Source organism: Uloborus diversus, chromosome 6 (genome assembly GCF_026930045.1).
Source record: "Uloborus diversus isolate 005 chromosome 6, Udiv.v.3.1, whole genome shotgun sequence".
NCBI lineage: Eukaryota > Metazoa > Arthropoda > Arachnida > Araneae > Uloboridae > Uloborus > Uloborus diversus.
In genome coordinates, this window is record NC_072736.1 from 118,246,459 (window position 1) to 118,318,547 (window position 72,089).

At 33.9% G+C, this 72,089-nt stretch overlaps 2 protein-coding genes across 2 annotated transcripts; both read left to right on the top strand.

Annotated features, from left to right (window-relative positions):
- The first annotated feature begins 16,889 nt into the window (after window positions 1–16,889).
- Window positions 16,890–37,678, top strand: LOC129224463 (surfeit locus protein 1-like). Its single transcript, XM_054858916.1, has 8 exons — window positions 16,890–17,103; window positions 22,619–22,745; window positions 24,618–24,739; window positions 28,138–28,326; window positions 31,222–31,294; window positions 33,767–33,814; window positions 35,306–35,502; window positions 37,445–37,678. Exons 2-8 carry the CDS (start codon window positions 22,623–22,625, stop codon window positions 37,515–37,517), a joined length of 825 nt encoding a protein of 274 aa, XP_054714891.1. The 5' UTR covers window positions 16,890–17,103; window positions 22,619–22,622; the 3' UTR covers window positions 37,518–37,678.
- Window positions 37,679–42,492: 4,814 nt separating this feature from the next.
- LOC129224424 (innexin inx2-like) lies at window positions 42,493–44,320 on the top strand. Its single transcript, XM_054858873.1, has one exon. It carries the CDS (start codon window positions 42,711–42,713, stop codon window positions 43,923–43,925), a length of 1,215 nt encoding a protein of 404 aa, XP_054714848.1. The 5' UTR covers window positions 42,493–42,710; the 3' UTR covers window positions 43,926–44,320.
- The last annotated feature ends 27,769 nt before the right edge of the window (window positions 44,321–72,089 follow it).

Consider the following 72,089-nt stretch of genomic DNA (forward strand, 5'->3'; position numbering starts at 1 on the left):
GCATCGGATGCGATCGGCCTATGTCGGCAGAACCGAACCTCCTTACGTTTCGTTTTTGTGGATAATAGATTCCCAAATTATTTCAGTATAATTTTTCCCAGTATTATCAACACATTACAGAACAAAATATTCACTAAAAAAACAATTTTAAAAGTAATATTTTAATTCAGAATGCCAATACTGCATAGAATCGGATAAGATCGGCAAATGTTGGATGAAACGAAAACCGTAGATTACTTTATCGTGGATGATAGGTTCCGAAGCTATTGGAAAATAACTTCTCCCAATTGTACCCACGCATTAAATTTCAAAATGCTTTGCAAGAAAACTGTTTTGAATGCCCTTTAATAATTGAGGTGGCCAATGTTGCTGAGTATCGGACAGCATTGGACATTAGACAGGGAGCGTAAATTTCCAAATATATTTTTGCAGTGCTAAATTTCGTCAAAATGTCTGTTATTCATGTTATTCTTTTGGGAGGAAATTACGAAATGTTCTGAAAAGTAACCGTTGATTAAGTTTTTCTGATTTGACCAGTATCAATTGGCCAAGCCTATACAGTATTGGACTAGATCGGCCAATAGCGAGATCTGTCAGTTTCTTTAATCAGGGGTTTCAAATACCAAATCTACTGGAAAAAGTCTTAGAACAGTTTCACCTTTATGTTAAACACAAAATTTCCTTTTAAAAAACGTTTTATAAAGCCTTTTCACTTTTTCAGTATCGGGATGCCAATACTGCCCAGTATTGGCCAAAATCGGGTAAAATCGTCCGACATACGGCGACGCACGCCAGGTTTGGCCAATACTCGACCGATATTGGCCAAAATTGTTGTGCTACTGGGGTTGTTCCGCCGGGAAGTGAACTATCTTGGTCATATCATCTCTTCTGAGGGTGTACAAACCGATCCAGAAAAGGTATCTGCGGTCAAGAGTTGGAGTCGTCCCGAAACCATCCATCAGCTGCGAAGTTTCCTGGGGCTCTGCACGTACTACAGGAAGTTTGTGAAAGGTTTTTCCAACATTGCACGACCTTTGCATAAGCTGACGGAGAGCAAGCAAAAGTTTGAATGGTCCAAAGAATGCGAAGATGCATTTCTACGACTGAAGGAGGCTTTAACATCAACGCCTATTCTCTCATATCCTCAGCCTGGAAAATCCTTCATCCTAGACACTGATGCGAGCCACGAGGGCATCGGAGCTGTTTTATCCCAAGAAATTGACGGTGATGAACATGTCATCGCTTACTGGAGCAAATGCTTATCAAAGTCGGAGCGAAATTACTGCGTCACCAGAAAGGAGTTACTGGCCATAGTGAAAGCTGTAGAACACTTCCATCATTACCACAACGGCCGAAAGTTTTTGCTTCGGACAGATCATGCCTCGTTAACTTGGCTTTTGAACTTCAAGAATCCAGAAGGCCAGATAGCCAGGTGGATACAGCGGCTCCAGGAATATGACATGGAGATCAAGCACCGAAAAGGGTTGTCTCACGGTAATGCAGACGCTTTATCAAGGAGACCCTGTCCTGAGAACTGCAATTATTGTTCCCGAATCGAGAAACAGTATGGAACGACTAGCCCTACTGCCTATCAGGTGACAGTGACTCCAACATCATCAGAACCTGATCCATGGAGTGACGACCAAGTTCGAAAAGATCAACTTGAAGACCCCGACATAAAACCAATTTTGGAGTTCATGGAGAGTGACAGTCGGCGACCTTCCTGGCAGGACGTTTCCATCTTCAGTCCTGCAACAAAAAGATACTGGGCTTTATAGAACTCACTCCATTTACGGAACGGCGTACTGTACCGAAAATGGGAATCTGATGACGGCAAAAAAACATCTAGGTGGCAGTTACTACTTCCCCGATCAAGGATTTCAGATGTTCTGAAAGAAATACAGAGTAATGCGACTGGTGGACATTTTGGTGTCTTGAAAACCCTCAATAAAGTTCGGGAGCGCTTCTTCTGGAGCAAGGCGAAGGATGACGTGGAGAAGTGGTGCCATTCTTGTGACACCTGTGCTGCTCGTAAAGGACCGAAGAAAAGAAGCAGAGGGAAGCTACATCTGTACAACGTTGTAGCTCCTTTCGAACGAATAGAGATCGACATCCCGGGTCCTCTACCAAGAACTGCTGATGGGAACAAATACATTCTTGTTTCCATCGACTATTTCACCAAATGGCCCGAAGCGTATCCCATTCCAGATCAAGAAGCTACCACCGTAGCAGAGACTCTAGTCCAACATTGGATCTCGAAATATGGAACACCTTTGCAGATTCATTCCGATCAAGGGAGGAATTTCACCTCAGCTGTGTTTAAGGGCCTATGTCAAATTTTCGGAATTGAGAAAACTAGGACAACACCACTACACCCACAATCGGACGGCATGGTGGAGAGATTTAACCGCACAATCCTGAATAATCTCTCGCTTATAATATCCAGAAATCAACAGGATTGGGACTAGAAGCTACCTTTGTTTCTGCTGGCCTATCGCAGTGCTGTCCACGAGACTACCGGATTTGCCCCATCTCAGATGCTCTTCGGACGAGAGCTTCGGCTACCTTGTGATCTCGTCTTCGGTCGTCCTCCGGATGCGCCTTCATCGCCCGAGGAGTACATCCAGGATCTCATGGCCCGGTTGGAAGACGTTCATAACTTCGCACGAGAGCGAGTCAACATCGCGGCGGAGAAGATGAAGACCCGATACGACACAAGGTCTACTGGACATGAATTTAACGAAGGCGACAAGGTTTGGTTATGGAATCACATCCGACGGAAAGGTCTTTCACCCCAAATTGCAGTCGCATTGGGATGGACCTTACAAAGTCCTTAACCGACTGAATGACGTCGTAGTGAGGATCCAAAAATCACCTGATGCAAAACCTAGGGTTGTACATCATGATCGGTTAGCCCCATACTATGGCCATAGTTCATGAGTATTACGTAAACAATCATGGTGGATAACATAAAAGTTGTAGATAATTTTTTTGCTTTTAATGTTTAGTAATATTTCTTGTTATTATTGTGTTTCCTATGCATTATTGGTTATTATTTAATGTGTGTATTTGTGAACTTGTGATAGAAGTTTGGCAACCTTTCTGGGGATTGTACTGCCCGGGACGTGCAGTCCTTAGGAAGGGAGCAATGTTACAAATTCTGTAAATAGTAATTATTGTAGTAACGTAACCTGCAAATAGTTTCCCGTAATGAATATACAGCCCCTATACATTCGGCTGAAGTATACGATCCCCTATTTCTTTTTTTTTTGTTCATTGATAAAATAAGATAACGGTCTACGCATTTCGAGAAGAATTTCGAATGTTGTGGAAACTTTTCGATGTTTATAAAAGCGTCCCGCGTGATAAAGAGTTCAGTTTCGATTGAGAATTTGTTCTGAGAGTGTATTAGCTCTGTTTATTGCGAGGCATTTCGCTGTGTTGTTTTCGTATTTGGAAGTAAATGCGTGTGTAACCGTTGAGTTTACGGTGTTGAGTGATATTTGTTTAATTGCTGATGATTAATTTAGCAGTTGTTAACGATTTCTTCTGTACATAGTGTGAATAAAGCTCCTGTGTTTTTATCAAGAACTGTGTCGTCCTTTCAAGAAAGTTGGAAGTCGCGCCGAATCTGTTACAATATAGTTAAATCGAGGAGCAGGCCCATTTATTGTTGTTGTCGTGTGCCAGCTAGGCGGGCAATTTGGGGTGCGCTGCTTCACTTTTCCAACTGCACCGTAATTTGGTGTGAAGTCCGACTTTCACAGTACACACATGCCATAAGGACCCGTTTATAGGTTAGGCAACCATTCACAGCATAACAACACATTCACACAAAGGAAGGACAAGGATAGGAGAGAGAAAGTACGTCCATGCCCGAGCCGGGATTCGGACCCGGACCTTCCTGCCGCAGTCAGACATCTCTGACCACTAAGGCAGGCGGCCAGCAGGCCCAGTGAAATGCATCATTAAATTGAGAAAATCCTTAAATCAGGTATCGTTACATCGAAGTTATATTGTAATTAAAGAGTTTTCTGATTTACTTATTGGATATGTACATCTGTTTTAAATGCGCATTTCTGTTTCAACGAGACTACCAAAATCAATGTATTGACGTAACTCTCGATCTCTATAACTCGAAGTTCTAAAGGACCGTCCGTAACCTGCGTGTTGTTGGTAGTTCGAGTTATGAGGAATTCCCCTCATCCTACTCAAGAGTTTGGCACAATGGCCAAACTCTTGGGGCACAATGAAAAATTCGAGATAAAAAAAGAATTTAGTTGTTACGGCTTCGAGTTATTGCGAGTTGACTGCATGTAGCAATGAGTTATTTCCATCAGTCAAAAATTCTACTTTTAATCACCGAAGTTGATACAATGAGCAAATAGGAATAACATGGAGCGAGGAAAATCTTTTCTTTTCCGAACGTTTAATTTTAAATTATTTTTTTAAATGTCCAATTTTTCAAACAAGGCGTTATCTATATGACATCACAATTAATGAACTATGGCACGTACTCCACTGGCACGCTAAATGCTTACTCTTGGTCAAAAAAAAAAAAAAAAAAAAAAAAAAAAAAAAAAAAATATATATATATATATATATATATATATATATATATATATATATATATATATATATATATATATATATATATATATATATATATATATATATATATATATATATATATATATATATATATATATATATATATATATACATATATATACATATATATATATATATATATATATATATATATATATATATATATATATATATATAGAGAGAGAGAGAGAGAGAGAGAGAGAGAGAGAGAGAGAGAGAGACTTTCTTAATAGTTTTTCCGCACTGATGCTACTTTTGACAAAAGTAATGGGTAGAAATAAAAACTGAAAAGTCACCTCTTCAGGAAGAAGCACGGAACAATGTCAAGCAAGTAGCGTTACGAGGAAAATCTTTAGTTTGTTGAATATTTCTCTCTTACGTAATGTTTACATGATAGAATTTTTTAGAGTTTAGACGGATAAGATAAATTAAAAAAAAAAAAAAAGAAAGAAAGAAAATCCGTTCGACTTCCTTGTTATACCAAAATACACTAACCTTGAGGATGTTGATAAACCTACCTTGTGTCGTTACTCAATCACGAAAAAGAACGTTTTTCGTTTGTTCAATTTAAAGAAAGTTTTTGAATAAGTGCAAGAAATGAAGCTAATGAATTGAAAAATGGGGTTGTTTCCATCAATCAGACGTACTACTTTTAATCACTGAAAGCAGTACTTCTGAAAGTTGTACTGCATTTAGTCACTGAGAATGAGCAAAAAAAAAAAAAAAAAAAAAACTTGAGCGAGGAAAACCTTTTATTTTCAAAACGTTTAATTTTTTATTAATTTTTTAAATTGTCCGATTTTTTCTATAAGGCGTGGTTTTTATGACGTCACAAGTGATGAACTTTGGCGCGTTTTCCACTGTCGCGCTTAATGATTCCGCTTGTTGTCCACCGCGTTTCCACGATATGATAATTAAGAAGCGAATTAAATATTCCGCTCTACGTTTGTTATCAACCACATCGTTGCCAGTACATGTGAGTAAAGAAGTGAATTAAATATTTCGCCCTGTGCTAATGGCATCTGTGAATGGCATTTCATCGCTTGTGATGTCATGCGCAGAAGCGTAAAAAGTAAAATTGAATCTGCACACCGATTAAAATATATATATTTTTTAATATTGAACTTTGTCAAATTATGTACAAAATGGTCAAATCCTACGTTTTTCAGCATGTTCTTTCAGAAAAAAAACTTTTAAAATTTCGGAAGCGACCCCTTTACACAATGTTCATTACAATTACATAGCGTTACAATTACATAGCGGATGTTTTTAATTTAAGTAAGCTGTTCTGCGGTTACAGGGAAAACAATTCAATTTGTTTTTTGACCCGTTGAACCTACGAATCCAGGGAGATAGACTTAATTAGAAGAAAAAATCAAACATATAAATAGAGAACTCTAATTTAAGAAATCTATCTTTTAATGTCCCTCTGGTAATTGGTGAAAATCCTACTAGATTGTTCTCACGGTTTTTGGGATTTCAAATTTTAAATATCAATGTTTCTTCAGTGAATCGTTTGTCTGGAATAGGAAAAAATAAATAAATAATATGCATTCTACGTCAAAATAAATATGCATATTGTTATAAATTCTGTAAATCGTAATTATTTTTATGATTAATTTGTTGTAATCTGGCAAAATTGGGCGTTTATTCCATTATCTTTCATCTAAAATTGTCATAGTAACGTAACCTGCAAACAGTTTCTCGTAATGAATATTCAACCCCCTTACATTCGAATGAAGTACATGATTCCTCCATTTCTGAACGATAAGATTTGCGAATGGAGTAAAAAGAAAATATTGGAAATTGGTAGAACAAGGTAGGATTTTCTGGATATTTCTTTGCTGAGTATAAAAACCGTGTGGCATTTGAATGAGGGTTAGTTTTTGCTTGTGAATCGTAGCGTGCGCTGGATAACATGTTTTTAGCTCTGTGTGTATTAGCTTTTGAACTTTGTTTTTGCGTATTTTGAAGTAAAGACGTGTGTGACCGTTGTTTACGGTGTTGATTCATATTTGCCTAATTGCTATGGTTAATTTAGCAGTTGCTAACGATATTTCTTGTACATAGTTGTAAATAAACTCCTGTGTTTTCTCAAGAACTGTGTCGTCATTTAAAGAAAGTTTGAAATTGCAATTGAATTCGTAACAATATTTATAAGATCACTATCTCGAAATTTGATGTTCGGAGGACGACAATAATTTTTATAAAAATTTTCGTTAAAAACAAGTCATTTTTAGTCAGAGTACAATTTCTGACAAAAGAAGTGCAGGACATCTTTCGTTATTTGATCTCATTTTCATAGGTAAATAATCCGAATTCTGGTCAAGTATGTAAAAATTCGTATAAATTTGGAAAGAAGTGCAAGATCTGAACTTCTGTGAGCTTCCATGCAAATTATAAGCCCTGTTTGGTTCAGGGTAGGTTAGTTGTTCTACTACTCTTGTGACATTCAAGATGCACTAGAGACTAGATGAAAAATCGTAATTTTCCTCAAATATGCGAACATTATTTCCCCAAACTTTTTTTTTTCCTGTTTTCTGTCTTACACACTATTAAAACAAATTTCCTAAAATTGAGAAAAAATCGCTTTTTTGAGAAATCACGATTGCTTATTGCTCTCAATTGACCGTTTTTGAGGTCCGTGCCTTTTCAGCTTAGACCAGAAGCCTCTGCAGCACCACCGCCCACCGTCCTCTGCAGGCGGCGCGGCGCGGCTGCTCCGGTCCTGAGCTATCCGCTTCTCCTGGTCGGAGGCGTCCATGTCCTACACACACGCACGCTCACACACATACACACACGTCTACGTGCATACACACAGGTCTACGCACACACACAAGCCTACACACTTACACACACAACTATGCACAAGTAACCGCCCAGGAGGAGAGGCAGGCTTGGGGGGGGGGGGACAGGAGCTGTTCCTAGAAACAATAATTCCAGTGAGTAGGGTCCCGTCTCCGTTCGTGATTGCGAAAAACATAATTTGAATTCAAAATTTCAGAATTCAAATTAATTTTCTTTTCTTTTTTTTTTTTTTTGAGAAGATCACTAACTTAAAATGGCTTTGAGACAATTTGGCTTAGAATTGAAAAGCAATAGTTCTTACTTTTTGAACTGTACCCTCTTCTCAAAAACGATTCACCATGTTCTCATTATTGAAATACCTCTCTACTAAGAAAGAGGAAAAGGTATCATTTCTGAGAATAGGGCTGTTTCAAAAATGAGAACATGTTGAATTAGTTTGATAATACGAATGTCTCAAAAATAAGCACATGTTGTACAATTCGTGAGTATGGAATTTTGCTCGCCTGTAGGTCTTGCAAAGCTAAGTAGTCCATGGACTTGTTTGCACGCAATGGGAGCTCAAACAGTCTGAACGGACAGTAATCTAACTGAAGCCGATACACTTTATAAATACGCTCAGTTAATCTTTAACTGGGAGCTAAAAATATTTTTCACCACAATGAGAAGTCTGCAGTGAGAAACAGTGAGAAATTTAACTCTTGTTCTCCTTTCTGCGCATGCATTACTTTTGAGATGGTCTACTTACTTAATTCAAATTTGACATTTACATATTTCCAAGTCGGAACTGCTTGGACAAAATGAGAAGATAAATGTTTTCATTTCTAAGCAGATGATTTTTAACAGTGCAAACAGCCCCGGAAGACGGAGAGTTTCTCTTCCTTGTCTTAAGATAATATTTTATTCTCAAATATTTTTGTTTCAACACTCTTCTAAGTCGTGATGCGAAACAGCTGCTTCACTAGCGTAGTCGTGTTGAAAATACCGCATCCGGGTTAATCTCTAATTTACTTTCATAAGTTCCTTTTCCTGATTCAGTTCGTCACATCTTCATTTTAATGATTATTATTATTATTGTTTTAATATTTTTTTTTTATTCATCCAAAGCAGCTTGTTGACATTTTATTCCTCCTCCTTTGAATTAAAGCACACATTTACTTATCGTACAGAAACTGGGTGATTTTCTTGAATTTATATATTTCCACCCGGAACAAATTCTTCCAAATCATCAAGTCATGGACAACTCGAATCTCAATTTTTGGGAAGGGGATTGTCGAGCATGTCGACCTCTTATGAGAAGAAAAATTAAAGCATCAAAATGAAAAGTTTTTTCAGAATGCAATTTTTGTAATTAAAAACATTAAAACTTGCATTTTTTCTGATGTCTCCCAATTTATTGAATCGTCCCACAGATTTTTCCAAAAATATTTTTTAGAATGTCAGAGTGACCTCCCGTCTTCCCGTTGGAAACCGGCATAGGAGGTTATTTAAATAAAATAACCTCCCTTGACCCATGGGAGATCATGGGAGGTTATTTTATTTAAAATGAAAAAAACCTTCGCAGGGGTGCTCCTGCTTCAAGTGTCATCGTCTATAATGAACATTGCGTGCCTCTTCATATTTCCTGAAACGCAATTACCCCAAGTAGCACGCCAGTAATGATAATAATTAAAAGCGATAACTAATAATGATAGTAAATAATACTCCCTTCATTAGTCAGTAAATTTGGCCGAAATTTTTGACCCAAATTAGTTGCTACATTTGAATAATTTGGCACAGTAAAATGGTAAAATGGTGTGTATTGGAACAATGGGGTTACTCGAAACGAAACTTCTCAGTCACCCGAAAAATTTCCCTGTAATTCACGTTAGGGATACAGGGCTGGTCAACAGCAGTCAATTTTTTTAAAGAAGGATTATGTTATGAGAAGTTGGAGAAACCAAATTTTGTTTTATTATTTTAATCCCGTTTAATGGAGCACCTCGCTTATTAGAATAATTTTTCGTGCAAAATTGGCTATTCCATTAAGCGGGCTCGACTGTACCATAAATCTATGAATAGTAGGTATTGTTACAAATTCTGTAAATAGTAATTATTTTTGTGATTAATTTGTTCTAATCTGGCTAAATTAGACGTTTTTTCTATTATTTTGCATCTAAAATCATCTTAGTAACGTAACCTGTAAATAGCTTCTTGTAATGCACATACAACCCCCTAACATTCGACTGAAGTATACGGTCCTCCCATTTCTGAATGATAAGATTTGTGATTGGAATAAAAAGAAAATGCGCGAAGCATTTCGAATTTTGTTGAACTTTCCAAAGTAGTATAAAAAGTCGAGTGGCATTTGAAGGAGGGGGAGTTATGCTCTTTAGCTGTCTGAGATTCGTCTGCTCTGTTTATTGTCAGGCATTTCGCTGTGTTTTTGCGTATTTGGATGTAAATACGCGTGCCATCGTTGAGTATACGGTGTAATTGATATTTGCCTAATTGCTATGGTGAATTTAGCAGTTGTTAACGATATTTCTTGAACATAGTTGTAAATAAATCTCCAGTGTTTTTCTCAAGAACTGTGTCATCATTTAAAGAATTTCTTGAAGTGGCTGAGCTCGTAACAGTATTTTATTACAAGGCACAGGCTTACGTAACAATACGCCTGGTTAGAATACGCATTTTTTTCCAACTGTGTCATAAGAGATAAATAATTTCTTGCGACGGACGTCAAGGGGTCAAGGTCCGCCACGTGGGAGTTTTGGTGGTCAGCCCGGAAAATTCTTGTTTCAAACCACTGTACAAATCCTAGTAAGGTAGTTTATATGTATGCTAGAATACTTTGACCTCCCCCTCCCCCCCCCCCCCAGAATACAAAATCTGTCTGCGTTAGTGTATGTATAAATACCAAAACCAAAAACTTCGTCAAACTTGAGAAAAAGACAAAAAGAAAAAAAAAAAGAAAAAGAAAGAAAGAAAGAAAGAAAGAAAGAAAAGGAAAACCAACATTAAAACCCTTTTCCACACACACATTAAAAGCCTTCCTTTTTGGAAAACCTGGACACGGGCCTGCTTTTCTGATATGAAACAACTGCAACTTCTTCAACGCACGACGCAACATATTTGTTCACTTGTTTGGGTATTTATTTCCAACATAGCAGCAATCTCAAAGAAAAGGTAAGTTCTGCTATATTATACTTGCTGTAAGAAGGAAATTTTATGAGCATCTTGTTTGTGACTTTTCCTTGAGTTTTCGTACTTCAATTTAAATCCATTGTATTCAGTAATAAACAACGCGCAGATTTTATCCCCCCCCCCCTCCTTTGTCCCTTTCTTCCCTAAAAGAACAGCCTGACCAATTAAGCGAACATTATTCTACCGCTTTTATTATTTGTCATGCATTTTTACTGCCTAATGTTACGAATACCTCAACATATTGCACGAACACAAGAAAACAATGTTCAAATAAGTTTATTAAAGGAACAGTAAAAAAAAAAAAATAATAATAATAAATAAATAAATAAATAAATAAAAAGAAGGAAAAGAAAGAAATCGTAAATAAATAAATAAAACGGGAATGCAAAAAAAAAAAAGAAACTCATTTCTCCCCATGGAATGGGTAATATTTCCGTACTCGGTCACTTCAAAGGACATGCTCTTTATTCTAAAAATGTTCTCCGAAATTACAACGTAAAGGCAAATAATAGACAAAATAAAAATTCAGTGCAAAAGTTGAAAAATAAAAGCATTGTTTTTTTCATGCTCCTGTGAAACATGAAAAATCTGGAGTTGTCAGGGAAAATGAAAATCACCTAAAATGATCAATGAAATGTCAGGAAATATCATAGATTGTTGAAATTTCTAGAACTGTCAGGGAATTTCTTCCATCTAATAGGAGAAACTCAAAGAGAAATTTCAGTCCTTTTTCAAAAAAAAAAAAAAGTACCAATTGGAAATTGTTGGTCTTTTTAAAGCATTTGTAATCAATGCAATTAAATTTCTAGCTTAACTTAACCTAAATTTTGATTACAATTATTGGTAATTTTTAAAGCATTATTTGATTCATAAAGGAGGTTTATTTTCATTAAAAATATGTTGTATTGGTATTTAATAACGTAAGTCGACCTGGGATTTTTTCTAAAAGCAACTGGAAAACCTGGATATGTCAGGGAATTTCATTCTTGAACTTTCCTGGCAGCCCTGTTGCATTGTTATCGTCTTTCAGTAATCCAGGTTCCGCAAAGCCAAAACATAACATAAAATTAAAAAAAAAAATGTAATGTTCATTATATCAATATCCTGATACCTGCCGATTCCGCTGGTTAACTGTTGCTAAAAGCAATGAAAAATAATAGTAATTGTATATTATTTTTTTTAATAACGTTAACAAACTAATTTCAAGGATGAACTTAAGCAAACATATATTTGTGAATTTTGAACGTTTGAAAATAACTTTTCAAATAATACTGGTTTCCGAAGCTTTATTTGATTCAAGTCCAAGTCATCATTTAAAAAAAAAATTTTTTTTCACTACTCTACATGCTCAAAAGTGTTTTTGAATTTAAACACACAAACATGCAGTTTTAAAAGCAGATTTCTCTCTTTATGTGCAGTACATTTATATTGAAACGAAAGTGAGCACCTTTTTTTAAAATTATTCTTTAGGTTTCAATTAAATATAAATTTCAAAGATTTTCACCTAACATAAATTTAAATAAAAAAAACCTTCAAATAAAATGACAAAAGTGTTTTTAAATCTTAAAACTATATTTAGTATGAGCGTTCGTACTAAAACGTATGAAACAAAATAAGTATATGGGCAATTCCATGAAACTAGAGACATCACACACACAAAAAAAACTTCATTGTATCGGTAATTTTTTTCTTTCATATGAGGAGAAAAAGACTATTTTTATAAAACTATGCAAAAAAAGTTATTATACACACATTTTTTGTAAGTTTTATAGACAAATTTGAACACCACTACTCAGTGATCATGTGTCGTTGTATAAGCGGCTCTAAAAGTTAATCCTTTTTTTCACTTAGGAAATTAATTGTTATGTCTACAATCTTATCTTTTATTGAAATTTAGTTTACACAGGAAGAGATTAGACCAACAAAGAAACTTTAAACTTATAATTGTCTTTTAACATTTAATTTAAAACTAGGCCTCGTACTCTCTCTCTAATGTAACATCAGTCACAAAATTGTATAAAAGTTTGTATTGCTTAAACAAAAACAAACCCAAGTTAATAAAAAGTCATATTCTCCTCATTTATGATTATATCTTTAATATTAATCCATTAAATATTTAGAAATAGTTGAATTTAATTATTTAAAACTTATTTAAAATATGTAACATCAGTCACAGTAACATCAGTCACATTTCTCTTTTCGGCAATAAGCCTCAAACAAGCTGCTCAATTGCCATTGATTGCTGCAGAAAGGCGAAAAAGGAGGCGAGTTAATTAAGAAATAAAGGAAAATATGAAAATTACCAAAAGTAAAACAAAGTAGAAGCTAAAAAGAACGAGCGATAAAAAATAAGTAAAATAATTTTTAAAACCTAGCATAATTACCAAAGTTAGTTCTGAAAAAAAATAAAAAGAGAAATTAGGTGAAGAAGTAGAATAAGAGTGGAAAAAATTTAAAGTATTGAAGTCCCAGGTTTTAATTATTAGCTGCATTATCCCTCTTCAAATTAATGAAACCTTGATAAAATCTGTTAGTTATTAAAAGCGCTCTTTGTTATATCTTCACAAAAGGAAACTGCAGCCGTAAAAAAAATTTCCAGCATGAAATTTGACAAACAAATACAACTAATTCTGAATGTAATATATTTGAAAATAAAAGTGCTATATCATCGATACAGAAAATTTCTAAATGTCACAGCTTCATGCAAATTTCAGAGCTATCACCATCCGACTTGCAGCCATTGTATAAAGAGTTATATTTGAGTAATACTTTTTTTTTAATTTATAAGCTGCAGCAGGTGTTTAGCAACAACACTTTTTTTGCAATAAAGGAGGGAATTACTTCCAGCAGAACACGTTCCAAAATTGCTGATAGCAACTGGAGAACGGGTTCTTGCCGAATATCACTAACAAGTGTATCACGAGAATTTAGATGCATTGAAATTAAAAACTAAGAGTATTTAGTAACTGTCAAGATTCAAGCAGAATGACATTGGAAATAGCCTGTCAATGTGAATGAAATTTATTATTCACATGAGAAAGAAATAAAATATTTAGCGCAATAGATGTAATAAATGCAAGAGGACTTTTTATTTTATGAAATACATCAAAAATACATCTTTTAAAACTTTATAAATGTACTTTTTTTGTAATTTAAATACAATTTTAAACAAAACATGCACTAATTTCATTTTTAAAGAGAAATAATTTGTAATTTCAGCAATTCATTGTAAATGTAACATCAATCACAAAATCTTTGTATCATCAGTCACGGGTGTTAAATAATTTTCATACTCTCCGTTTTTAAGTTTTTCCAATAAAACAAAGTGTTTTCATTAAGTCTAAAATCTCTACTTTAAGAGGGGAAAATCTTTCCATGTAATCGATGGTCAAACAGTACAGGGATTTTCAAGCGGCTAAGTACTGAAAAGTTTGAATTTTAGTTTTAGGACCGTAAATGTCATTAAAAGGCTCTTTCTACCCGAAATATTTTTCCGATCGGTGTTCGATTTTAGTCTCATTCGAAAACCCGCAAAAAAAAAAAAAAAAAAAAAAAAAACCCTGAAGTAGATTTACTTTTTTTGGATTTCAAAACCATTAACAAGGCTGTAAAATCAACAGGAGAAAAGTTGTACGCATTTTTATCAATATCAAATCGAAAATTTATCGTCTACTGCGAGCTCAGTTTTAATTATCGTCAATAAAATCATTGAAGCGAAAGATCTGTTGTTATTTTTTTCTCGACTGTGAACAAATAAAATTCTTGCTTTTGTTTTGAGGTTTTTCCTGTAACCGTGGGATTCAAAACTTTTCCTTTCTGTTTTTTTTTTTTTTCCGCGATCTGTCGGGAAATTTTAGATACTTTTTTTTTTTTTGTTCAAGTCGGATTGTTAAACACTTATCACTTGACATAACTTTTATTTTCGATGTAGATTGTGCAAAACCGGGCGACGCAGCTATTTTATAATAAATTGAAATGAAATCAAATGGACTGATCCTGATTTGCAACGGACGCTGACTCCATCCCGTCTTGGATGATCCTTTTATTGAAAAAGACACACGGCTAATAAATTTTCGAATAAGTACGTCAAAAAGGTATTATTTATACATGTATTTCTTGTTGAATAAGTTTAAAAATTATTTTCCTTCCAAAAATCAAAAATTTCATGTTCTAAAAAAGAAAAAAAATGTTTAGGGGAAAAAAATCCCCCCCCCCAAAATGTTGATTTTACGACTTGCTGCATAATCCCCCCCCCCCCCCCCCCCTGTGGACACGCGTGGATGATCTCTATCTGGATCTTTCTCTGTCTGGAGCTCTGTGAAGCACAAAGCGCCTAGACTGCCTAGACCGTTCGGCCGATTTTAGAGTTACCTCCAATGTTACAGAGGATACATGTACACCAATGGCCTTGGGTCAGGCATATCGCTCTTCTGCGCTCGTTCTAAACCAAGGGGCAGGGAAAAATTTCTTTCCACCAAGATGGTCCCAAGGGACGATCAATGAATGGCCTCAGCCATTAATGAATGATTTTTTGGCAACAACAAATTGCCTTCTTCAGGCTTTGGGAGTGTAGATTTACAAAATTTCCTGTACTGTAATAGGTGTGGCAATTAGGGTCGCTAGGTTTCAATACTATAAATATAAGTGATGGCAGTTATATTTTAATTTTCTATTCTTTAGTTATAAGTATACTACATGTTTATGAAATTTTAAATTTAAAACATAAATTTTGAAAAATCCTCGATTACTTTATTATAAAAATGTACTATATTTTCAGTATCTAAAATATAGATAAATTTCAAAAAATTCGAGATTGGAATACAGTCGACTCCCGATACAGTGCGATTCGACTTACGCGAAATGAATATAACGCGAATTTTTCACGAATAACGAATTTTAGAGCTAACGCGAATTTTTCGTCCACAACACGATTTTTTTTTGGAAGGAAGTATCTGCTTCGTTATCGGAACTAAATATTAATTTCGTGAATTAATATTTACATCCCTTTAAGCGTTCACCACCGATGCTTCACTGAACGCTTTCGGTTGATCACACCGGTTACTTGCGCAGACATGGCGCAGACGAATAACACGCAGGTGAAAAATACCTGTTATTGGTCAAAAATGTCACGTGGAATCAATCAACCAGTTTAAACTACGGTTAACTGGTAGCTCTTATTCGCAACTCCAATAAACTATAGTGGGCATTGCAGCCACTATCTAATGGCGGATGAAAAAGGTAAAACAAATGAAGAATGCCGTAGTTTCTAACTTGCTTTGACGCTTAGTGAATGGAAGTAGTTTTTCATCGTGTTCGTGGGAAGTTTTCTTTTCTATTCTTCTGAATTACATTGCCCCACAAGCTGTCTGAAGCCTGTAATTTACCCCAAAGAAAACACGTGAAATGGAATGTTTTACCTTTTTCGGCAGTGTTGCTAATCACTGCAAGGCAGCGTATCCGAGTTCTGGAGTTGCTAATAGAACGCTGCGGAGTCATCACTGGCTGACCAGTTGAGATATACGAACGCAACCCTATAAATCACAAGGTGATCAATCATCACCTCGTATGCTTGATGAGAGATCACGAGATGATCGGTGAGCTACCGGTCGCTCATCGAACACAACCAAAGCCAGCCACAACACAATGTTTGCGTTCGATGAACTTCACCTGTCTACCGGAGAGTAACCGGCTACTAACCGCAGCGTTTTACTTTGCTTACGTTCGACGAGCATGACCGGTAGCGACCGGCTGATCAATCACGTGACAGCAATGACCTCAGTGGTTACTAACCGGTTGTTCACAAACCAATGCTTCATCGAACGCTTTCGGTTGATCATCGGTTATTTGCGCAGACATGACGCAGAGGTGAGAAATACATATAAAAGGTCAAAAATGTCACGTGGTTCCATCAACCAATCAACCAGCTAGAATTGTGGTCGACCGGTGCGGCGCATAAAACAAAACAACATCGGAAGCAACAGACTCTAGAAGCAACCAGTTAACCGGTAGCTCTCCAGAACGCTGAGGTTAGCAACCGTTTAGCTTACGTTCGACAAGCATGACCGGTAGCGACCAGTTAGTTAATCACTCGGCAACTAATGATCACGTGCTCCAATCAACAGTTTAAAACGGTAACTGATGCGGTAACCGGTTGATCATAGAACGTACGGTTAGTAACCGGTTACTTACCGGTTGACTGGTGAGGTTTGTCGAACGCAAGACGACTCACCGGTTGACCGGTGAGATGCGTTAAAACAATACATTAACTGTCAACTGCATGTTTTGTTTACATAATCTTTCCAAGTTGTACTGAAGTGTATGTAATAAATATCCTCCCACTTATCTCAGCAGAAAAGGCCAAAAATTTTTTAAATTAATGCTTGCAATTAATGCGCGGGGCTTCTAATTTTAATATCAAAACATGTTTGAAAAGTGTAGCGGATTGACACATTTGTGTTACTAAGGAAGTGCTCGCAATTAAATTTGTGGTCAGAAGTGAAGGTAAAACTTTTGAAAGTTAGTTAATATAGCAAGGTGGTACAATAGTTTTTTGGAACTACTTTGATATACCCCCCCAAATCGGAAATTTGGCGACTTTTTTTGTTTTTGTTGACACAAAACTTTATTGCCACAAAAATTGTTGCCACAAAACTTTAAAAAATACTCAAAAAATGGTACAAAATATAAGAAAGTACTAAATTTGGCAACAGCAAAAACCTAAAAGCTGAAAAAAACCTAAATTCGCAACACCAAAATAAGAAACAGCAACCCTAAAAAGTCCGTAGGAAATGCCAGATTTGGCGCGTAATTTTTGGGGGTGTATATCAAAGTTATACCATTTTTTTTAACCAGCTATTAAAGGTAGCCGCTCTTTCCTTTTTTCTTCCAATATTTCAATAGCCAATTTTATATAATTTACTTGTTTTAAATTTTGCTAATATAAGCTATCTTATTTCGCTATATGTTGATAACATAGTTTTACTTCGCAATTCATTGTTTTTAACTGTGTAGTTGAATCTATGGTAAGTGGGGAAAAAGCTATGCTCGTCAATAAAGTCACTACAAAATGCTGCATTATTTTAATATTCAAAACTATATTTCCTGTAATTTTTCAGTATTTACTAACGCTTGCAAGTGATTAAAATCTGTTTTTTAGTGGAAAAGAGACTTCATTCTTATACAAGCTTCATGTGCAGAGAATATCACTTTTTTTTTTTTGTTTCAAAGGAAGCATCAGCATCCCAAGTTTTAGTAATCTGTGTTCATTACCTTGTCCTCCCCCTCCCCTCCACCTTCAGTGCAATCCTTGGGTTTTTTCTTTATTCTCTACTAAAATAAGAAATGATTCATAATGTAATAAATGAGTTTACCTATTATATACAGGAAATTAACTTTTATTGAAGTGTGAAATTAAAAAAAAATGCCTATGTGCTGCAAAGTAAAAGATAATAATACAATATTAAACTGCACTAATTTGCAGGAAAATGCTGACAGGGTTAGGGATTCCTTTGTCGATGCGAAAGATGTGAGCTCACAGTTGCGAAGACATCTAACAAGAGCAGGAGCTTTTTGACGTCAAAACCAGGATTGCAGAGATAGCATGAGTTGAATTGATTTTAGGGTAAAGGAGTCAGTGTTGGGAGTGGAAGGCTTTAATTCCAAGAGTCGGATTCAGTCATTTTGTGCTCAACTCAGCCAGTTGATACCAGATAGATTTTGGGGTAAAAAAATCAGAGTCAAAGGCCCTAAAATTTCAGGAGTTGGAGTTGGTCCTTTTCCCTCTGACTCTGCATTCTTAGTAAAAACACCCTTTTTTTGCCGAATCTCTTCATCTACAACAAGGTTAGGAGTTGTCCTAAAATTTCAAATTTTGTCCTAAAATTCCTAAAATTTTCATTTTTTATTCCCTATTTGCGCTGAAAAAACAACCTAAAATGAAACTTTTCATGATGATATGCTTAGGGTCAGGTGGGATAAAATGGGTAGTCAAAATATATGGTTTTAAAAACAAATTATTTTAAATTAAATTTACATTTTTTTTTTTGAGTGGGACATTATACTTGGCTGTTCTGAATTCTATTTCACAAAATATATTTTTCCAATAGATTATTTTTTAGTGAGAGGTAACACTTTAAATTGAAGTAGATAAATTCAAACCGCATGTTGTCTGCTTAAACTTCTATCTCCAGCTCCTGATTTTTGAGACATTTTTATTACTGTGCCATAATATCTTTAGTTGGACATTTTTGTTGCTGCTTCAACTTATAGGGAAGAGAAATAGGATTTTTTTCTATTTTTAATTTCATATTTTGAAAATGGGTATATGGCTAAACTTATCATTCCAGCAAGTTGTTTTAAAAGGTACAACAGCATATTTTCCTTTAAATGAATATAAATTCATTTGTGGTTAATTTAAAATGATTGAAACATTAAAGTAATGCCATGACTTTATAAAAACAACTTCGCTGCATCGTAACAAATAATAAGGAGCCAGCGGTATACTTATTCTACAATTTTTGTGCACTTGCACACAAAATAACAATTTCTTCAGAATATGCTAGGCCCAGCCTGTTGCTGGTCGTCACATTTGTATTTGATTGCAATCAGATGCTATCAATTTCTCTAATGTACCCTTAAATTCTCAGAACATATCCTCGTTTCAATCCGAAAATTATACGTCACAAAGCGTGATTTCGTCACCTTATAAAGATTTGAAAAGTGCAATATAGTCTGAAATTTCAACAAGAGCTTCAGATTTGACAACTACCTGCATGAGTTATTTAAAACAAGTTATATGTATGCTGGCAAATACAAGAAGTATTGACAAATATGTTTCAGACAGGCTAAGAGTTGAAAGTGAAAAAAATAATGAATTAAAAAACAAGAAAATAAAAAAATAGTGGAAAAGGAAAGTTTCCATTCAGAGGAAGTATCTGGAATAGAAACTGCTAAAAATATGCTTATGAAGCAAAGTTTAACCACAGGTGCCTGGGTATAAATATTATGCTTAGAGGAAACAAGCAAGAAAGAATTTATTGGCAAATATATGGCTGTTGAGGAAAATATTATGAGATGAAATATTTTTAAAAATCCAAGATGGGGGATTTTTCTTATTTTTCCTGATGCAGATGACATGGATTTCATTGAAAAACATCAAATAATAATAATAATAAAAAAAATGAGCCACAATTTAGCAATAGAGGCAACATTATTTGGTTTATTGGAGATTCGCAACTTCAATAAACTATAGGAGGCGCTGCAGCCACTGTCTAGTGGCGGCAGGGCCGGATTTGGAAGTGTGGAGACCCCAGGGCAATGAAGGATTGAAGGCCCCTAATCAGGGTTCAAAAAGTCGAAAATAACCGATACTTAGATATATATCCGAAAATTTTGTTATATATGTATATATCCGATATTTTCTACCCGTGAAAATTAGGATATTTTGTAAAAGTTTTATTGTGGGGGGGCCCCTTTGTTGTGGAGGCCCTGGGGCAGTAGCCCCACCTGCCCTCCCCTAAAACCGGCCCTGAATGACGGATGAAAAAAGTAAAACAAGCGCATGCCGTAACTTATAACTTGCTTTGACATTTAGTGAATGACAGTAATTTTTCATCGTATTTGGGGGGAGCTTTCTTTTCTATTCTTCTGAAATTACATTACACCACAAACTGTCTGAAGCCTGTAATTTACCCCAAAGAAAACACGTGAAATGGAATGTTTTACCTTTTTCTTTAGTATTATTAGTCACCGCAAGGTAGCATATTCGAGCTCTGGAGTTGCGAATTACTTTTTTTTAAAGAATGACAAGTATGGATATCATGCATTGAAAGAAACCTTATTAATATTTTGTCAAATTTACTGTTTGCACTATTTTTTTTAAAATTAAATTGTAAAATTTTGTTAACTGACTCTTAAGTCTATATTATCACACTGCATTGAACAAATAGTATGCTTTTTTATCACTTCTTAGACTTCAATACCCATTTTACCCCACAGGCTACCCATTTTCACCTGTGTGGGGTAAAATGGGTATAGAAAACATATAGTCATAAACACTCCTCTCAAAAATAAATTTTTATCAAATTATGTGTGAAAATCATTTAATTTCTCTCTCAACATATGTAATGTATACATAAAACAAACTAAAATATTCAAAACTGCAAAGTACATCATGAAAAATACTAAAGTCTTGTTTGTATCCATAAATTCTGATTGGGGGTGCACTTTCACAACCTGGTGTTTAAAAATAAACTTTGATTAATTAAGAAGGGACCAACTAAAAAGTATACTTTAAAAACAGTAAAATTTATTGCTGAAAACTTTAATCTCATGTTTATGTACATGAACGCCGGCTGCAAGGAGGTCCACTTTTGCCCCTGGCTTTTCAAAATGAAGTTGAATTATTTTTAAAGAGTAACATGAAAAAATATTAATTTTGAATACATAGTTCAATTCATTTCAGACAAATGACAAATTTCAAAACATTTTAACAAGGATTAAAATATCCCAGAATTTGCTTTAAAATAAATAAATATAATAAATAACATTATTTAAAATAAGTACATAAATAAAAGTAATAAACGAAAATAGAAAAAATGAATAAATAAACCTGCCCCCCCCCCCCCCAGATTCCACCGGCACCTTATGCATATATTGCTTTGCTTGTGGCTGTAAATTTAAAACAAACTTTTGGTTGAAGTCCACCAAACTTCCCTCTCATATTTGATGCACCATCATCATAGGAGTCCTTTTAAACCCTGAAAAGACAAGTCTAGTAGGCATGTAAGAATATCTTGTAATAGGGTCTTTGACCTTTATATCTGGAGTTTCATAAAGGCATACAAATTTTTCAAAAACTTCGCATTAGCATTGATATATTCCATAAGCAAAAGAAATTCTTCCTCAAGAAAAGCACTCCCGAAGTAAAAACACTCTAAGAAAAGCACTCCTGAAGCAAAAATACTCATTACTCCATTAAAAAAAAAAAAGGCACACATAAGTTATTGGAGAGGCCCAAGATCCATGGAATTCATGGATTGTAACTACTGCAAAAATTTTCTTTTTAGTCACTTGTAGGAAGCTTTGAAGTATGGCAAGCTTTTCAATGATTTTCATTGCCCTAGGTTTCAATAATTGGCCACAAATAGACATTTTTTACCTGCAGTTTGCTAATCCCTTAAAGAAGCAACTATCAAATTTTTAAGTTCCAATATTTTGTTTTCCTTTTTTTTTTTTGATGGAATTTCCATCATGTGACCATTGTTTCTTTAATTTTTTTGAACATACACTACAAAAAAAAAAAAAAAATAAATAAATAAATAAAAATAAAATAAAATAAAATAAATAAATAAATTAAATAAAATCAATATTAACATGTATATTTTATAAATGTTTCATATAATAAGGATACTGTGCTATATTTTCTTATTTAATGAATTTTCAGTAGAATGTTTTGAAAGCTATATGGGTAATCGCGTGTGTGTGTGTAACTGACTGACATGTTTGAAGCAAAACAGTACGTATTTTGTAAAATTCATCTCAAAATATATGTTTTGCAAATAATCTTTTGCCCTGGAATATTGTATTTTGTAAGCTGAATTTAATGGTGTGATTGAATTCCTGAAATATATTTTGAATGATCTTTAAATATTTATTAAAAGCATGGTAGCTGACTGATATTTTAAAAACAAGTATGTCAGCCAATCACCACACATTTAACAAGTTTTTTTTTAAATCATCCAAATAGTATTTTGAGAATTTAATTATATCACTCAGTTCAGCCTGAAAAATACCATAATCCATGGGAAAAGATTATTTTTACAATGTATATTTTACTTTGAATACTTTTTACAAAATTTGTATTGTTTTGCTTCAAAAGATCAGCCAGTTACCCGTGGAATTGCCCATGTAGTTTATTTTCAAAGCTATATAAGAAAATGCGTTAGTATATGTTTTAATATTATGTGACATTATATACTTTAATTAATTTATTTTGTACCCTTTTATTTTTATTTAGGATAATGGCTCTCAAACAACTTTTCGTTCTTTTTTGTGCAAGAAATAATCCCTTGAAAAATGCAAAAAATCTGTCTACTAAATCCGGCATGGCAAGAAACATTAGTTTTGGAGGTTATGCTTTATTAGTGAGTATCAGTTTTGTTGCTCTAAATAGAGGTGCTCACCCATCCTCTCCTAAAAGCAAAGACCCCCCCAAGATTGAGAGCTCGCCCAAAAAAAAGGAGGAATATTGTCCCTGAAAACATCTCCCCCCCCCCCTAAAAATTTCAATGCTGCAGTTTGGCCCTGACTCACTCCCAGTAGGCAGTGGCATAGTTAAGGGGGGGGGGGGTCCTAACCATTTCCGAAATGACTAAGTGTAAGTATATGAGTGAAGAAAAAAATGCATTACGTTGAAAACTAGCATTTTACTCAAGTAAAAAAATATGGAACAAGAAAAAATATGCATATACTATTTCTCTTGTATAATATATAACATACAAAAAAATTTTTTTGAAGAGAACATTGATAAAGAAAAATGAGCGGGGGAGATGGGGGAGGGGCAAAATGAGGGGGCGCTAGAAGGCGTAGATTTTTATTGCAATGATTCTTAATTTTTTCCTAGTGTGTAAAAATATTCCTCTCTGCAATCTCCAAAATATTGGTTTCTCTTGTATCATTGAAGTAGATGCAAATTGTGAGAATATACCTGTTTAGAATCTAACAAAAGGCAGTTCTCTGTCTAGTTCCCTCCAAATTTCTTAGAATTTTGTCCCTGCATGGCTTTCTAGGGAAGTGGGGAATCTATTTTGCATTAAATTTTGCTGCTTGTTTTAAATTCAAATGCATTCAAAATTATTACTTGTCATTAATAAGAGTTAAATTAAAATTTTCATCTCTTAAATCTATTTTGCTCATTTTTAAGAAGATCTTCATATCAATTTGTCTAATATCTCTAGCCCCCCCCCCCCATCAGAAATAACTTCATGACTATGCTACTGATTGGACCCCCTCCGAAATGAAATCCTGGCTACGCCACTGCAGGTGGGCACCTCTGTTCTGAAAGTAGGTTTACTTAGCATTGAAATACTTTGTAAAAATATTTTTTTTTGATTTACTCCATGAATATTTTTCAATATTGTACATTCATAAGTTTAATTTTATGTTCATGCCTTGAAGAGGTAATTGACTGCAGTGAATGAAGTGTCCTCATTTTGGAATATAGTAACTCCACTCATCAGGGCCGCCACTGTAAATTGCTGCTGTGGGTGTGACTGTGGATTTGGGGGGGGGGGACCCTGAAGTGAAAAAAAGAATGAATTCTCAAATTATTGGAAATGAATTCTTGAAAGAATTATTCAGTTTTAATTAAATTGAAGAATGCAAAACTATCATTTTTTAACTTTAAGTAAGATTAATTTGAGCTTCATTACAAACAATAATAAAACCAGTGCTTGAAATGTAGCCTTTCTTTCTTAATGTAGCAATACACATGAAGGATTTCCAGATATGTGAACTGTGATACAAAAACACCAATCTTAAAAAAATATTTATTGTCTTCACTAATTATTTAAATTATCTTCCCAAGTTTTTCTGTAATTCTAAAGTATATTTAATAATTGAAAACAACCTCTTGTTTCCAAAATTATGTTTATCACATTCTCAGTGAGAAACAATATTCTTTTTTACTTTTTTAGAAACTTTTAGAACTATTTGGAACTTTTAGAACTTTTTTAGAACTATTTGGTGGAAAGGACTTTACTGGTTCCAGTTACTTAACACCTGTTGTACACTTATGGGTCATTAATTTATTTATTAAAGTGGTAATAGACAGTTCATTTATTAATTTGCCATTTTTTTTCATTTAGTCACCTTATGGCTACTAATTTGTACTTTAGCTGTGCCACTGCTTCAATGTTTATTACCATATTTCTTAAAGTATGATTTTCCATTAAAAGACTGCATTTTTAGACGTAAAATGTCAGCAGTAAAAATAATGGTGTGAAATTATTTTTCAGGCAGTTCCAATCACAACATTCTGTTTAGGAACATGGCAAGTGAAGAGAAGAGCATGGAAACTAAATCTTATTGATGAAGTTAAAAAAAAGAATCAAGAGCCTCCTGTTGAGTTTCCTGAACAGTAAGAATTATAAGTTGAATAAATACCTTTGTGCATGAAAAGTAAATTAAGAAACAACAACGTCAAACATCACAAATCAATGGCTGGGGGGGGGGCAACCCCCCTCTTTTTATGGTTAATTAATTATTTTATTTTCCACTTTAGGAACCAAGACTATAAATTATTAAAAAAAAGCAGAACTGTCAAAATTTTCAGAACATAATTTTTTGTTTTATTTGGATTTTGTTTACGAATCATTACTTAGCACAAGCAGTAACTTTTAGTTTATGTGTTCATTGTTTAGATATTATTAAATCAATTTTTTTTAAGCCATACTTGCTTAATGAAATTATTACCAAGTGTTTCTGGCATCTCAAAATATTTCGGAGTAAATAATGATAGTCTAATTCATGTCTAAGTGCTTCTCCAAGGAAAGTTATTGTGTACATAATTCAACAAAATCTTAAGAAAAACGTTAGTAAAGTTGTTAGTTTTACATCAATTTCCATCTATCTGCTTTCAAAATGAGTCTTAACAAAATTTTGTACTTTTTTCTCTTTTTTTTTTCATTTTTTGCTGTTGCTAAAAATCTCAGGCTTTTAGTTGTCTTTTTTTTTGCCCCCCCCCCCTCACTTATGAGCATCAATCGCCGCCACTGGCACAAATTGCAGATCACTGCTGACACATGTTTTGGTATTCCCTGTAATGTTGAAGCATGTGTCTGCCGTCTGTGCTATTTAACGGGGTAGTTTCTTATGTTACTAGTAAAAATTATGTTTAAAATTGAACTCTTGATTTTTAATTATAGAAATTACCCAATTTGGTTTTGTTATAAGGGTTGTACTGCCCTGGGAAGATAAAGCACAGTATTTGAAGAATTAAGTTTTTGAAGAATTTGAAGAAACATTTTTTAAAATTCCATTCTAACAACAGAGAAGTGTAAGAATGTGATGTTTTCATCATGCTTTATTTGCAGCGAAACCAAATGAGCAAGTTTGCACAATAAAGCTAAAGTGCAATGCACGAAAAAAATGCAAAAAACTTAAAAATGAAATTTTGCAGATTCTGCACTTTACCTGCCCACTGCAGCATAGGTGGGGAGAGGGATCTCTTGGACGTCAATGTTAATGTGATGAGAGTAATTCAACATAGCACCACAACCTCCTCTTGTTTATTTTTAATAGCAACTTTTGTGACAGGGATGGATCTAGAGCGGGGCCATGGACCTTCCCTTGTGATTGTAGTTATTTTTTCTTTAAAGAAAGAATATTATAAGAAGATGACAAAATTTAAAACATGTGTTTTACTTTAAAAGAAAGTAAGGTCTTAATTGGAAGAGGAAATTATATCCATCTCTTTCAAAATTTTGCTCCATCATTTACGTCATTTCTTGATTCCATCTTCCAACTTTAGACACTTGAACAATCTCTAAATACTGCTGCCCTCAGAGTACACCTATTGCTCAAGTAAGAGCATTTTTAATGGAGATTCTTAAACCCATCCCCCTCACCTAGTCTCCAAAGATAGGCTAAAATTGAGTTTTTAAATCTTTATTTTAATAAAATGTCTGAAGAGTTTGTTCAAAACTTTTGGGTTGCTCCTCCCAAAATGATTGGCTAGATCCGCCCCTATTTGTCGATTATGTTGACAGTTCACAGTTGTTGACCAAAGAAATAGTTTTTTTTTGCTATTGTCAGTAAAGTGTCAATATATTAAAATTTCTTTGTATTTTCATTCTCGTAACATGTTTTTCCCAGCATTTTCAGTCATAGAATAGTTTTGTTGCTGCCAAGTTCTAGGAAACTGTAACGTCCGCACACGATTGTTTATTCATAATAGTCGATTTTGCATTTAATGATTGTGAATTCTGATCATTTTTTGATCATTTCTAAAATTAAGCTTATGACTAGATGGAAAAGGCCTAAACCTAAGCATAATAGACCTGAAGAAGAAGTTTTCTGGATACCTCTGTTACAAGAAGATAGTGCAAGAAATCTATACCAAGAATGTTTGAATCAGCTGATCAGAGAGGCTGATTCAAATGTTAATGTCAGTGAGGAATGGGATAACCTCAAGAATTTGATCCAGAAGGTGCCATACGAGGCGCTTGGAAAGAGTAGAAAAAATACAGAAAAAATGGCCTGAGAATTTGGAACGATGACATTGAGAAAGCTGCCAAAGAAAAGCTGACAGCCTTTAGGAATATGCTGCAAAAGAATGCACATAAAACAAGAGAAATTTATAAGGAGAAAAGAAATCTGGCAAAGAGCATCATAGATAATGCACATCAGGAATCGTGGGACAAATTTATTAGTCATATTGAAAATGATGTGCATTGTAGGCAGACATTGGCTTAGAAGATCCTTAGAAAACTGAATCAAGAGGAGAGAAACAATGCAGACATTAATATCATTAAAACAAAAGGATGGATTGAGCATTACAGAAGCCTCTGGTATAGCCCAATTGCAGCTATGGAGTTAGATATCGGAACAATAGATCAGGACATGGATTATGGATGAATATGATAGAAATGCTGCAGGAGGCATTGAAGACTACAAAAAACAGGAAAGCTGTAGGTACTGACAACCTCACTTCAACTACCTAGGATGTAACATCATATTGGACCATGACAATGATGTCCAAAACAAACTGCATTGGTTTCCACACTTATATGGAACCCTTACAAGAGCCCTAAAGGGCAACACAACTGAAGTTCTGTAAGGTTATGGCAGTGCCAACCTTAGTATATGGCTCCGAAACATGGACTTTGATCACTCAAAAAACTAGCAGAATTCAAGCAGCAGAGATGAAATATTTGCGATCACTGAAGAACTGCACTATCTTAGACAAAATAAGGAATGAATTTATTCAAAGGGAATTATAGATATTCAGCCTGAATGAAAAAATTACAGAATATCGTAGCGATTGGAAAAGCCATGCTCGATGTATGACGCGAGACTTCCAAGGGCTGTCTTTTATTACAGACCAAGGGGTGAACGAGACCGTGGTAGGCCCAGGAAATGGTGGGGCGACCAAGAATCCGGAACAGTCTATATGCCTAATCCTTGACGGTGATGATATGATAGTGAATACAAAAGTTGATCTCTTTCTTTGAAGTATTTTGAAAGCAATTTAGTGATAATTTTTTAAAAATATATTGGTATTTCATTTTTTCTTGAAACAGCGACTAACTTAATAGAAAACAGCTTAAATGTACATAAGTATTTAACAGTCTTCAAGTCCCCCTTTTTTTTACCTTTTTTTTTCGTTTTTGCAAAAAATGAGCACATGCTTTAATAGTACAGATTTGTTCTTAGGTATTTTGATGAAAATTCAGATTTGAAACCCTTTTCAAAACTATGACCTTTGAAGTAATAACTCACCCAATGAACTTATCGATTCCATTTTTCTTCATGCAGGTTGCAAGAACTCTCTGATATGGAATATAGAAGAGTGAGGATGCGTGGTACTTTTGACCATTCAAAAGAGGTTTATATTGGACCTCGATCGCTCATGAGCAACAAAGAAGATGGTGGAGGTGGTGTTTTATCATCTCGTTCTCAAACAGGGGTTCTGGTGATTACACCTTTCCATTTTGCTGATAAAAAGTAAAAAAAAAAAAAAATGCTCATTAATATTTTTATTTTTACTTAATGATGCTCTCATGTCTTAAAATATTGATGGTCTTTTCTTTATCAGTACTCGTATTCATAGGCGGCTGATGAGCCAATAAAGTGGGGGGTCAGAATAAGTGTGGAGGATTTGGGGGCAAAGACTCTGAAGCTGTTTTTGTTTTGTAAAATTGGACTATTTTTTTAGGATTTTAAAGCCGTTTAAAAACACATAATCAAAAAAACATGAAAAATTGGGGCAAGTGGCCATCATAGACTTCCCCCTTTCAAATTTAAGTTCCATCCTGATGAAATAACGTGGGGCAACTGCATCAATTTTAAATTTTTAGGTTCAATTTTCGTGAAATAAATCAATTTTCCTGTAGAAAATCAGTTTTCAATCAATCATTAATGTTTTAACTCTGAAAAGTGAGAAGACAAGGTCCCTTTACTTTTGGAAGTAAAGGGGCAGTCCCCCCCCCCCCCCGCCGCCGTATGAGCCGTATGCTCGTATTTTAACATAGTGTCTCTACACAAAGTGCTTGAATTTAGTGTCATTTCCTATAAACATCTGAAAGCATTTTTTTCTAAAATCAAATTCTTTGTTGTATCCAATTTTACTATAAAGGTTATTTAACAGGGTTCATTGATTTAAATCACATGTTTATTTACGAATTGGCAAATTTTGCTGAAAGTTTTAGATTCTTTTTTTCTTCTGAGATTTTAAATTTTTACCATTTGTTTTGTCCAGGTCTTCAACACTAGTTCACTGTATTACAGCTATAAAGAACTTGTTAATCAAGGCTATTTTGCCGGTTAACCCTATCAAATCTTACCAGTTTTGTACGAGCAGCTCTTTGAAATCCACCCTGCATAAGACATGAAGCTTATGTACATAAACTCGAGATTAGTATTTTTTGTGATTTATTTTGTAGATTTTTAAAGTATTTTGTATCTTGTCCTTGTACAATTTGATTTAGTTTAATTTTTAAAATCCAAGGGCACCCATGACCGGTGTTCGTGTACATAAACATCATGAAGTTAACAATTTTTATGATTTTTTGTTGTTGTTGTTGTTTTAAACCATTTTGAAGTTTGTCCCTGTTTAGTTAATTAAATTTTATTTTTAAAAACTAGGGTGTGAAAGTGCACCTCCTTGCATCCCCTGCCAGAACTTGTGTATATAAACTTGAAATTGATATTTTTTCATGGTGCACTTTGTTGTTTAAGTGCTTTGTAATTTGTCCTTTGCTTAAAATAAATTTAATTTTACTTATTGAATTTTCATTATTGTTAAGACTATTAAAAGCATTAAAACTATTAAATTAATATTATTTTTTAAAATGAATTACAAATTTTTTAAAAATCAATTGGTGAAAGTGAACTTGTTTGCAGCTCCCTGCCTGTGCTAATGGACATTAATGTGATATTAATATTTTTCTTGATGGATTTTGTAGTTAAGTGCTTTGTAGTTTGACCTTGTTTATTTTATTTCATTTTATTTTTAAAAGCCAAGGTATATGAGAATGCACTCCCTTGCTCCTCCTACTTGTGCTCATGGACATAAACATGATATTATAATTTCCATGATTCATTTTTTAGTTTTTAAAATGTTTTGGAGTTAGTCCCTCCTTAATTAAAATTTATTAAGTGACTCATATTCATAAATGTGACTTTAATACTTTTCATGATGTGACTTTGAGTTTGTCTTTTGTAAAAAATAAATTTAATTTATTTATTTAGTTTAAATTGTTATAAAAAAAAAAATTATTAAAAAATATCAAATTAATGTAATCTTTTTTAATTGAATTTTTTTTTCAAAAGCCTCTATGAAGGGGGGGGGGGGGGCTATAAGTGCATACATACCCTTGCAACCTCCTTCAGGTACACATAGTGTCTGCATAAAAGTACAGTATAAAAGTAAAAAATTCCAAAACATTTTTGTGACTATTAATGAATATTATTTGTGTGGTAAACATAAATTCAAAAAGAAATTCTCCAAATAATTAAATTTGATTCAATTTATAATAGCAACAATAGGCATCCAAAATTTTTTTGCCGACACAAATTTATACTGAACACTCAACTGTAAGCTTCATTGTTTGCATCTAAAATCCTATGCAGAGTCTGACCATTTTCAGATTTCCAGTCAGTGGATTTGAGAGAGTCAACTATATTTTTAATGCTTAAAGTGTTTATGGTTCCTATAAACAAATTACTGTTTCCTATTCAACTACCAAAAACCAGCCATAATTCTTTAAGCTGTAAAATAAGTGAAACATTTACAGACTGAAAATAGAATGAAAATTTAAATGCGGAATTTCAGTTACTATATAGTGCATGTTAAAATTTTAAAGAAGCAAGGTATGTATTTAAAACATCTAGTTCTAGATATACCAGTTTACAATTGTTCGAATTAGATTTAAAATATTTTAATTTTTCAAGGTCATGTAAGTTTTTCATTTATGTGAAGTATTTGAAAAATTTTAATATTAGGATTTTTTTTCTCTCTTTTTTTTTTTTTTTGATCATTGCTCAAATGCAGATGCTATTTTTTTTTCAAGTGTAGAAAGGGACAATATTTTATGTTTTTTGATGCAGGTTTCCTTGTAAATGTCCTGGAAACTCTCTCTTACATCACATGCAGTATAAATTAATGTCTGCCTCTCAGTGTGGACGCTATTAAAAAATTTAATATAGTATACAAGTGCACTTCCACCAGGTGATTTTTTGAAAATTTGTAATTCATTCTAAAAAGTAATATTAATTTAATAATGTTAATGCTTTTAAATATTTTGCTATTAAAAAATAAAATCTTTTGCAAAAAATAATAAATGAAAAAATTTTTACTTTAAAAGTTGTTGTACACTAATGTATTTTTTCCCTTTTTAGTCTTACTATCTTAGTTAATAGAGGTTGGGTTCCAAAACATAAAAAGGATCCTTCTACAAGACCTGAAGGACAGGTTAGTTTCTAAAATTTGTGGTACTTTAATTCAGTAAAGGTTAATACTTTGTAGAATAATATCTGTAGTCATTGGTCATCAGATGCATTTCTAATACAGTGTTGTTTTCAAATTTGTTATGCTTTTTTTTAATTTAAAGTGTTGGCCTCATTTTTTAGTTTATGTGCCATGCTTTTCTTTATCAACTTCGAATGTAAATATTATCTTTAAAAATTCTTATCAAATTCAAGTGCTAATCTAATGCTTAAAATCAGGGCCCGATCAAGTCAAAGTGGTGCCCAGGTCCAGGTAAAATTTGGTGCCTTTCTTGCAAGATAATCGGTACATTTCCAAAGTTATAGTTCCAAAAAAAAAAAAAAAAATGCAGAAAGAACAAAATTTACCCTATTTGGTGCCCAGGTCCATGGACCCGCTGGACCATGCATTAATCGGGCCCTGCTTAAAATTTGAAACAAATTCAAAGACTAATACAGTAGAACCCTGAGTTAACATCTTCTCTATTTAAAGTTTTTCAATGCTGTTAGTGTTATTTCTTCCCATATATCTGTACCTCAGAGCCGGAAGGACGTAAATCACATCTTTTTCTGGCACATGTGCAAAGGATGGGATGGGTGCTCTTTAACCCTGGTAAAAAAATGAAAAGGATTTTTTTTAAAAAAGAATTATGTTCACATGGTTTGATGCGGAGTAAGTTTCTACATTAGGATGCTCTAATAAACCAAAAGTTGCAGTTTTTGGACTTGCGTCAGTCTGCCTCTGAGGGACAGATGTTACGTTTCTCTGCTCACCACATTCCTGCTTTTAACGTTTTTGCCCAAATAATCCAACTTGGTTTTGTTAACTTTTCTATAAAAAATTACCCGTCATATTTCTCATAAAACCAGAAACAGAATTTATTTCATTTTTTATAGCATCTTTTTGGTTTGCCCACTAAAATATGCATGGGGGAGAAAAAAAGATTGATGCATTAGAGACATTGCATTTCATGCCCTTAGCCTAGAAAAAATGTAACGCAAAACTGCATCACTCATGCTCTCATGAAATGTGAATTTCCATAAACATTAGATGGATGAGCTGAATAATCTGAAGGGCTATTCCACGGAAAACGATAATTTTGTCCCGCACGTGACGCTTTATATATTTCATAAAAAAATAATAATTTAAAAGGATGACGAACAAAATTTTGTTGCCTAGGAAATCACAAACGCATGTGTGACTTCTTAAGCAAAAACTTTCTTAAAAAATTATTTATTTTTTATAAAATATAGGAACCGTCACGTTCGGGACAAAATGACTATTTTCAATGGAATGGGCACATACATATTTTTTTTCAATGGTTTAAATAATTATTTCTAAACTAATGAGATATGTTTTCTTTACATTGGAACCATAGCTTTCAAAATCTACAATTTGTTTCGTCATTGCTGTATTAATAGAGCAAAAATATGAGCTTATTCATAAGCAAGTTACCAGAGATTGACTTTGGATGTCCCGCACGTGACGCATGTAAATAAATTTTATTTTAAATAACAAAATTGTTTAATAAAAATATAATTGTGTCAGGAGTATCTTTGTATCAAATGTAAAGATTAAAAAAATGCTTACCCGTGTTTCATTGAAATATTAAGAGATATGACAAAATGTTAATGAAATTTAAGAGTATTTTTGTCCCGCACTTGACGGTGGAATAGCCTCGAATATTGATGATCTTTTAAAGACTATTTCTTAACTTATTTTCTCTGTCATAATTCCTGTGTTTTACTTCCGCCTTTTACAATTGCCAAAAGCAATGAAAATATAGTGTTCATAAAGTTAACATTATTTTATTGCACAACCTATCAAGGAGCTATTCTTTTAACAAAATAAAAGCGATTGGTTTACTTATCATTATTCTTGTTATGCTAATTTTAACTTGTTATTTATGTGAAGAAAAATTTTTTTTAAAAGGTCCACAAATTTGATTCAAATCAATGAAGACCGGATAAAAGAGGTTCCAATGTATTCTGTTTTGTCAGATCCTTGTATACTAAATTTAAGTTATAGTTATCAAGTTATAGTTAATGTTTATATAATAAATGTATTGTAAAATATGTTTTTCTCGCAAATTTACTTCCATTTGAATCATTTTATACCATTTAGTGAAAATTTAGTCGGCCCTGTATAATGTTTTCCCTCTCATAGGGCCCCCAGATTTTTTAAAGGACACCCTTGCTCAAACAAACCACAAGCTCCTTCCTATTTTGTTCAGCTAGAAATATAATATAGATAAAAATATAAGCTTTAATTTTGCTTTTTTCATCCGGGGCCCCTTAGCCTCCTCCATATGAGGGCTATGCTCACCTATCACATTTTTTCTCATCAGTCCTCCAAAAAACATTGAATTGAGGTCCTACTGTACTATATGTTTATAAAAAAAATGAGTTTTGAATTTGAATAAAAAAAAAAATCATTCATATTTTGTTTCCATTTCAGATCCAGAATGAAGTTGAGCTCATTGGAACAGTACGACATCCTGAAAATGTAAAGTATTTGAGTTTTTATACTGGCATTCAACAGTTTTTTTGTAATTAAATTTTTAAATTGTTACTTATATGTTATTTTACACTTAACATAAAATCTTAGGAATCATTGAATTTTTAATTTCATTCTTTTATGGTTCTGTGTTTTGAATTTTGAAAACATGGTGTTATAATTTTTATTGAAATCGCTGTTGAAATTAGGCAAAGCTTTAACCCCTTAACGATCGAATAATTTTCAAGAAAACGGTCATAAAAGTGTCTATTTCTTTATTTAAGAAAATGATATAAAAATAAGTGTATGAACAACATGTGCATTCATTTTTTCATTTTCAATATTTTTTAGATTGAAATTTTAAATTTTTTTAAAATGTTATGAAAAGTCAACAAGCAAGCTCAAGCAAGAGCGAAAATTTAAGAAATACGTCTTTTATACATTAAAAAAGAATTTTATTAATATTTTGTGTAATATAAGTAAAGATAAGTAAATTTTTCTTGTGTGGTAAATTTCAAAGATTGAGATACAGAGGCCAACGTCACAATCTGGTAAATTAATACTAAATTTCCTTTCTTCATCTCTGCAATTGCATTTAAATTCTGCAATTACACTTAAAATGGACTGGTGCTGCCATCTAGTGTATAAAGAGAGAAATAAAATGTATTCCGGGCAAAATAAATGAATTGGTTTAAATAGTTTCGTCACGCTAATATTGCACAACCCAGCACGGCAATATCACGGGAGCAAAAAATTGAGGTCGAAACCCCAGCACGGCATTTTCACGGGAGCGAGCGGGAAGGGGTTAACATTAAAAATGTTTTCAAATTTCATTGCTGATTTTCCATCTTCATATTTCATAAGACCTTATTAAACTTTAAACTTATATGCTTTGTATAAGGAGGTTCTAGAATTAGCTAAAGTAAGCTTAAAGTAGATCTATAAAACTAAATTTTTTTGTTTGTCATCGATTTGAAGTTTTGGTATTGCTAGTTTCACTATTAAAATCCAATTTTTCAATTTCTTATTTTCAAATAAAGTTTTGTTGTCCTTAAAAGATACAGATAAAAAATAAATACCTGAATAAACACTCCTATTTATTCAACCATCATGCATACTTTAGCACCCCAGAGACCCCAGTACCTTGCAATTTGCTGGGATTTGCTAGTTTGGAATGAGTCTGAAATATTTATTTACAAAAACAAAAAGACAAATATATTTTGAAATAAACAATATGAGTTTCCACAAGGCACACACTATCATGCAAACTAGAAAAACAAGTAAAGTGCCAACCAAAATTGATTTTAAAGTTATTTTAAACGATTAGAATAAAATGTAATAAGGAGACAAACAGTATCTTCAAATTCTTGTTAGAATTCCATTTTGGTTTTTTAACAGCATAAATGATTTCAGAATGCTCAATACAATGCTTGGATACAAAGTTTAATTATATTGTCCACCTCAATTTTTCTTGAAGTATTTTTTTACTCAATCTTTCAGAGGCCACAATTTTGTCCCAAATCGCAACCAGGTTCTGATTTGTTTTTCTACCGTGATGTAACTAGGATGGCGCAGATGGCTGGAGCAGCACCTATACTGGTAGATGCTGATTCTTCAAGTACCGTTCCTGGAGGTCCTATTGGTGGGCAGACTAAAATTACTTTTAGAAATGAACACATGTCTTACATTTTAACATGGTAAGAGGATGAGCAATTATTGTAAACTTATACTTAAAAGGTTTATTTTAAAGTATTTGTGTGTAAAGTTTTAAAAAACTAAGACATTCTATGTAGGGATGCTGCAGTCCATCCAAGATGTTTCTTGCTTTTGTTTTTCTGACATTTCTCTAACTTTTTCAGACCGCAAGTGAATTCAAAAGAGAAGTTTGCATAAAACTTTAAATGGAAAATGATCTTAATTCAGGATTCACAAAAATACCATGTTTTGCTTAAAACAGAATGCTTATTCGGTTGAAATTCTAAGATATTCAGCCAAGTACCAAATGTTTGAATATTTTTTTTTTTTAACTGTATTGTATTTTTATTATATGCCAATTTAAAGTAGAAAATATTTGGCTAATATTTTGTGTCTTTTGAAATGAAAGTACATTTCCATTTAACATCCTAAATTTATCTGCATTAAGTATAATTATTAATAAAATATAAAATAAATCTCATTCCAAAATCAAAAACAAATTATTATAATAAATGGCTCATTTGGTTTTTATCTATCTGTACTGCTGCATAAATTGCTTGTTAATTTCTTTCCTGATATATGATTTGATAACTGATAAACATGGTCATATGTTATAAATAATCTTGCATTTACCTTTCATACCCAAGTTGCTTAAAATTTGGTTATGAATTACATTTTTTTAAAGTTATTTTCTGCTATTTTAGTCTCTTCCAATAATTTTATAAAAATTGAACTTGAGGAGTCAAAAATTCAAACTTTACCATATCATTTTAATTAAATGCAAAGGATACTGACAAAGGACTTAAATGTCCTTAGAACAGGATAATTTTAGTTAGTAGCAATTTGAACTATTTTTGTACTATAGTACTTTTCTATAACTTTCACTCTTCGTATTAAAAAATGTGTTGATTTGCCACTAGTCAAATACTATAAATGCAACACTATTGGATTGGGAAATATTAAAGTATTTGTTCGAACTGAATAATTGGTTTATCTTGCCAAATAGGTATTCTACCGAATACCAACCAAATGTTCGGTGCATCCCTGATCTTAATCCTAATGGAATAGGGCACCAGCCCAAATTTGATGGCAGTTTTTGATTAACTATTTTTTTTCCTGATATGTGGGCATCTGATTGGCTTATTCATTTCAGTTTCAAAAGGACATTTTATTGGTGAATTCGTAATCACTGGAGTCCATAATTTGTCAACTTATAAAATTTCTTCTTGTAGAATACTAGGAAATTTAAGCATGCTGCTAAAAATGTAAGAAATTTGGGATCTCTCAGTGCTAGCTTTTTAAGAACTGGACATGCTCCATTTAGTTTTAAAATATTTTTTTGGTCTTTTGACCCTAGGATGAAGATTTCATTGCTGATGAGTTCTGGTTTCATCTATGTAATCTATCTTATGTCTAATTTTTATAACCTTGTCTGCTTATTATTTTATTGATGTTTATATATATACATCTATACACATACAGTCAACTATTGATAACAAGAAGTCTTAAAACGTGAATATTTCTTCATTTCTAAATTTCTGTTGGGTCCCAAACTCTGTGGAAACTTTCCTTAACTCAAACTACCAATAACTCCAAGGTTTTAGATAGTCCCTTGGGACTTTGAGTTATCAAGACAATCAAATGTTGACTGTATATAACTTTCAAGACTGTATCGTCATCCATATTTGTTTGTGTGAAAAATTTCCAGTATTTAGAACTGTTAGAACTGGGGGAAAGTTGAGTAAGATTTTTTTTTTAAAATGAAGATACTGATTACTAACAAAAGCATGTTAAAATAATGTTTTTGTTGTTGCAACTTTTTATTTACTATCTCAGCATAATTTTGAGTTTATTGAAATGTTTAGTCATTTATTACTTATCAAGTTTTTATATTAACTTAATTGACTGTTCAAATCCTTTCAAATATTCCCTTTTATCTTGTAGGTACTCTCTTTCCATTGCAACTTTCTACATGTGGTACAGAAATTACCTTCGATCTCCAAAAGTTTTGATATAAAATTGTTTAGTGATAGTAATTCAAATTTTGAACTTAGTAATGGTGGCCTAGAAGCTTTTTATCACTTGTTATGTATGTTGATTGACATATTTGATTTTGACATTGAAAGGTAAAATGTTAAAACATGTTCGAAAATATTTTTAATAAAATTTTAGAAAGTTCTGGTTCATGTTATTTTTTTTTATCCCAATTGTGCATCTCAATGTTTTTTTTCTTCTTAGCGATATCATTAGTTCAGTAACAGATGATTAACTGATGTTTTGAAGTTGTTTTGTTTGCATTTTACAATTTATGTTAAAAACACACTAAAATTCTGAACAATATTTTCATTGCAATTTAATTGTTCCTGTCAGTTTTTCCATTTACACAGGTAGGTCGAGCTAATACAAACATACCTTTCAAAATAGGTACGGTTATAGATCTCATGTTTTTAAGACCATTGTAACTGACTTTTTTTCCTTCTTGAAATCTCAGTTTTGTAAAATTTTAATAAAAATTTTAATTTTCTGAATTTTAAATATTTAAAAATGGCACATCCATGTTCTATATATATAGATTTTAAAGGCATTATTTGTTTTGCTTTTTATTCTTTACAAAGTTTTGTGGCTACAGTGATTATTTTGAAATTCAGAGATTTTTGTTTTAAATTTACTAGAATTTTGATGTGTGTTAACTGGAAATATGTTTCCAGTGATGATGTTCTATTTGTTGTTATTAGGTTTTTTTACTGTGCAATGTGGTAGATATATAGCTCACAAGAAGAAAATGTTGTGTACCAATAAGCTACAGTCATCGAAATTATTAGTTTCATGAATCATCAATGTTGTTAGATAATGTCTTCTCTTGTAGGTTTCACACTCATTCACTGAGTATAACAATGACGTTATATTGGTTGCAGACTTTTGGTCCACATCATTGACTCTACATAATGCTATTAACCCACCCATGTGCTTATTCATTGGCTACCATGTATTTCCCATGATTAAAATATGCTTTAAACTAAGGCCACTGTATAGACAAGCCGATGCATCAGCTTAATATCACCCATTTTGGATCTTTTGAGTGTGTGTTTGAGTGGCTTGTGAGTTATCACGTTTTTTTTTGGTGATTTTTTTCACTGCAAGCAATTTATTAGTGGCACAAAAATTGTTTATTAAATAATATACTAATTGCGCTTGCTTTGGTAAAGCTCGGCAATACCCCAAAACTTTGCTCTGGTAACCCAAGGTCTGCAACAATGAAAAATCTGATCCAAAATGGTTGAACTTAAGCTGATGTGTTGGCCTGTTTTATATAGTGGCTCCACTTTAAGCCAGAGAGCCATGATTGCGGATTGTGCTATGACTTACAACACAAAAGGAAAAGCTATCAGTTTTGTAAAGCAACAACAACAGGGATCACAACAACATACTTTGGCTTGGCAGTTGATGTAAAGTTACTGTTGTAGTTTCACATTTGTATATTCCCAGTGCTGTTGTTGGAAAAAAAATATTGCAGGAATTGCCCCTTTTTATAGGGTAAATGTCATGGTGGCCAAATTGTTGATTAATTAAAAAAGCTCAGTTTCTTGGTCTAACCAAGTTCTTGTGCAGCCTTTGATTCAAAAAGCAGACATTTATTTTTAGAGTTTTGAAGGTGATTTGAAACTAATTTACAAGAAATTTGCATTATTTTTACAATAATCAGGGGTGAAAGTTTTCAATATTTTAACAGATGTCCGTTTATTTTTTGAAAAAGCTTGAAACAAAGTGAGACAAAAAAAGATAAAAGTTTAAAAGTAATAAATAATTTGAATGAATTAAAAATGAAAAAAATCTGATAAATGAGTTTCTTATTTGATGTGTATGCTTATAAAAATGAACCACTATTTATTTCCTAATGGTAAAAAATAAATTATTCTGGATTATATTTTGACAATTAGTTATAATTTTATTTTTTAAAACAATCACCACAGTTCTGCAGTATGTTTATTTATATTTTTTATTTTAGAACACTTTTCATAGAAAACTTGTTTAGTTTTTAAGTATGGAGCTCTGTATTCAATCCTTTTAATTACTTGAAAATTAAGTTTGGGACATGCCTCTCGTCTAGGGAATTTTTGCAACTTTCACCCCTAGCAATAATGAAACGAATATTTGCTGGGGGAGGAGCATTTCCCCTCCTACTCCAGCATTGTCTATTTCCTTGAGTTATTGTTCAAGAAGGTACTTCAAAGCAGAAGAATTGTTGCATGAAGTCTCTGTAAATAAGGAAGTGATTTATGAACTTAAAAAGGTAAGGTTTTTTTGAATCATGTTTGTGTTGTTCTACTTCTTTCCTAAGCCCAAATATATAGCTCAAAGATAATTGCGGCAGCGAGAAGCAAATGGGTGTAAGTGGACATTTTCCAGTTTTGAGAAAAACACGTTTAAAGTTCTGGTCCTCGGTAGGCTTTCATTGAAAAGTATCTCAAAATCATGGTGTATAGCAGCACTTACCAGGGCTACTAATACTACTAGTACTATCTCTTGCCCTAAAAACAGAGGAGAGGTTCACCTACAACTTGTACTGGTTACTTCTAAATTTTTAATTTTGACACACTTATATATATATATATATATATATATATATATATATACATACAGTAAAACCCCTCCTAACGGACACCCCTCAAAGGCGGACACAAAAATTTGTCCCGTTAGTGTCCGTATTAGAGGGAGTTTACTGTATATATATATATATATATATATATATACTAGTGGCACCCGCACGGCTTTGCCCGTAATAGAGAAATTAAAAGGTCTTTTGGTTCCGCCTGTATTTTACAAATAATGTATGGTGAATTTTCTCGCCAATTGGCTTGTACTCACGTTACAGTTCCACGTTATGATATTTTCGTATCTCGCCAATTGGCTTGTGCCCATGTTACGGTTCCACGTTATGATAATTTCGTAATTAATGATAGTTTTTTTCTTAAAATTGGAATAGATAAAGAACCACATTGAATTTTCGAAAAATCGCTTCGAGTTGCACACCCCCATGCTACAAACTAACTTTGTGCCAAATTTCATGAAAATCGGCCGAACAGTCTAGGCGCGATGCGCGTCACAGACATCCTCCGGACAGAGAGACTTTCAGCTTTATTATTAGTAAAGAAGATATATAGGTCCCCTTGCTTCTCACTGCCTCAATTGTTATAACTTGGGTTTTGATAATTTTAAACAAAGCTAGATTATACAGTACATTTTAAGATTTACTGCCAAAAAGTAGCTAGAAATAACTTACTATTCCTTTACAAACATTCCAATGCATAAATTGAGTCTGTTGTCCGAGAAAGAAGGATAAATTATGCAGCAATTCAAGAAATCATAGAATGTGAAATAAAATGAGTGAAGAACACTTAAACATTTTGAACTTTATGTATGAATTTTATCGGCAAAAGTTTAATCTTTGAGAAAAAAACACTGAAATTCTGTTTGTTTTCCTCGTCTGTTTGTATTTGCTGTAACAGTTGATTATTATAAATACCATTATATTGTGTTGCTAGTTTGGAAGAGACAGAACTAGCTTTGGAATTTTCATCTGCTTTCTTGACTGCTACAACATATGTTAAGATACGTATTTATGGCATTTTTTCCTTCTTTTTTTTTCCAGAAATAGTCAAAAGCCTTTTTCCTTTTTTTTTTTTTTTTTTTGATTTTAGAAAACAAAAAACAGACGCTTGAAAATTTCAAAATATTAAAATTTCAGCCAATTGCAGCAAACTAATGAAATGACTATTTTACCATGGAAAATCTTTCGAAATTGCTGGACACTGATGACCAATCCTTTTTGACTAAAAATAAATAATAAATCAGAAAAGGGGGTTAGGCTTAAAGTTTTAAAGTTTATTACACTATAAAACTTTTTTAGACAAATTTTCAAAAAAAAAAACAATTTTTAAATTAACAACTGCTATTCTAAGCTATGTATATTTTTCAAAATTACACTTCAATTTTCAATTGCATATTTAGTGTTTGTACACCGTCATGTTTAAATTTGTTTTTTATTATTTTGAAATTTATTTTTTGTTTTTTATAATTTGCTTGTTAAAAGTGGGGGAAAAAATCACTTTTAATGTTAAATTTTAAACTTAGTAAAATGATAAAAAATATTTTTAACATTAACTAAACTGTCCATCTTATAAAATTGAAAATTCTAAATGTGTTTTACAATAGTCAATTGAAATTTATCCATAAACATTTTTAATGGTAATATTTAAGGTTTGTATAATTGATCTGATGTTTATATGAAATGTTTCTATTTTTAACAAGAAACTGTAATTCATCATAGAGCTATTTATGAAATATTTAATTTAGGCTAACCTCCTGGTCAGGGCCTGATTACCGTACAGGCCGCCTGGGCCTGGGGCCCCCTCTTCCTAAGGGGCCCCAAATTACTTCAAGAATTATGCATAGTATTACAACTATACAAAAAATACACACATTTTTAAAATAATAGCCTTCAAGGGGCCTCCAAATTATTGTGGGCCTTGGGCCTCACTTTTAGTTAGTCGAGCCCTGCTCCTGGTACATGTATGAATAATGTCCAAAATCTCATTTATTTGCTACTGAAAAAGATTTCTATATTATTGTTTAACATCCTAGAGAGTTTTTTTTTTTTTCTTCTCTGCTCAAATTGTGATGTACTTTATAAACATTCCTTAAGAAATTTGATTTAATTTTGTTTGAGATACATGTTGAAATAATATAGTTCGAAACCGAGTATGGGAATAGCTACGTTATGATTCATTAAAAAAAATAGTTCTTTTTAAAAGTGTCTGCCCAAAAAACCATAATAAAAACTCAAACATCTTCTTTTATCAGTATTATGTTCGCCTTTTGTAGTAAGAAAAATGAATTTTTATCTGTTACATTGGTTCAAAGTTTAACTTTTACCCCACCTTTCTGATAAGGTTCGAAACATCTTTTACCTGTTCTCTCAACTTCATTGCTTATGGACTGCTGATAAGATAAAGAATTGGTAAAACACTCCAAAAGAAGTAGTTCATAGTGCTGATTTCGGCATCTTGTTGCTTGTGTTTAATATACAGAACTGTATGAACTTGTAGTTATGAATTTAATTGTATATTCAATTTAACGGGGGAAAAATACGCCAACCAATTTGTGAAAAACAATCTTCAATTTAAAAGGAGCTTGATTTTAAAGCATCACCATGGAAAAAGTGTTGTTCGGAGATGTCTTCACTAAAACGCTGAAGAATGTCTGGAAAATACCAACAGTTACCATTGATGATCCGATATTCCGCTTGCATTATAAATTTACTGGTTTGGCTCTTTTGTTTTGCAGCTTATTGGTTTCCGGATACCAATTCTTCGGCAACCCTATTATGTGCATTCAAAGAGATCAGATTCCAGAACAGCTTTTGAACACCTATTGCTGGATAGAAGGAACTTTCACTCTACCCAAAGCTTTGTCGAAAATCGTCGGCAAGGAGATCGTTTATCCGGGAGTAGATTCACACAAAGAGGGCGATGAAATCACCGAACATTCGTACTATCAGTGGGTTTGCTTCGTTCTTTTCTTGCAAGCACTGATGTTTTGTGTGCCCTATGTAATCTGGAGATCGATGGAAAACGGTAGAATGAAGCTGATGATCCAAAAGCTCCAGTCTCCTATTCTAGAAGAGAAAGACAAAGGTCCGTGCTGTTCTAGTGTGGCAAGTTATTTCCTGGAAGGAGAGGGCAAACACGACAATCGAAGCTATGCCTTGAAGTTCCTGTTCTGCGAGATATTGAATTTCATCAACGTCGTGGGCCAAATCTACTTCATCAACAGGTTTCTCGGTGGCGAGTTTACGAGGTATGGCGTGGATGTTGTCCGTTATGTCAACGACGAACAACAGGATCGTATCGATCCCATGATCAGAGTGTTCCCGCGTGTGACAAAATGTACTTTCCACAAATATGGTTCATCAGGAACTGTGCAGAAACACGACGCTCTGTGCCTGCTGCCGTTGAATATCCTGAATGAGAAAATATTTGTGGTAATGTGGTTTTGGCTTGTAATACTTGCCATCGTAGGCGGATGCTTGATCATGTACCGTATCACAGTCATGATTTCTTCTCGAATGCGTTTCCTGTTGCTCACTTATATCGCCAGTCTTACCTCAAGGGAGGATCTGAGATTTCTCATCAATAAGTATTCATATGGTGATTGGTTCATGCTGTACCTCTTAGCGGATAACATTGACAACATTCATTTCCGCGAGATCGTTATGTGCATGAAGAAGAACTGCAATGATAAAGGACCCAAATCTGTTGTTGAGATCGATGCTGTGTTGGAGATAGATGATGTGGACAAAGGAAAAGCTGAGTCTAAACTTTTGTTGGAAAAGGAAGGGAGAAATAATGATGAAAGCTCTGTTTAAATGTGCAGATAAATGACTAATTAATATGCATTTTTGAAAACCATTTCAATGACTCATACTTCATAGTTATGTGACACTCGTGAGTAGGGTCTAAATATCTTTGCTGCCAATTTTGATACATGACCACAAGTTTTAATTTTTTTCTTGCCAAATTTTGCATCATTAGTTACTAGATTAGCATTTCATCACTAATGAACTGTTTATATTCTAGCTAAAGGTATATTCAATTAACAAATATCATTATATGTGCATGTTTTAAGGAAAATATTTTGTCGAAAGAAAAGTTGGCTCTTTATCATTCAAAGCCGTCAGTTAAGTATGAAATAATGCTCTCTGTATTGAAGTGTTTGATATTTATAATTTTGGCATTTTATGTTTCTAGACAGAAATAAAAGTTTTTCTTTTATGAAATTGACTATATTTTCGAACTGAAAGTCATGCAATGAGTTATGCAAATACAGTTTCTTAAAATTTTATTTGTACTTAAGCGATTCGTGTGTGAAGGTAATGCAATGATCGCTCTAGTGGTAGGCTACTCACATAGATCAGAAGGACATCAATCTATTTGGATGCGTTAATAAATTTATCTTAGTTCACAAATATGGAAAAATGTAGCGCCGATATTTTTATTTTCTTTGAATATGCATATGTGTGTTGGTTTTCAGCAGCTTTCAGGTAAGTCAAGTAATTTTATTTAAATGGTGACAACGCTAAAATGGGCCGATTTCTGATTTTTTTAGGTTTGTATTCAACGATATATATGTTTTCAAAATGCCATTTGATAATTTGCATTATACAAATAAAAATACAAATACAAAAGTGACGACCAGCAACAGGCTCTGGGCCCAGCTAGACTGGTCCTAGTCTATTTACAATCCCCAGTGAAGATCAATGGCCCTCTTAAAACTCTACTCCCGTGCTCATTACCACCTCTTCCGGTAAGCTGTTCCAAGGTTCCACTCCCCTGCTATAATAATAATTTTTCCTAATATCCGTGTTAGCCTGAGATTTAAATAGCTTAAAACAATGACCCCTTGTCCTGTTTTCAGTGCTAAACTTCAGCCCCGTAACATTTTTCATTTTAATAAGTTTAAACAACTGAATCATGTCCCCTCGGTCTCTTCTTTGCTCAAGACTGTACATTTTTAGCCTTCTAAGCCTGAAATCATAGTCTAAAAGAGAAACTCCGTTTATTAGCCTTGTAGCCCGCCTTTGAACCCTTTCCAATACATTAATATCTTTCTTAAGATAAGGAGACCAAAACTGAGGAAGGGTTGAAGAGAAAAGCTTGTGTTGCATATTTAAAAAAGTAATGATGCACTGAAATAGTAGTTCTTTGTGTAGGTGTGTACTAAACAAAGTAAAATTTTCGGAAAAAGCAGTAAATTTTGCACATTCAAGAAAATTTTCCGATAACTTGGGAGTATGATGTAGGTAACGCGCAGTGATTACGGATGTGTGTGTGTGTGCGCGCGCATGTATAATTTTCCAACGCGCTCTGCACTTTACACATATTTCGTTCTTTTAACATTCATGTTTATCACCTATACAACGCTATTTATTACGATAAGATAACTTCAACGTACAGAATTTTATTTTCTAATTGAGTTTTCAAACTTATTTTTAAAGAAGTTTAATTTGATGGTTTTTAATGGAAAATTTAAGTTTTTCAGTGCGAAATAATGCATAAACTCGCAGGTATCATCGAATTTTTTTCATTTTGTGAGTTTTTACCAGTTTCTGGCGCAAATGTGGCAAAAAGTGGTTTTTGCCATGCCGGTTTTAACCGGTTTCTACAAGTGGTTTTAACCGCTTCGGCAGAAACTTGCCAACCCTGTTAAAAACAGGATAAAATTGTACAAAGTAGAGAACTTACTTATTGCACGGAATTTTTTTTTTACAGAATTGGCAAACATAACCTGCTCTTTCAGCCCCGGCACAGTTTAAGTGTGCCCATATTTCGCACACTTAGACTGCCGAATGTAAGACACACATTTCACCCACACCTCTTCCTGAGTGTCTTCAATTAACTTTCCATTGTTGCTAAAGGTATATTCAGTTAACGAAGATCGTTATGTTTGCATTTGCATGTTCTAAGGAAAATATTTTATCAATAAAAAAGTTTACTCTTTATCATTCAAAGCCGTCGCTTGAGAAATAATTTTTGTTGTTTAAAAAAAGATGTGGTATAATTATGGATACTTTTTAAATGGCGACCCATATTGACACCATCTACACCTGAGAAAGATGACCACTCTCAACATAAAAGCGCACATGACTAAAAGTGTGCTTCAAAAAGTAGCTTAAGGGCTCCGCGTTCCGGATGCCACTGTGAAATTGTTTTTAACTAAACATAAGAACATGAAAAGAAAACGATTTCATATACCTCTAAAAAGTTCACCGTCTAAAAAAACACCAATTTGCACAATAATTCAAGCTGCATCCATCTAATGGCACCATATACAGTCCTCACCGCCAGTCTTCAGTACCCCCCCCCCCTTAGGGGGGGTGCCCATATTTACTCATGTGCTCATTTTTACACCTTATCCTCTATTGTATACACAGGGTGTTCCGTTTTAACCAGCAAAAACCTCTATTTTCGCATCCATTAGTCCTAGATGCACACTTCCAAATGAAAAAATGCTCAAAATCGGATGCAGGATTAAGATGTTGAAAGTTTAAAAAAATAAAAATGAGTCAAAAAAACACAAAATTTAACTTTTTATACAGGCCCTAGGTCCCCTAACTAGTATTAAGGGAAATAATTCCATTGAAAAATATTACTAACACAAAAAATTTGACATTTGTGCGAACAAAACTGAAACTGTTTAAAAATTTAAGGGATCATAAAGAAGATGAGATTGGATCTTATCGCTCTTTCAGGAGAATGACGAGTTGTCGAAGTAAAAAAGAAAAAAAAAATCATTTTTATTCAAAAATAAATGCAAGTGTATGCCATGATACGCAAAAACGCACTACAAAGCCTCAATCAGTTTGAAAAACCACACACATATAATTTTAAACCGTTGTTAACTGCTACATTTTCCCCCAAATTGTGTTATTGACGGCGAGTAAAGTGGTGCAAGGTGCAAGTCACAAACCGCTGCGTTTTATATCTCGGTGAATATTAGTCGTAATAATGTCAAACTTTTTGTGCTAGAATTATTTTTTAATGGAGATTATTTCCCTGAACATAAATTAGGGGACCTAGGGCCCGTATAAAAAGTTAAAATTTGTCTTTTTACTTCCTTTTCCAAAAAAGGAAGTATTGTATTCGCGAAAAAAATTTCACTCAAAATTCGACCTTAATTTCCATTTTTCTCAGCCCCGAATGAATGTTGAGTTTTTTTTTCGACCCAGCCAGACGTGGATATATGCCTAGAAACGTACAGACACACGAAATATCCATTTTGACGACCTCCGAGTTAATTGCAACGAATTTTCTCGTGACGTCCGTATGTACGTATGTGTGTATGTATCTCGCATAACTCAAAAACGGTATGTCCTAGAAAGTTGAAATTAGGCACGTAGACTCCTAGTGGGGTCTAGTTGTGCACCTTTTCTTTTGGTTGCATTCGGATGTTCCTAAGGGGTCTTTTGCCCCTTTTTGGGGGGAAATCATTGTTAATTTCGATGTAAACTCAAGTGGTGTTATAATTTGTCGAACACTTGGCCGATATATCGCCAGTCTTTTGGTCGCCAAGTTTTGTCGCCAACTTGGCTACAAATTTGGCGATTTTTTTTTAAAAATTTGGTTTCACTTTGGCCACTGTTGGTGATATTTAGAGAGTAAACAATTGAATCACATTAAAAATGCCAATAATGTGGAAATGACATTAAATTGAAGTAAAAGGAAGTCATGTGATGCACACATCAGCTCGTTTGACTCATTTTTATTTTTGCTTCAAACTTTCAATACCTTAACCTTGCATCCGATTTTGAACATTTTTGCAACTGGAAGTATGCATCTAGGAATAATGGTTGCGAAAATAGAGGTTTTTTGCAGATTAAAACGGAGCACCCTGTATAATAATCAGCTTCAGTTTCATATTACAATTGACCACATATGATTGTGTGTGTATGGAGGTGGGGGGGGGCAGAGTCTCACATTAGTGTTCCACGGGGGGGGGGGGGCGCAAAGGCTAAAAGCTTGAGAGCTTATGGGTTAAAAGATACATTTTATCACAATGGTGATATTTTTAGCCTCTTTATATGATATATACCTTTTAACTTCATATTGGTTATGATAAGGTATTTAAAATGATTCAAACTTAAGTTTTAAATTACACTAAAATACTTGGTGTCGTTTTATTTCCTGTAGCTGTTCTACAACACTAAATTCTTGACTAAGTATATAGTGACAAAAAATAAATAAATAAACAAAATTAAATAAATAATACAAATAAGTAAACAAAATTTTTAAAAATAACAATACATTTCGAATTGACTATAGAAAAATAACGTATTTTAATGTGAACAGATTTTTCTAAAACTTATATCCTAGTTCCTAAACTAATATTCATAATTTAGAGTGGATATGATAACTATTCACGTGTGGCCCAAATGTTATGCTTACAACTGCCCTATTATCCAGTGAGTATCATACACCCACCTTTAGGACAAAATCGCACAAAGAAATAATTTTATTCAATAAAAAAAATTTAACATGGTGAAAAATGTACCTAAATGTTCATACAATGGCCTGCAGTAGTTAAGTTTAGCTTATTAATCAGTTCAAAATATGTTTTCCTAGAGTTGAAATTACATACAACAGCTGCTAAAACAAAGAAATTGTCACCGCAGAAACACAACACGGCCCATTGGCTCTAAACGTTTCGCCAAATACAGTAGAACTGGTACTGTAATTCCCAAGAGAATTTTTTGCTTCAAGTTTTCATTATAAAACATAGAATGTTCACATGTGCCTCCTTTTCCGATATTTTTACTTCCTTTTACAAAAAAGGAAGTATTGTATTTGCGAAAAAAATTTCACTCAAAAATTGGCCTTAATTTCCATTTTTCTCATCCCTGAATGAATGTTGAGTTTTTTTTCCACCAGATCACACTTTGATACATGCCTAGAAACGTACAGACACTCGAAATATCCATTTTGACCACCCCTGAGTCAATTACATAACGAATTTCCTCGTGACGTCCGTATGTACGTATGTATCTCGCATAACTCAAAAACGGTATGTCCTAGAAAGTTTAAGTTTGGTGTGTAGACTCCTAGTGGAGTCTAGTTGTGCACTTTCCCTTTTGGTTGCATTCTGATTTTCCTAAGGGGTTTTTTTGCCCCTTTTTGGGGGGAAAATCATTGTTAATTTCGATGTAAACTCAAGTTGTGTTACAATTTGTCGGACACTTGGCGATATATCGCCAGTCTTTTGATCGCTAAGTTTTGTCACCAACTTGGCGACAAATTTGGCGATTTTTTTTAATTTTAAAAATTTGGTTTCAATTTGGTCACTGTCGGTGATATTTAGAGAGTATACAATTGAATCACAATAAAATTGCCAATAATGGGGAAATGACATTAAATTGGAGTAAAAGGAAGTCATGTGATACACACATCAGCACGTTACCTTTATTATCAATCTGTGTAAATTTATTTATCTCTCTACATTAATCAATCTTATATAATTAAAAACTGAGCATGTGTACTTATCTATCTATCTATGTCCGAGTTACTTCTCCCGAACGCCAGTGAACTGACCATCGCGAACCAGGTATCGATAGATTCGTATTTTCCCCGGCTATTTAACATAAACCTTCGATAATAATTAGGTGAGATATCAATCAAAAACTATTAATTTTGACACTTAGATTTCGGCATAAATCCCTATTTTTCGAAGGCTTTCCTTCATTAAAATTCCTATTTAGTGCTTCATCTCAACTTTCCGCAACAATGCTTTTATTACTTTGTGGCGTGAACATCGAGTAAAGAAATAAATGTAATTTCTTTACTCTATGGGCGTGAAGAAAATCATTGAGAATAAAGATGTATTGCCATTTTTTTTTCTCGAATTTGAAGAAATAAAATTCTGCCTTTTGTTTTGAGGCTTCCAATGCAATCGGGGAATTTAAAATGTTTCCTTTTTGGTTATTTTTCCGCAATCTGCTGCAAAATTTTACTGATTTTTTTTTCAAGTCTCATTGCTGTACACGGGTCAATTGACATAACTTTTATTTTCGAGTGGACCGTGCCAAGCCAGACGACGCAGCTAGACTTATATAATTAAAAACTGAGCGTATCTGTGTATGTACCTATCTATGTCCATGTTACTTTTCCTGAACGCCAGTGAACTGATCATCGAGCCAGCATAGGCGGATTTACGGGGGTGCCAGGGGGTGCGCCGCACCCCCAAAATTTTTGGTTGGGTTTTGAAAAAAAATTAGTTTAGTATATTTCACTCAGAAACGCAGTTGGGGGAAAAAATTCATAGCTGCTATACTAGTAAATTTACTTGAATCCAGTGTATCACCACACGTCACTAGTGCAAGAAAAACATAACCGTGCTCATATTAAGAATTAAAGTAATTTTATCCATTTGGAAAAAAAACCTAATAAATAATTTCATGCAAATAAACTTCTCAAACAATTTATTGTTCAGTGCTGTGTTATTGTATAGAATAATTGCATATTCTGTAATTGGGTATTTATTCGTATATCAATACAAACTCTTCTATTTTAAAACAACAATGGCTAATAAAGTCCAAAAAAAAAAAAAAAAAAAACATAGCTATTGCAAGAAACTTGATCAATAAAATCTACACCGAAATCAACCGAAAACCAACAATTTTAAGGTAAATAATCAAAATTTTTTGAAGGAGGACTTCCGGACATTTTGCTGCAGTTGTGCATACAGGGGGGGGAGGGGCACAAGACTAATGACCCTCCCCACAAAATGCTGAGTAGATGTTTTTAAAAAAAAATATTCTTTATTATTGAAGAGAAGAAAAGATCTCATCTTGAGAAAACGCAGTTATTTTACGGGGGGAAAAAAAGAATGTTGGGAAAAAAAAGAATGTTGGGAAAAATTCCTAATTTCTATTTCAAAAAGAAATATTGACATATAAATTTTTCAACAGCTTCAGATTATTGGCGGCGAATTGTGTGCCTTCTCGCACAATATCCTCTTTCTTTCATATCTCCCCCTTCCTTTTTTTTTTTTTTTTTGATTTTTTTTTCTATTTTGTTTTCATTTTTTCTATTAGTCCTCAAAATGTTTCTTCTCCAAAGCCCTTTCTCCAGTTAAAGGTATTAGAGTATCTCAAATTTTGTTTCTTGGGCTTCACTTTCGCAAAATTTTCAAGGAAGATCTTCTAATCACCTAAATACATCGAAAATCGTTTAAAATTGCGTTTTTGGAGCTTCAGTTTTGAAAAACTGCAGTGTCCCTAACGTTACCAAATATGGTCTTACACTCATGTGTTTAAGACTTTAATTTTGGAAAATATTCGAACAAGGGCCTCTGATCCCCCTTTCTCTATTATCATCAAAGAGGTGTTAATATTTTGGTTTTGAAAACCACTATTTCGAAATATTTAAGCGGGAGAATCTTTTTTTTTTTTAATACCATGGATTATTGCAGAAGAACTTCAATTTCGAAAATTTTCCAGTGGAGAGTTCTAGAACACACCGTCCGGTAACAGCAGCAAAAATTGTCCTCCGTAGTATTTTTGAAACTTCAATTATGAAAAGTTAAAGAGGTAGCGTGGGGGATAGGGGAGGGGTTACGTATTTCTATCTGCTTTTCAAAAAATCGATTGGAGACAGTCTATGAGTCTCATTCATAACCCAAACTATAAATATGAACTATAATCACATTTATAAGACTAAAATTTCTAAAAATAGCCTTCGAGCCACACGTACCTTTCTTGCCTCTAAAATATCACCAAGAACTGTAAAACTGCGTTTACAAAACTACTATTTCAAATTTTTTCTGGAGCGTGAATCCCATTCCAAACCAGTAGCTAGATTCAAACATTGCTTTTAATATCGACTTTCGTTTAAGACTTTTTCTGCAGTTTGAAATGTTAAGAATTGTCCATCCCCTAATCTTACTAAATATGGTTTACATCGCGGTTTTTTAGACTTAAAAGTGTGTCCGCCCTAAAATTATTTTCTGATTTCGCCACTGCCTTGTTATTCCGGGAATAACCCTCCCCCCCCCCCTCCTCAGATCCCTGTTATTGTTGCACCCCCAAATATTTCGGCCTAAATCCGCCTATGCGAACCAGGTATCGATAGATTCGTTATTTCCTCTTCTTTATGTTTGGCTAGTTAACATAATCCTCCGATAATAATTAGCGGAGGTATCAATTAAAAACTATTAATTATGACACTTTAATTTCGACATAAAATCCCTATTTTTCGAAGGCTTTCCTCCGTTCAAATTATTATTCAGTGCTTCATCTCAATTTCCGTAACAATGCTTTTATTAAAATTTGTAGCGGTGAAAAAAATCATTGAGACGAAAGATCTGTTGCCGTTGTGTAAAATTCTTGCTTTTGTTTTGAGACTTTTCTCGTATTCGGGGGATTTAAAATGTTTCTTTTTTGGTTATTTTTTCGCAATCTGCCGCAAAATTTTACTGATTTATTTATTTATTTATTCAAGCATGATTGATTGTTGAACACGCGTTACTTGACATAACTTTTATTTTCGAGGTAGACCGTGCAAAGCCGGGCGACGCAGCTAGTCTGTATAAATATTAGTTTCATGACGGCTCTTTTAAAATTTTATTATTCCTTCGTCAAGTTTATCAAAATCTTCCTATATTTTAAAATTTATCTATCTATGTACTCTTCTGTGCTCACTCAAATACTGTTCTTATGGTATATGAAGCTGAATGCTCGTAGCTCTGCGGCTATGATTGTCGATCAAAAGAGATTTTATTCAAGTATGCTTTAAATTTTTTTACACAATAGTTTTAAAAATTTGATCTATATTGGAGATATAATTATTATGAACTATTTAATGGGTCAGTTAAAATATTTTTATCCTCTGGAGCAGGGGCGCGCACGGGGGGGGGGACACCTGTTGGTTCGAGCCTGAAGGAGGTCCGAGATTTTTAAAATGAGGGGTGAAATGTACGTAGGGGTAAACAATACGGATGGCCCGTAAAAGTCATTTGTCACGGGTCCAACATTTCAGTGCATGCTCCTGCTCTGGAGGGGAGCTGTGCAGTCCTAAAATACAACTCTACTCGAAAAAAAACCACTCAAAATTTAGTTAAGGGATATTAAAATGGAAATTTAGGCTGAAATCTGAGTGAGAAATTTATCTTGCGTACAATAACAAGTTTACTTCGCATTAGGAGGTAAAAATTTTATGCAATTATAATAATGTAAAGAACAAAGTTGCGCGTTTGATTTATGACTTGATGCAGGTAGCCCATCATCCGTGTTTACAGAAAATAAATTTACGGCAAATTAAAAAGAAAAAAAAAGTAAAAACATTAAATATGTTTTTTCTTCTTTTACCGAAGTGAAAAGAGATCCCTTTGATGCTTTTTTGCATTCACACACACACACACAAAAGTAAAGAACTAATTCTAATCAAGTGTATGGTGAAAAAAAGCTTTTAAACAAAATGCCCAAAGCTATGCCCAAGTAAAGCTTTTACTTGGGCATAGAAAAGCCTTGAAAACTTGCATTATTTAATAAGTTTTTTAGCCCATAATACACAACTCTATACTGGCTTAGGTTAAGCTCTTAAATTAATTTGTTAGGTTATCAAACAATTAAACTTCATACGAGTAATTACTATTATTCAATTTCATTTTTGTCAATTATTAAAAAGCATGTCCCATTACCCAAACTGACATGACAGAGAAAATGCAATAAAAGCTCTTATAAAAGAGTTTTTCTATTTGCTAATATCTTTACCCTTTGCATAGACTTCGACGCACTTTTACTTGGATCCACAGGTTCAACTTTCATTTTATTTTATGCCCTAGCACGAAAACAAAGCGCGTACAGGAATAGCTTTCCTTAGAATTCGCAATTTCCTTTATGGAGTTTCTGGAGTAATTAGATTCCAATAGTTTGAAAGTTTCCCTAGGCATCTATTTTTCCACTGCATTTTGTTGCTATGGCAACTAGAGAGGAGAAACATGGCTCCGACATAATGGATGCGAGATGGAGGTAGGGAATTTTGCTCCTTGAATTTTCCCTATGAATAAAGTAATCGCATTTCGGCTGCATTTGTCAAAAACTCTATGAATTACTCTTTATAGTAAATGATGATAACGATGAAACTTGTGTAAGTTGACCATTTGCGGTGCAGTACTTTAGTGGTCAATGTCAGTACGGGGGGGGGGGCGAACCGCCCCGGGTGTCATCCTTCAGGAGATGATACCCGAAGTGGGATTGCAAGTTTTTAAAAAATATGAAGCTAAAAAGCATTTTTAAGACTACAAATTTGAAAATTTTCTGGGGGGGGGGAGATGAATTTTCAAATTTCCCCCAGACTCCTCTCTTTTCCACCCCACGTCCTGGAGATAATTCTGTATTCAAGATTAGGTTCATATTGTCACTACTTAGTCCTGATAATCACTTCCTCTTATAAAAAAAAATTTAAACCCATTATCTTTCCCTGCGTTTGAGATACGTTTGAATAATTCAGGGGCCATCAATTCCATACACCCAATTACTTTTTTAACCTCTCGAAGCACACATGTGTGTAGGGCAAACAAGTTACATAAAAATCGTTCGTAGTTGTTATTTGTGTTTTATACATTATCCCGCTTAAAATGTCGTTGTACACAAATGTAGTTGTTTCTGAAATTGTATGAATTTCATGTTTACAAAGAGAACATTATTATTATTTTTTATGCGTTTGTAGAGGGGTGGGTGGGAAATAAATACAATTTTCCGCCCAGTGTGTCATCCATGCTAGGTTCGCCACTGGATATATATCATATATTGACCTGCGTTGCACGGTCTGCCTCGAGAATAAAAGTTGCGTCTATCAAATGACGTATGTTCAACAACCAGGCTTAAATAAACTAAAAAAAAATGAAAAATTTCCAGTCGACGTGTAGAAAAAAGCGATTTCATGATTCAAAATTTAAATATATATACCTCTTTGGATTTTTTTTTTCCAACTCCAATAATTCGGTCATTTTTTATTAAAAGACGTGTAAACATTCCGTTTCAAGGATTTTCTGAAATTCCTCTATGTGAATTCCTGCGCTCCAAAGGACCTTTGTGTCAAATTCGGCAAAGATCCGATGTAAAGTGGATTTGTATCCACGCATATACAGCCATTTACATGTAGTACTTAAAGAGGAAAAATTCTATACGTAGCAAAAGCGGTCAACTTACACAGGTGGTCAACGTTACCGCTTTTATTGTATCTGGTGAAAAACTGCATTAACTTTAGGCCCTACCGATTTTGGGCCCAACTAGTTTAGAGTTTTCTATGCTAAACTTTTACATACGTTAAATGTTCAAACTTATGCTGAAATCTTGAAAAGTCAGACCCATCATTTAGGAGAGTCCGGAAGGTACAATACACAATACAAAAATCAAATACACTATTTTGTAGAGCAAAACATTTTCTTTCGGATAACACATGGCACTATATTTTTAATGCGCAATTTAAAAAAGAATGACATACGACAAGAACTTGTGCTGCCGTAGGAAGGTAAAGCGCAGTATCCGCAGGAATTAGTTTTTTGAGATACTTAAAGAAACGCGTTTCGAATTTCACAGTAACAAAAGGGAAAGGTTGGAAATTGACGTTTTTCTCGTGCTTTATTTTCAACGGAAATCAAAAATGCAAGATTTTAGTTAAGCTTAAGTACAAAAGATGACAAAAAATTCAAAAAAAAAAAAAAAAAAAAGAAGGAAAGAAAGAAAAAAAGAAATATTTGCAGTTACCATGGCTGCAATGCATCAACTCAACAAAAAGTTTTGAAAAGTTGTTCAGAATAAAATTTCTATCTTTGTCAAATCGACTTAAAATTTTCTTCAAAAGAAATTTTCCAATTATAGTGTTTTTTATAGCATTAATAATTGCATGGAGATAATCAATTTGTCTAAAACCTATGAGATTTGTTTCAAAAGTATCGGGACCAACTTTTTGTTGACGTGACTGGATGTCACAACGCTTTCACAAGGCGTATGCTCGATAGCGAGGAATCTGACCTTGTACACTCTCCAAGCGCCAGCTGCTCGTGAGCGTTCGTTCATGCTAGATCATGTGGATTCCTGTCGAGTGACTCGATGCAAACGCAAAATGCAACGAGCGATTGAACAGAGGTACGCCATCAAACTTCTTGTGGGACTAGAGGAATACGGTACGGAGACATTGGGCATGATTCGCTAAGTGTTCAAGGGTGAAAGAATGTCCGAAACTGCAAACTGCAGTTTTTAAATGGCACAAACTTTTCAAAGAGGGCAGAGACAATGGGGAGGATGAAGGCTGATGATGGCAAGAACCGACGATAACGTGCAACGTCTACTGGAAGTGCTGTTTTTAGACCGCTCAACAGTGCACATGATCTCAGATCGTACAGACTTTGATAAGATGACAGAGTGCACACCATCATTGGTGCTTGCAGGTAATCGACTATCTAACGAAATATGACATCCCAGCGATTTCCAGTCCCGACTTGGTCAGCAGACTATTTCCTACTGTCAAAAGGGAAACTCTCCCTCAAAGGATACCGCCATATAGCATCCTAAGTCCTGCCAAAGAAACTTGAACGCGTGCTATTAAGGACCTTCCGGAATCCGTCTACCAGGAAGCCTTCGAGTCATGTAAAAGTCGCTGGCAAATGTGTGCACTCTCAAAATATGTTGCCAAGGGAAATTGAGGAATTTCAAGGTATTATTGAAATATCTGAAACAAATCTATCTTTCTGAAACTTTTTCCAATACTTTTTATACACACCCCGATTTACCAACTTCTAATATTCAACCCTTTGATTTTGAAAATTTATTCTGTTCCTGTTGGTGATTTGTTTTACTTTGAAAAACGTTTCTGACATTTTTTTTTTAATTTGGGAGGAACTAGGCATTGATAGAGATTTCTTTTTAAGTATCTGTCACATGTGTGCGCGTGTGTGTGTATTAACATAACATAAGCATTTTTCTTTTATAGGATAAGGGTTAGTCTCTCGCTTTGTCAAAGCCTCTTCACTTTCAACAGGAGAATTATTAGGTTAAACAGGGATTTTTCAATATCGATCCGCGAGAGACGACGTTCGCTTTATCCCCACCCGGAATGTTATTCTCGAGAGAGCTCTTTGATGTTTCACAACCACGCAGCAATGGTGGCGGTGGTGACAGTATTGAAGACTGGCAGCAACGCGACTAACAGGGCCCTGCGGAACGACAAATGGAGGCCCTTCTTCATCGGGTCAGTTATAGTCATTACGGCGGCTATGCTGCTCATCGCGGCAGTGATTGTCATCGGACAGTTCATCATCACGATGGTTGAACTGGAATGCCTCCTGAGAGCGAAGCAGGAGTCTGCTTGTCCCACCAGCGGGGGGCACAAACTCCTGATGGAACTGCTCCCTAGAGCCCTGAACGACACCGGTATCGCAGAGGAGGGTCATCCGGAAAACCGGAACGTCCTGATTGAGAACGTCAGATGCAACAGAACGGATCAACAGGTGGTGAACAAGACTCCCGTCTGTGTTGCGACACTCACCTGCATCACGATGCTCATGGTAACCATGCTGTTCAGCCTGGCCGGCTTGTTTATCTGTTGCATGATCGCCAACCCACGCAAGCCCTCCGGACCATGAGAGCAGATATGAAAGAAAAAAAAAAGATTCCATAAAGTATGTGTCGTCTCATGCAAGCAAGCTATTTGTGTATGTGCATAACTCTCTACTTAAGAAAATAATCAAATTCAGTTTTGCTTTATTTATCCCATTGCAAATCTTCCGTGCCGCAATAAAGACGGGGAGAAACTAAAATGAATGATGCAATTCCTTGGAGCTCCACGTGCTGGACTTCTTGGATGAAGCATTGGCAACAAACACCGCCAATCTGGAGCACACGATGACGAGACAAGTCGATGACGTTGGAAGATTCCTTTTTTGTTTTTCAGAACTTTTCCTAATTATATTAATCGTTTTCTGTCTCTCGCTTCCCACCCCCAAGTCACTTTATGTTCGAAACTTTCATTTGTGTGTATAACTCTCTACGTAAATGAAGAACCAAATTCAGTTTTTCTTTATTTATCCCATTACAAGTCTTCCGTGCCACAAGAACAGGGAGGAACTAAAATGAATGATGCAATTCCTTGAAACTCCACGTGCTGGACTTCTTGGATGAAGCATTGGCAACAAACACCGCCATTCTGGAGCACAAGAGGACAAGACAACGACGTTGGAAGATTCCTTTTTTGATTTTCAGAACTTTTCCCAACAATATTAATTACTCTCTATCTCTCTCCCCACCCCCCAAATCGCTTTCTCTTCGCATCTTTTATATATATGTATATCACTCTCTACGCAAAAGAAGAATCTAATTCAGATTTACTTTATTAAACCAATTACAAGTCTTCCGTGCCACAAGGACAGGAAGAAACTAAAACGAATAACACAATTCCTTGAAGTGCCGGACTTCTTAGAAGTGAAACATTCGCAACAAACACCGCCATTCCGGAGCACAAAACGATCCGTCGGATCAATATGACGACAGTATTTAAATAATCCCCCTTTGATGTACAGAGTTTAATTTTCCAAATATTGATCAAGATTTATTGCCCAGATCCCTTTATGTAAGCAGTGTTCATGCGTGTGTATAATTTTTTATGTAAGAAAAAAATCAAACTCTGATTTGCTAAAAATGAGAAATTATGCACGAAAATTGTTTTTTAAACCATACGTAACACAAAAAAAAGTCTTAGAAACTTTAGAAAACTTGGAGTTATGGAGCAGACAGCGGTATTTTAAGTTTTTAGTAAGAGAGGGGAGTGGAAGGAGTGTTTAGCAGTATTCAAGGGGGCGTGCCACCACTCCTTAGTGGGGGAGATTGGCCACCGCCGGAAAATCATAGAATATTTTCCAACAACAAGTAAATATTTTATACGCTTGGACACACATACACATTTGATATTGATGTATTGCCTCCATATATTGTTTAGAGCAAGTATTATCAAAAAATATCTCCATTAACTATCGTTATAAAAAGTGTCTCACAGAAAAGTATTGCCATCTCAAGTTTCAAATTTTCCTAGCACCTAGAATTAAGTGCGAATTGATCGATCTATGAATAAGAACGTCTATTTGTTAAAGGACAAACTAATGGCGCCATTTTTTTAATTATTATTATTGCCTTAAATGAAGAAATTTATATTCGTAAATTGAACCTGACCAGCATTTATGATGCAAGACTTAAAAGAATTTAAATAGCAGCCATTAATATTTTCATAATCTAAACTTTTCTAAAAGGAATTCTTTGCCATACCTCTTAGTAGGCTTGTCAGGTTTTTGAAATGTTCAACCGGGACACCATAGGAGAACTCCCCCCCCCTGCCCGTGTCGCGGGTATTCAAAAGGGTTCACACCTCGCCTGGTTTTTGGAGTAATTTAGTTGGTAGTTCATTCTCAAATCTATGAATAAATGGATATTAAATTATAAACCAAAACCAGGAGTAATAATACATGAACCAAGCAGATACATTTAAACATTTTATTTCCTACATTCTAATATTTTCAAATTACTTAAGAAAGGAGAAATACTTTGAATAAGGAAAAAAAAAGAATTTACATGTACTCCCCCCCCCCATTAGCTAAAACTCTTTTGGTCTTAATATTGTTGTAAAAACCTCCACAAGAAATTTCAACTTTTTTGGTTATCTATAAAATCAAATTCAACATTTTCCGGGATGTGAAGTAAACCGCCCGGACACCGGAATATTGTCTGAAATCCGGGACATCTGGCAAGCCAAAATTAACTTTTTGGAATATCCATATTTTAAAAAAAAGAAATGGCGGAACAACTCACTGCAACCATATTTCTGAAGTGCAGACGATACTAAACGTAATTAACAAACTCAGAATAATTGGCTCTTTTCAAACAAAATGAATTTTACGTTTAACTAATCGAGTGATTTTAGAGTCATTAATTCTGCTATAAAAAACTGTTTGGGTAAAATTTGTGAAAGTGTGTTATGTAAACACTAATTTGGAGAATTATAATTTATCTTGATTTGTCTCAGGAACTCTTCAGTTTCGGTTTTAAATTAATAATGTTTATGTAACAGGACTGATATTTTATTCCAGAATGCCAAACGAATATTCGCAACTCCAGAGTTTGAATACGCTACCTTGCGGTGATTAACAATACTACCAAGAAGGTAAAACATTTCGTTCCACGTGTTTTCTTTGATGCAAATTACAGGATTCAGACAGTTTGTGGTGTAATGTAATTTCAGAGGAATAAAAAAGAAAGCTTCCTACAAACACGGTGAAAAATTACTGTCATTCACTAAGCTTCAATAAGTCACGGAATTTGTTTGTTTTACCTTTTTCATCCGCCATTAGACAGTGGTCGCAGTGCCCCCATAGTTTTTTGGAGTCGCGAATTTAAATCAAGATACTTTCTATTTTGAACAGTTCTTTTACAAAAATATGAACATTTAAAAATCAAGTAAATAAAATGGAATCCGTTATAAATCTGATAATTATGATCAATGTGTGAAGTATCGACGTGATAAATGACAATTATTAGTGTGAATGCATGTGAAACATAAATGTGATAAATGTGATAAATGAAAATTATAAATGTGATGATGTGAATTTATAAATTTGATAAATGTGATAAATGGAAATTATAAGCTTGAATAAATATTGAAGGCTATGAATGATTAATTACAACAGTCGCACATTATTTGATTTGAATTTCAAAATATCACCTTATTTTTTCTTAAAATTTTGATAAACATTTTTTGTTAGTTATGCTTTTCCAATTCTCAAATTTTTATTTCTTCTATTTTAAGGTATGAGAGAGCACTTGTCTTAATTAAAAGCCCTCTGGAGAAAAACATAAGATTTTTCTTTTTTTTTTTAACAGTATGTTAGTTCTATCGTAAAAGACTTACAGTCACTGCAGGGAAAATGAATGCCCTTGCTAAAATATTCATTCTAACTGTGGTTATACATTGTACATGATATTAGGAATGAAGTAGTTATTTTCTGCTTATTTAATACAAACAAAAAAAGTGACCGTACCAGACTGAAACAAGTTATCACAAACCTTTACTTTTATGCCTATTACATAAAAAATAACTCCATATTACATACAAAATAATCCATAAAAATAAAACAGAGAATATATGTGTATGTGTGTATATACTACACTTATGACCAAAAGTATTGGGACACTTTCAAACACTCATACTGATTTCTCTTATATATTATTCACAATAATATATAAATGCATATTTACGATTTTTTTCAAAAATGCATTTTGATTTTGGAGCTACCTTTAAAGACGTTGGACAGTGAAGGGGAGATCTTCTACATGGAAAATATTTCGGCTTTGAATCCCTAAAATGCCAATTGACGCTCTGCTTAACCAAAATGTTGCAGAAGCGGGAATGGAGCTCTCTTTCGGAAATTTTTGAACATCGAAGACTTAAAAATGGCACTAATATAAAGTTCTGAAAGCGGAATTAAGGATTTCCTCTTAAAAGAATTAAGATTATTTCCCCCAACATTATTTGCTTTCTCTTATTGAAATAACTTCGTTTTCCCAAGACACATTTCTTTCTTCTCTTGAGGGGAACGAACCTCCCCACTCCCTCTGGTTGCACCACTGGCTGTGGTGTTATCGAATGTTATTATTATTACCTTTATATTAATTTAATTTTTTTAGTGATAAGTCTGGAAATTATTCCTGAGCAAACTTAAAACTAAATAATAATAACTATTTTTGTTTAAAATTTTCTCCTTGATTCTGGGAGGGGCCAGAACCATTTGGGCCCTTCCTTTTTATACACCCTTGTAACAAATGAAAATACAAGAAATCTGCAAAAACCGTATACAAATGTTCAATGTTCAACTACTTTGTACACGTTTCGTCTCTCATACACGTTATCCTGATTGAAGATATTTATGAGAAACTAAATCACACACACATATATATATATATATATATATATATATATATATATATATATATATATATATATATATATATATATATATATATATATATATATATACTAGCAAAAATACCCGGCGTTGCCTGGGTCAGTAATAACTATGAGAAAAAATCGCTACTTGCTTTTGTTTTCTGGTTTAAGTGAAAGAATTTAAAACAAATCTTTTTGACGTGATTAAAAATCGAGTTTCTTCCTTACCCATAAAAGTAAAATAGCAATAAGTATAAAGAACAAAATAGTATTGATTGAGAAACGAAAGCACTATATTTAAGCATATACAAATTTCCAAAACATGAAATTATTCTTCTCATGATTAAAAAGATTAATCTGTTGATTTTTTTTTTAACATGGAGTCTAAAACCTTCTCTGTATTGCTATTGAAGTTGCTCGTAATCCCCTTATACTTGCTTTAGTTATTTTGGGAAATTTCAATCATTGTGGGCTCTTGGTGCGATTTTACCGAATTTGCGGGAATCGTTTTGGGATACCTTCGATGATGCTCCCTCCTTCTTTTCTTACTTTGTAAAACGATATGATATTAATTTTCGTTACAAAGATATTATCGCCAGATGCTGAGATACTTTTGGTCACCATAAAATGGCGCTAAAGAGTTTCATCCGAAATGTTTCCAAAATAAGTAGTAAAATTTGGAGATTGTTTGAAATTGTGCAAAAACGAAAATTAATGGAAGTTTTTGTGCTGTTTATGGATTTGCCTAATTTTGTTGCTGGATTATTTAACACAGTAAAAAAAAGTTTTTTAAAGATTCTTTGATTGGCGATATTTTGTTTACATGATGAAAGCTGAGAAACATTATGACGTGGTCTTCGGCTTCAAAAACAGCGACGTTGAAAAAAACTGCCAAATACATCAGCTACGGAAATCTTTCTGCAAAAATTTTGGCGATCTGCTGGTTGATTGGACAATGAGTAAGTGTTCAATGAGCATAAATAATAATAAAAACCATTAATTACATTAAAGTTCCGTTTAAATAGAAAATGATCAGCCAAATCATATATTATTTGCCAATCTTGTGCAAAAGTCTTACTTCAAGATTTGACTTGAGAAAAGCCTAGAACAGTCACGAAAAGCAAGATAGTCAACAATACAACAATTGTCGCTATCGACAGGGAGTTGAGATGATACGCTAAATACTGTATTGAGTTTAGGAAAGCCTTCGAACATGGAACTAAAAAGCTCATAACTCGTTTTATATCGAGGGGCACGGCAGTGCCCCAGCCAAGTCGAGCGCGAAGCAAACACTGCCGTACCATCTTTACTGGAACCATTTCGTCGCATTTTCAGGCCACTATTTGAGAACCTTCTGATGAGACCAGAACGCAGAAATTTTCGTCATCCAGTAAGCTATAATCACAAACTGGAAATCCGAAATTTCAAGTCTGTAGGTCATTTAGTTCCGAAGTTAAGCGAAAGCAAAGTTTCGCATTTATGACACTCACTCACTCATGATCATCAAAATAGAACTAGTACTTCCCATAAACTCAGAGAGGTGAAATTTGGTACAGAGTTAGGGTTTGATGACTACATAAAGGGAAAACTATAAAAACTAGGCTAACCGCCTTTACAAAAAATATTCAACTTGGTGGGCCGCTTCATTTGATGTCAAAAATCGAAAGTCTGAAGTATCTAATGAAGAACCCTCAGCTGTATTAGATATGGTAATGCCCCCTTCCACTCTTGGTACATCAAAAAATTGACTGTCATTGCGAAAGTCCAGCGTAGTGGGACACATCTTCTAATTTAATCTAGCCTAACTTTAGTCTACTCGAACATCACACAAATTAAATGTTTCTACAAAAAGAAGTGAAATCCCACCAAAAACATTCTGTAAAAAACTAGCCAAGTCTCGATGGAGCTGTTTGTTTATCTCTAAAAAGTAATGAAATCTAAACAAAGTCATGACAAGTCGAAGGTTCCTTACTGCGATTTCTTTATTGTTATAGTTAATGTTGTGTGACTTAGCCGTTAAAGAGTATACACAAGGGTACAAAAACAGGTGCTCCATGACACGATTGCACCAATCTGTCGCCAGAACCGCTACCCATTGACGATGGAAAATTGCCACTTGGAAAACGTGTAAACAAAATTGACTTGTAATCACTAACGTATAAAGAATGTTTAACGGCCAAGTCACACAACATTAACTATAACAATAAAGAAATCGCAGTAAGGAACCTTCGACTTGTCATGACTTTGTTTAGATTTTATTACTTTTTAGAGATAAACAAACAGCTCCATCGAGACTTGGCTAGTTTTTTACAGAATGTTTTTGGTGGGATTCTACTTAGAAATTTCGAATAGGTGCCATCTTCAGCAGAAAAATCAGAGCTTTCCATGGACATATAATGTAAATATATGCAAGTATTTTTTCATCCCTATATTAGAGAATTTATACGAAAATTGTATTTTATTGCTCCCCTAAGGGGGTTTTGCCGCCCATAACGGGACGAAAACTACCCTATGTGTTATTCTGATGCAAAAGCTATATTATTGTAAAGTTTCATCAAAATCCGTTCAGTAGTTTTTGGTTGAAAGAGTAACAAACATCCATACATCCATACATCCATACAGACAAACTTTCGCATATATAATAGTAGTAAGATATATATTTTATAAGATATATAGATTTTTTCACATGTATAAATATTACACATGAAACAGACCGCAGGTTAAGAAATATTTCAAGAATTTTAAGGTTTATGAAAAATTACCTGACTTTATCCAGAAAGTTCTCAAAAATTTGTCACCTTTTTTCGGTAAAAAAGCTATAAATCCAAAAATATTTCATCATTTACATAATCTGTGGTCTATTCCACTCACAAGTACTTACACGACAGGTATGCCAAATTTCATGCTTGAATACTGAATAGAATTTGCAAAATCATGTTTTCAGTAGCCAATATCGAGAAATAATTGCATTCTTAAAAAAACGTAAGTAAAGATTAGACTTAACACGCGTTATACTGCAGACATTTAGTATTCAAATGCTTATAACGTGAGTTCTAATTCGCGTAGATTATAAAAGCAAAATGTTTCAATCTTAAAGAATGGGGCTGTTGAATAAAACTATTTTGAGAAAAAGTGAATTTTGATCGAAAATCGCCTTTTCAACGTAGTCGGATACCTTAAGCGAAGGAATTCAAAACAAACTTTTTGACGTGATTAAAAATCGAGCTTCTTCCTTACTCATAAAACTAAAATAGCAATAAGTATAAAGAACAAAATAGTATTCATTTAGAAACGAATGCACGACATTTAAGCGTATGCAAATTTGTATACGCTTAAATGTCGAAATGCTAAATATCCGAAATATGTGAAATTAAACTTTACATGTTTAAAAAGATTTATCTGTTAGTACTTCTTTTTTTACATCTAAAACCTTCTCTGTATGGCTATTGATATACGAACTGTTTTAAAAAATGTAGCCGCCCGTGTTCCCCTTACACTTGCTTCAGTTTTTTTGGGAAATTTCAATTATTGTGGGCACTTAGTGCGGTTTAAAATGTTACCAAATTTGCGAGAATCATTTTGGGACACCTTCGATAATACTCCCTCCTCTTACTAATTTTTATTATAGAAATATTGTCGCCAGATGCGGAGATACTTTTGGTCAAAATAAAATGACGCTAAACGGTTTCATCCGAAATGTTTCCAAAATAAGTAGTAAAATTTGGCGATTGTTTGAAATTGTGCAAAAATAAAAATTTATGGAAGTTTTTTGCTCTTTATGGATTTGCCTTATTTAGTTGCTGAATTATTTTACACAGTAAACAAAGTTCTTTTAAAGATTCTTTGATTGGCGATATTTTGTTTACATGGTGTAAGCTGAGAAACATTATTACGTAGCCTTTGGCTTCGAAAACAGCAACAGTTGAAAAAAAAACTACCAAATGCATCAGCTACTGAATCTTTCTGCAAAAATTTTGGCGATATTTCTGCTGATTGATTGGATAGTGAGTAAGTGTCCAACCCGCATAAATAATAATAAAAAAAAACCGTTAATTACATTTATGTTCCGTTTAAATGGAAAATGATCAGCCAAATCCATTTATTTTTAGCCAATCTTGGGGGAAAAAACGTTACTTTAAGATTTGACTTGAGAAAAGCCTCAAACAGTCAGACGAAACACAAAAACATTCAACAGTTCTAACTATGAACTGGGAGTTGAGATGATACATTAAATAATGAATTGGGTTGAGGAAAGCCTTCGAACATGGAACAAAAAAAGCCCATAACTCGTTTTTCATACAACTTAGAACTTTCTTACAGATGCCATCTTCAGCAGAAAAATAAGCGCTTTCGATGGACACATAATTTTAATATGTGCACGTATTTTTTAACCGTCATATTGGGGCATTTATGCGAAAATTTGGACAAATTAGAATAAAAAAGGAACTATCAATCGGATTTTTATCGAACTGGTCTACAAACCTCCCCAGTACCAAAAAGAACAAACGGTGAAAGTTTCAGCCAAATCTGCCGGGTAGTTTCTGAGATCTTAGGGAACAAATTTACCAAAGTCCATTTTTATATATATAGATATAGCATGAGATACATTTTAAGAACAAATTTTAAAAATAAATTCAAAGACATTGAAAACTAGTATGTTGTGGCTATTACGAAACTTTCTTCTATATTTTTCTTTTTTTTTCTGATCCCTCCCCATGCTTGACGAAGAAGCAATATTCCCAACAAAAACAAAATTACACATGAAAAAACTTGACGACCATCCCAATGTCTGCATTATTGCAAAAGCAAAGCAAAGAGCGAAAATTGAAAGTTATTTTAAAAGCCTTGCTTGAATTAATTACAAATATTTTATTTGTTAACAAACATAAGATGGCGACAGTTAAAAATTTTAAATCATTGAGATAATATTTCCGATCATTTCCATACAATTAAAATCATGAGAAATAAGCAGACGATAATCTATTACGATTTATCTTTCTTATTGTTGCATTAATTCGCAACTCCAACGAACTGTAGGGGGCACTGAAGTCACTGTCTAATGGCGGAATTGAAAACTAAAACAAACGCACATGGTAACGAAGAAAATGCTAAAAGTGTTGTGATTTTTGTTCGTACTTATGATTTTTTCGCTTTATTCTTTTTAAATTAATTTTCAAAGTCTTGTGGATATTCTGGCCCACGTAGAAAGAAATGAGAATTCAAGAAGCATTACTAAACGTCAAAGATTAATGCAAACTACGTAGTTCGTAGTTCTAAGCAGCTATTTCCATGATGTTGAATTCGATATTTATCAATTCTTGATAAAACTAAATAATAATTGTGGCCTGACATGAACAACAATTAATGCTAGAAAATTCAATATGACATTACAAATTATTATCGAAAGAAGATGATACTTCTTTGCCTTGCTTGGCTAGCGCTTATTTTTTTTCCATTTGTAGCTGAGTTATTTCTCTCGAATTCCCGAATCGGTTCATTTAAAAATTTTCTGTTTCGATTTTTCTAATTTCTGAGTTACGATTTAATTGTGTCATGTTATTTAAATCATCAACAAAATTCTCACGGATATATGGTGGTAGTTTTCTTTTCAGTTGATTGACCATTATTTCTTTTCAGTTGATTGACCATTATTTCTTTTCACTTATCGAATTCTGTAATCTTACTACCATTTTATTCCACTCATGATAAAAATTAAAAATGGTTTAACTAAAAACGCGAAATCTCGCCAAGGCTACTTTGCTCGTACAATACCAAAATTATAATCCTAAACAAATTTGGCGAAACCTTTCAGCTGAGAATAAAAGGAATAAAGTAAATTCTTTCTAGGTTAAACATTTTTCATTTTGTTCTACGATAATAAATCCAAGAAAATATTTTGCATACTGTCCATTCCAACTAAATGCTGCTGTAAAATATGATTAGTTAAATTAATTTAAGATTAAAAAAAACTCATATTCTTACAAATTCATACAAAACAATAAAAAATTTTACCTGGTATAACGTTATCCAATTTTGTTAATCCAGAGTTTTCTTGTTTACGCGTCCACCATTTAATACTTTTTTGAAAGAAATAAGGAAAACTAACATTATTTTGAGAAGCTCGAGAATACTCTTAGGGGACGAATTAATTTCTGTAGCTGAAAGCAAACTAAGACACATCGATTGCGTTAATAAATACTCAGAACAAACTGCATGTGTTTACGTCAACAGACACACATGGAACTAAAACGTGGCAATGTGTCAGTTCCATCGGCAGTTTTGTAAATCACCGCAAGGTAGCGTATTCGAGCGCTGGAGTTCCGAATAAAGCTATTTTTATTCGCTAAAAAATAATGATAATAAAAATAAATCAGCACCTCTTGGCGCGATTGGCGCCAAAATTGAACCAAAGCCTGTTTACATATGGATTCACATATATTCCAAATTTCAACCAGAACGTAGCATTACTTCTTGATATAGGGCACTCGCAATGGAAAAAAAGAACGGGCGATTGCGCTACCCCCTTTTTACTTTCTTCTATATCTAATATATAGAAGAAAGTATTTTATTCGTGCAAATTTTCGAATTTCGAATTTTGACGAATTCGAACGTTTTGAGGTGTGCTGAGTCCATTTCGACTATTTTTGGAAAATGTCTGTCTGTCTCTGTGTGTGTATGTGTGTGTGTGTGTGTATGTGTGTGTGTGTGTAAGTGTGTGTGTCACGTCTGTGTGTGACCAGTTTTTTGTGGCCGCTCTACAGCAAAAACTACCGCATGAAATCGAACGAAATTTGGTGCACATATGTGCCGCTATGTGAACTTGTGCCCATTGGTTTTTGGCGCGAATCCCTCCAAGGGGGGTGGAGAAATGGGACGTTTTTTGAGTTACGCGTGCTTGTTATTCCTCAGGAAGTAACTGGCGGAATCAAACAAAATTTGGTCCATATGTTGCCATTAACAGGAACAGGTGCTGATTCAATTTTGGTGTCAATAACTCAAACGGGGGTTGAGCTATAGAACGTTTTTTTGTCGTCAATTGTGACTGCTGTATCTCAAGAAATAATGAACGGAATGAAAGAAAAATTTATCGGCATGTAGCCCTTTGTGGGTATAAAAGCTGATTTTATTTTGGTGTCAACAGCTAAAAAGGGGGTAGCGCAATCACCCGTTCTTTTTTTCCATTGTGAATGCCCTATCTCAAGAAGTAATGCTGCGTTCTGGTTGAAATTTGGAATATATGTGAATCCATATGTAAACAGGCTTTGGTTCAATTTGGACGCCAATCACTCCAAGAGGTGTTGATTTATTTATTTATTTATTTATTTTTTTTTTGCGAATAAAAATAGCTTTATTAATGCAACAATAAGAAAGATAAATCGTAATAGATTGTCGTCTGCGTATTTCTCGTGATTTTAATTGTATGGAAATGATCGGAAATATTTTTTTTTTATTTCCAATGGCTGGCAGGAAGAAAAGGTTACAAAGAACAAAATAGCAAAAACAAACACAATACACAGAACAAGGAAAAATACAGAAACAATAGGGTGAAATATTTAGCTGCCGATACGCTCTCTTGCTTCCCAATAACGGTCACACAGGCTACGTCTGGAAAGCTGGGTGCAAGTGTGCAGGTGACGAATGTCCATTTCTTCGTTTGAATTGCAAAGAGGACAATTGGGACTCTTCACAATCCTTAAGCGGTAGAGATGTTTTGGTAAACAGTCATGGCCAGTTAAAAGTCGAAACAAAGCCACTGACTCTGCTCTTGGTGCTGAAGGGACAAAATCACGGTTTATAAACCAAGCTTTGTGGTTGCTTCTAGCTTTTAGGTCTTGCCAAAAAAAAACTCTTGATTTTTTCCTCATATATAACTTTATTGCATTGAATGAGACTGGCTCATTTGGTAGTTGAATAATAGCAGACCCCCTCTTGGCCAGAGCATCAGCAAGCTCATTTCCTCTAATCCCGGGATCGGGATATTAATCTAATCGGAATTAATCTAATCGGAAATATTATCTCAATGATTTAAAATTTTTAACTGTTGCCATCTTATGTTTGTTAATAAATAAAATATTTGTAATTAATTTAAGCAAGGCTTTTAAAATAACGTTCATTTTTCGCTTTTTGCTTTGCTTTTGCAATAATTCAGACATTGGAATGGTCGTCAAGTTTTTTCATGTGAAATTTTGTTTTTGTTGGGAATATTGCTTTCTCATCAAGCATGTTGAGGGATCAGAAAAAAAAAAAGAAAAATATAGAAGAAAGTTTCGTGATGGCCACAACATACTAGTTAGCTGTTGACACCAAAATAAAATCAGCTCTGATACCCACTAAAGGCTACTTGCCGATAAATTTTTCTTTCATTCCGTTCATTATTTCTTGAGATACAGCAGTCACAACTGACGACAAAAAACGTTCTATAGCTCAACCCCCGTTTGAGTTATTGACACCAAAATTGAATCAGCATCTGTTTTTGTTACTGGCAACATATGGACCAAATTTTGTTTGATTCCGCCAGTTACTTCCTGAGGAATAGCAATCACGTGTGACTCAAAAAACGTCCCATTGCTCCACCCCCCTTGGAGGAATTTGCGCCAAAAACCAATGGGCACAAGTTCACATAGGGGCACATATGTGTATCGAATTTCGTTCGATTTCATGCGGTAGTTTTTGCTGTAGAGCGGCCACAAAAAACTGGTCACACACAGACGTGACACACATACACACATACACGCACACATACACACACACACACATACACACACACATACACACACACACAGACAGACAGACATTTTCCAAAAATGGTCGAAATGGACTCAGCACACCTCAAAACGTTCAAATCCGTCAAAATTCGAAATTCGAAAATTTGCACGAAACCAATACTTTCTTCTATATATTAGATATAGAAGAAAGTAAAAAGGTGAACCAGGGACCGACACTTTCTGAAAGGGAGGACCGCTCCCTAAGTTCACAAGTCCCTTTCTGTTTAGCAAAAACTTTTTTTGCTCGTTTTGATTCGTTCGAACTCGTGAAGTATTTTCTATAGCCATTCAGATCCTCAATTGAACTTTTTTCTTATAAAAGAAAGGTTGCAGAAAGAAAGGTACCGAACACCATAATGAAGTACTAAAATTGCATTTTAAAATAAAATTTGAAGATAGATATGGATTTGTTTGTTGATTGAGTTGTTTAATATTCGCGCCTATAAGTGGGAGTGCTTGCATGATCTCACCCGAAAATTTTTGTCACGAACGCATTTTTAGACTATTTGATGGTTAATATGAGGAAGGGAGATGGAGGTCCATCGCCGGAAATGTTTGGAAATTCGTAAGTATATTTTCGAAAACACAACCGTTTGCTATTTTTTTTCCTTAAAGGGAAAGGATGAGATTCAGGATTTCTCTCCAATCGTTTTTACTTTCTTCTATATCTAATACTAGCAAAAATACCCGGCGTTGCCTGGGTCAGTAATAATTATGAGAAACAATCGTTACTTGCACTTGTTTTCTGCTTCAAGTGAAAGAATTTAAAACACACCTTTTGGACATGATTACAAATCCAGCTTCTTCCTAACCCATAAAAGTAAAATAGCAAAGGGTATAAAGAGAAAAATAGTATTCATTTTGAAACGAAAGCACGAAATTTAAGCATATACAAAATTGAAGAATGGGGTCGTTTCCAAAATTATAAAAGTATTTTTTTCTAAAAGAGCATGCTCAAAAACATAGGCTCTGACCATTTTTTTTTAAATTGTTTAAGTTTAATATTAAAAAAAAAATACTTAAATTGGTGCGCTTTCATGGTTTACGCTCCTGCCGATGATATCACAAATGATGAAATGCCATTCAGTGTTGCCATTCACAGAGCAAAATATTTAATTCGCATCTTTACTCACGTGTATTGGCAACGATATAGTTGATAGCAAGCGCAGAGCGCAATTTTAATTCGCTTATTGATTATCATAACGTGGAAACGCGGTAGAAAGATGCGCCAAAGAGCATCATTTGTGACGCCATCAAGACCACGCCGTGTTTGAAAGATCAGACATT

Coding starts and splice junctions, on each gene's coding strand:
- LOC129224463 (XM_054858916.1), top strand. CDS start 22,623: ATGGCTCTCAAACAACTTTTCGTTCTTTTTTGTGCAAGAAATAATCCC. Junction 22,746..24,617: donor TTGGAGGTTATGCTTTATTA/GTGAGTATCAGT, acceptor ATTATTTTTCAG/GCAGTTCCAATCACAACATT. Junction 31,295..33,766: donor CTACAAGACCTGAAGGACAG/GTTAGTTTCTAA, acceptor TTTCCATTTCAG/ATCCAGAATGAAGTTGAGCT.
- LOC129224424 (XM_054858873.1), top strand. CDS start 42,711: ATGGAAAAAGTGTTGTTCGGAGATGTCTTCACTAAAACGCTGAAGAAT.